The sequence below is a fragment of the Silene latifolia genome, chromosome 3 (genome assembly GCF_048544455.1).
Source record: "Silene latifolia isolate original U9 population chromosome 3, ASM4854445v1, whole genome shotgun sequence".
NCBI lineage: Eukaryota > Viridiplantae > Streptophyta > Magnoliopsida > Caryophyllales > Caryophyllaceae > Silene > Silene latifolia.
In genome coordinates, this window is record NC_133528.1 from 150032303 (window position 1) to 150104391 (window position 72089).

At 38.4% G+C, this 72089-nt stretch overlaps 4 protein-coding genes across 5 annotated transcripts; 1 reads left to right on the forward strand and 3 right to left on the reverse strand.

Moving 5' to 3' along the window:
• Nucleotides 1–29381: 29381 nt before the first annotated feature.
• Nucleotides 29382–33449, reverse strand: LOC141648458 (chromatin remodeling protein EBS-like). Its single transcript, XM_074457130.1, has 5 exons — nucleotides 33180–33449; nucleotides 32712–33054; nucleotides 31578–31646; nucleotides 30686–30830; nucleotides 29382–29772 (listed from the first exon to the last, which is right to left on the reverse strand). The coding sequence occupies exons 1-5, from the start codon at nucleotides 33253–33255 to the stop codon at nucleotides 29746–29748; spliced, it is 660 nt and encodes a 219-aa protein (XP_074313231.1). The 5' UTR covers nucleotides 33256–33449; the 3' UTR covers nucleotides 29382–29745.
• A 909-nt stretch (nucleotides 33450–34358) lies between these two features.
• Nucleotides 34359–37373, forward strand: LOC141648461 (epoxide hydrolase 1-like). The gene is made up of 4 exons (XM_074457131.1): nucleotides 34359–34758; nucleotides 35377–35556; nucleotides 36367–36608; nucleotides 36949–37373. Exons 1-4 carry the CDS (start codon nucleotides 34459–34461, stop codon nucleotides 37196–37198), a joined length of 972 nt encoding a protein of 323 aa, XP_074313232.1. The 5' UTR covers nucleotides 34359–34458; the 3' UTR covers nucleotides 37199–37373.
• A 7287-nt stretch (nucleotides 37374–44660) lies between these two features.
• Nucleotides 44661–54319, reverse strand: LOC141648462 (purple acid phosphatase 2-like). 2 transcript variants are annotated; one of them, XM_074457132.1, is made up of 14 exons: nucleotides 54176–54319; nucleotides 51756–51960; nucleotides 51484–51589; nucleotides 51268–51352; nucleotides 50834–50892; nucleotides 50339–50387; nucleotides 48548–48663; nucleotides 47678–47881; nucleotides 47090–47201; nucleotides 46744–46973; nucleotides 46310–46448; nucleotides 45567–45787; nucleotides 45178–45299; nucleotides 44661–45054 (listed from the first exon to the last, which is right to left on the reverse strand). In XM_074457132.1, the coding sequence occupies exons 3-14, from the start codon at nucleotides 51490–51492 to the stop codon at nucleotides 44856–44858; spliced, it is 1545 nt and encodes a 514-aa protein (XP_074313233.1). In that variant the 5' UTR covers nucleotides 51493–51589; nucleotides 51756–51960; nucleotides 54176–54319; the 3' UTR covers nucleotides 44661–44855. The 2 variants fall into 2 exon arrangements, with proteins under 2 accessions (XP_074313233.1, XP_074313234.1); XM_074457133.1 differs by lacking the exons at nucleotides 48548–48663; nucleotides 51484–51589; nucleotides 51756–51960; nucleotides 54176–54319 and having other exon boundaries at nucleotides 51268–51282.
• Nucleotides 54320–59060: 4741 nt separating this feature from the next.
• LOC141648463 (protein SHORT INTERNODES-like) lies at nucleotides 59061–61759 on the reverse strand. Its single transcript, XM_074457134.1, has 2 exons — nucleotides 61035–61759; nucleotides 59061–59947 (listed from the first exon to the last, which is right to left on the reverse strand). Exons 1-2 carry the CDS (start codon nucleotides 61363–61365, stop codon nucleotides 59562–59564), a joined length of 717 nt encoding a protein of 238 aa, XP_074313235.1. The 5' UTR covers nucleotides 61366–61759; the 3' UTR covers nucleotides 59061–59561.
• Between the last annotated feature and the right edge of the window lie 10330 nt (nucleotides 61760–72089).

Sequence of the window (72089 nt, forward strand, 5' to 3'; positions counted from 1 at the left end):
TCCGAGTTTCGGCGAATGCTGGTTTGTGGCACACCGGAACCCCCAAATGTCTTCCGTTGGTGCTCAAACTTTGCGTGACCGCTTTATCTGACACGAGAAACTTTCTATGTGATTTCCGGAGAATTTTGTTCCGGGACCCCGGAATCCCGAAAAACCGTGTATTATACACTTCAATTTCAGCCGTTCGGAAGGTCGTACCGGACCCTGTTTCTTTTTCTCCCTGTTTTTCAATCACGCGTCCGAGCTCTTTTCAGGAATAAACATGTTCGATTTCAGCCTCAAATAACGAGCTTTAACACATTTTTCACGATAATCCGAGTTTTGCGAAAGTCGGTTTTTCAGGCACACCAAGCACCCCAAATGTCTTCCGTTGGTGCTCAAACTTTGTGTGGCCGCTTTATCTGACCATGAGGAACTCTCTATGTGATTTCCGGAGAATTTTATTCTGGGAACCGGAATCCCGAAAAACCGTGTATTATAAACACTTCAATTTCAGCAGTTCGGAAGGTCGTACCGGAACCTGTTTCTTTTTCTCCATGTTTTTCAATCACGCGTCCGAGCTCATTTCAGGAATCAACTTGTTCGATTTCAGAAATCAACCTGTTCGATTTCACCTCAAATAACGAGCTTTAACACATTTTTCACGATAATCGAGTTTTGGCGAATCTTTGGTTTGTAGGCACACCGGAACCCCCAAATGTCTTCCGTTGGTGCTCAAACTTTGCGTGGCCGCTTTATCTGACCCGAGAAACTTTCTATGTGATTTAGGAGAATTTTGTTCCGGGACCGGAATCCCGAAAAACCGTGTATTATACACTTCAATTCAGCCGTTCGGAAGGTCGACGGACCCCGATTCTTTTTCTCCCTGTTTTTCAATCACGCGTCCGAGCTCTTTTCAGGAATAAACATGTTCGATTTCAGCCTCAAAAAACGAGCTTTAACACATTTTTCACGATAATCCGAGTTTCGGAGAATGCTGGTTTGTGGCACACCGGCACCCCCAAATGTCTTCCGTTGGTGCTCAAACTTTGTGTGGCCGCTTTATCTGACCATGAGGAACTTTCTATGTGAATTTCGGAGAATTTTATTCTGGGACCCGGAATCCCGAAAAACCGTGTATGTACACTTCAATTTCAGCCGTTCGGAAGGTCGTACCGGAACCTGTTTCTTTTTCTCCATGTTTTTCAATCACGCGTCCGAACTCATTTCAGGAATCAACGTGTTCGATTTCAGGAATCAACCTGTTCGATTTCATTCTCAAATAACGAGCTTTAACACAATTTTCACGATAATCAGAGTTTCGGCGAATGCTGGTTTGTGGCACACCGGCACCCCAAATGTATTCCGTTGGTGCTCAAACTTTGCGTGGCCGCTTTATCTGACCTGAGGAACTTTCTATGTGATTTCCGGAGAATTTTGTTCCGGTACCCTGGAATCCCGAAAATCCGTGTATTATACACTTCAATTTCAGCCGTTCGGAAGGTCGTACCGGAACCAGTTTCTTTTTCTCTTTGTTTTTCAATCACGCGTCCGAGCTCATTTCAGGAATCAACCTGTTCGATTTCAGGAATCAACCTGTTCGATTTCAGCCTCAAATAACGAGCTTTAACACATTTTTCACGATAATCCGAGTTTCGGCGAATCTTTGGTTTCAGGCACACCGGCACCCCAAATGTCTTCCGTTGGTGCTCAAAATTTGTGTGGCCGCTTTATCTGACCCGAGGAACTTTCTATGTGATTTCCGGAGAATTTTGTTCCGGGACCCCGGAATCTCGAAAATCCCTGTATTATACACTTCAATTTCAGCCGTTCGGAAGGTCGTACCGAACCAGTTTCTTTTTCTCTTTGTTTTTCAATCACGCGTCCGAGCTCATTTAAGGAATCAACCTGTTCGATTGCAGCCTCAAATAACGAGTTTTAACACATTTTTCACGATAATCCGAGTTTCGGCGAATGCTTGTTTGTGGCACACCGGCACCCTCAAATGTCTCCCGTTGGTGCTCAAAATTTGCGTGGACGCTTTATCTGACCCGAGGAACTTTCTATGTAATTTCCGGAGAATTTTGTTCCGGGACCCCGGAATCCCGAAAATCCCTGTATTATACACTTCAATTTCAGCCGTTCGAAAGGTCGTACTGGAACCAGTTTCTTTTTCTCTTTGTTTTTCAATCACGCGTCCGAGCTCATTTCAGGAATCAACCTGTTCGATTTCAGGAATCAACCTTTTTGATTTCAGCCTCAAATAACGAGCTTTAACACATTTTTCACGATAATCCAAGTTTCGGCGAATGTTGGTTTGTGGGACACCGGCACCCCCAAATGTCTTCTGTTGGTGCTCAAACTTTGCGTGGCCGCTTTATCTGACCCGAGGAACTTTCTATGTGATTTCCGGAGAATTTTATTCCGGGACCTGAATTCAAAACCGTGTATTAACACTTCAATTTCAGCCGTTCGGAAAGTCGTACCGGAACCTGTTTCTTTTTCTCCCTGTTTTTCAATCACGCGTCCGAGCTCATTTCAGGAATCAACCTGTTCGATTTCAGAAATAAACCTGTTCGATTTCAGCCTCAAATAACGAGCTTTAACACATTTTTCACGATAATCAGAGTTTCGGCGAATGCTGGTTTGTGGCACACCGGCACCCCAAATGTATTCCGTTGGAGCTCAAACTTTGCGTGGCCGCTTTATCTGACCCGAGGAACTTTCAATGTGATTTCCGGAGAATTTTATTAGGGACCGGAATCCCGAAAAACGTGTATTATACACTTCAATTTCAGCCGTTCGGAAGGTAAACGGAACCTGTTTCTTTTTCTCTTTGTTTTTCAATCACGCGTCCGAGCTCATTTCAAGAATCAACCTGTTCGATTTCAGCCTCAAATAACGAGCTTTAACACATTTTCACGATAATCCGAGTTTTTGCGAATCTTTGGTTTGTGGCACACCGGAACCCCCAAATGTCTTCCGTTGGTGCTCAAACTTTGCGTGGCCGCTTTATCTGACACGAGAAACTTTCTATGTGATTTCCGGAGAATTTTGTTCCGGGACCCCGGAATCCCGAAAAACCGTGTATTATACACTTCAATTTCAGCCGTTCGGAAGGTCGTACCGGACCTTGTTTCTTTTTCTCCCTGTTTTTCAATCACGCGTCCGAGCTCTTTTCAGGAATAAACATGTTCGATTTCAGCCTCAAATAACGAGCTTTAACACATTTTTCACGATAATCCGAGTTTCGGCGAAAGCTGGTTTGTGGCACACCGGCACCCTCAAATGTCTTCCGTTGGTGCTCAAACTTTGTGTGGCCGCTTTATCTGACCATGAGGAACTTTCTATGTGATTTCTGGAGAATTTTATTCTGGGACCCGGAATCCCGAAAAACCGTGTATTATATACACTTCAATTTCAGCCGTTCGGAAGGTCGTACCGGAACCTGTTTCTTTTTCTCCATGTTTTTCAATCACGCGTCCGAGCTCATTTCAGGAATCAACTTGTTCGATTTCAGAAATCAACCTGTTCAATTTCAGCCTCAAATAACGAGCTTTAACACATTTTTCACGATAATCAGAGTTTCGGCGAATGCTGGTTTGTGGCACACCGGCACCCCAAATGTGTTCCGTTGGTGCTCCAACTTTGCGTGGCCGCTTTATCTGACCCGAGGAACTTTCTATGTGATTTCCGGAGAATTTTATTCCGGGACCCCGGAATTCCGAAAAAACGTGTATTATACACTTCAATTTCAGCCGTTCGGAAGGTCGTCACTAGGAACTGTTTCTTTTTCTCCTGTTTTTCAATCACACGTCCGAGCTCATTTCAGGAATCAACCTGTTCGATTTCAGGAATCACTGTTCGATTTGACCTCAAATAACGAGCTTTAACACATTTTTCACGATAATCCGAAGTTCGCGAATCTTTGGTTTGTGGCACACCGGCACCCCAAATTTATTCCGTTGGTGCTCAAACTTTGCGTGGCCGCTTTATCTGACCGGATGAACTTTCTATGTGATTTCCGGAGAATTTTATTCCGAGACCCCGGAATCCCGAAAAACCGTGTATTATACACATCAATTTCAGCCGTTCGGAAGTTCGTACCGGAACCTGTTTCTTTTTCTCCCTGTTTTTCAATCACGCGTCCGAGCTCATTTCAGGAATCAACCTGTTCGATTTCAGGAATCACCCTGTTCGATTTCAGCCTCAAATAACGAGCTTTAACAAATTTTTCACGATAATCCGAGTTTCGCCGAATGCTGGTTTGTGGCACACCGGCACACCCAAATGTCTTCCGTTGGTGCTCAAACTTTGCGTGGCCGCTTTATCTGACCCGAGGAAATTTCTATGTGATTTCCGGAGAATTTTATTCCGGGACCCCGGAATCCCGAAAAACCGTGTATTATACACTTCAATTTCAGCCGTTCGGAAGGTCGTACCGGAACCTGTTTCTTTTTCTCCTTGTTTTTCAATCACGCGTCCGAGCTCATTTCAGGAATCAACTTGTTCGATTTCAGGAATCAACCTGTTCGATTTCAGCCTCAAATAACGAGTTTTAACACATTTTTCACGATAATCCGAGTTTCGGCGAATGCTGGTTTATGGCACACCGGCACCCCCAAATGTCTTCTGTTGGTGCTCAAACTTTGCGTGGCTACTTTATCTGACCCGAGTAACTTTCTATGTGATTTCCGGAGAATTTTATTCCGGGACCCCGGAATCCCGAAAAACCGTGTATTATACACTTAAATTTGAGCCGTTCGGAAGGTCGATCGGAACTGTTTCTTTTTCTCCTGTTTTTCAATCATGCGTCCGAGTTCATTTCAGGAATCAGCCTGTTCGATTTCAGGAATCAACCTGTTCGATTTCAGCCTCAAATAACGAGTTTTAACACATTTTTCACGATAATCCGAGTTTCGTCGAATGCTGGTTTGTGGCACACCGGCACCCCCAAATGTCTTCCGTTGGTGCTCAAAATTTGCGTGGCCTCTTTATCTGACCCGAGGAACTTTCTATGTGATTTCCGGAGAGTTTTATTCCGGAACCCCGGAATACCGAAAAACCGTGTATTATAAACTTCAATTTCAGCCGTTCGGAAGGTCGTACCGGAACCTGTTTCTTTTTCTCCCTATTTTTCAATCACGCGTCCGAGCTCATTTCAGGAATCAACCTGTTCGACTTCAGGAATCAACCTGTTCGATTTCAGCCTCAAATAACGAGCTTTAACACATTTTTCACGATAATCTGAGTTTCGGCGAATCTTTGGTTTTGGCACACGGCACCCCTAAATGTCTTCCGTTGGTGCTCAAACTTTGCGCGCCGCTTTATCTCGACCCGAGGAACTTTCTATGTGATTTCCGGAGAATTTTATTAGGGACCGGAATCCCGAAAAACCGTATATTATACACTTCAATTTCGGTGCCCGAAGGTCGTACTAGACCCTGTTTCTTTTTCTCCCTGTTTTTCAATCACGCGTCTGAGCTCATTTCAGGAATCAACTTGTTCGATTTCAGGAATCAACCTGTTCGATTTCAACCTCAAATAACGAGCTTTAACACATTTTTCACGATAATCCGAGTTTCGGCGAATGCTGGTTTGTGGCACACCGGCACCCCCAAATGTCTTCCGTTGGTGCTCAAACTTTGCGTGACCGCTTTATCTGACCCGAGGAACTTTCTATGTGATTTCCGGAGAATTTTGTTCGGAACCCGAGATCTCAAAAACCGTGTATTATACACTTCAATTTCCTGTTAGAAGGTCGTACTAGACCCTGTTTCTTTTTCTCCCTGTTTTTCAATCACGCGTCCGAGCTCATTTCAGGAATCAACTTGTTCGATTTAAGGAATCAACCTGTTCGATTTCAACCTCAAATAACGAGCTTTAACACATTTTTCACGATAATCCGAGTTTTGCGAATCTTTGGTTTCAGGCACACCGGCACCCCCAAATGTCTTCCGTTGGTGCTCAAACTTTGCGTGACCGCTTTATCTGACCCGAGGAACTTTCTATGTGATTTCCGGAGAATTTTGTTCCGGAACCCCGGAATCCCGAAAAACCGTGTATTATACCCTTCAATTTCAGCCGTTCGGAAGGTCGTACCGGAACCTCTTTCTTTATCTCCCTGTTTTTCAATCACGCGTCCGAGCTCATTTCAGAAATCAACCTGTTCGATTTCAACCTCAAATAACGAGATTTAACACATTTTTCACGATAATCCGAGTTTCGGCGAATCTTTGGTTTTGGCACAACCGGCATCCCCAAATGTCTTCCGTTGGTGCTCAAACATTGCGTGGCCGCTTTATCTGACCCGAGGAACTTTCTATGTGATTTCCGGAGAATTTTGTTCCGGGACCCCGGAATCCCGAAAACCGTGTATTATACACTTCAATTTCAGCCGTTCGGAAGGTCGTACCGGACCCTGTTTCTTTTTCTCCCTGTTTTTCAATCACGCGTCCGAGCTCATTTCAGGAATCAACCTGTTCGATTTCAGCCTCAAATAACGAGCTTTAACACATTTTTCACGATAATCCGAGTTTCGGCGAATGGTGGTTTGTGGCACACTGGCATCCCCAAATGTCTTCCGTTGGTGCTCAAACTTTGCGTAGCCGCTTTATCTGACCTGAGGAACTTTCTATGTGATTTCCAGAGTTTTTTTTTCCGGGACCCCGGAATCCCGAAAAACCGTGTATTATACACTTCAATTTCAGCCGTTCGGAATGTCGTACCGGACCCTGTTTCTTTTTCTCCCTGTTTTTCGGTCACGCGTCCGAGCTCATTTCAGGAATCTACTGTTCGATTTCAGGAATCAATGTGTTCGATTTCAGCCTCAAATAACGAGCTTTAACACATTTTTCACGATAATCCGAGTTTCGCGAATCTTTGGTTTGTGGCACACCGTCACCCCCAAATGTCTTCCGTTGGTGCTCAAACTTTGCGTGGCCGCTTTATCTGACCCGAGGAACTTTCTATGTGATTTCTGGAGAATTTTGTTCTGGGACCCCGAAATCCCGAAAAACCGTGTATTATACACTTCAATTTCAGCCGTTCGGAAGGTCGTACCAGAACCTGTTTCTTTTTCTCCCTGTTTTTCAATCACGCACCCGAGCTCATTTCAGGAATCAACCTGTTCGATTTCAGGAATCAACATGTTCGATTTCACCTCAAATAACGAGCTTTAACACATTTTTCACGATAATCCGAGTTTCGGCGAATGCTGGTTTGTGGCACACCGGCACCCCCAAATGTCTTCCGTTGGTGATCAAACTTTGCGTGGCCGCTTTATCTGACCCGAGGAAAATTCTATGTGATTTCCGGAGAATTTTGTTCCAGGACCCCGGAATCCCGAAAAACCGTGTATTATACACTTCAATTTCAGCCGTTCGGAAGGTCATACCGGACTCTGTTTCTTTTTCCCCCTGTTTTTTAATCACGTGTCCGAGCTCATTTCAGAATCAACTTTGTTCGATTTGACCTCAAATAACGAGCTTTAACACATTTTTCACGATAATCCGAGATTCGGCGAATGACGGTTTGTGGCACACCGGCACCCCCAAATGTCTTCTGTTGGTGCTCAAACATTGCGTGGCCGCTTTATCTGACCCGAGGAACTTTCAATGTGATTTCCGGAGAATTTTGTTCGGGACCCCGGAATCCCGAAAAACCGTGTATTATACACTTCAATTTCACCGTTCGGAAGGTCGTTAGGACGGACCGTTTCTTTTTCTCCCTGTTTTTCAATCACGCGTCCGAGCTCATTTCAGGAATCAACCTATTCGATTTCAGAAATCAGCCTGTTCGATTTCAGCCTCAAATAACGAGCTTTCACACATTTTTCACGATAATCCGAGTTTCGGCGAATGCTGGTTTGTGGCACACCGGCACCCCCAAATGTCTTCGGTTGGTTCTCAAACTTTGCGTGGCCGCTTTATCTGACCCGAGGAACTTTCTATGTGATTTTCGGAGAATTTTGTTCCGGGACCCCGCAATCCCGAAAAACCGTGTATTATACACTTCAATTTCAGCCGTTCGGAAGGTCGTACCGGACCCTGTTTGTTTTTCTCCCTGTTTTTCAATTACGCGTCCGAGCTCAATTCGAATCCACTGTTTGATTTCGGGAATCAACCTGTTCGATTTGACCTCAAATAACGAGCTTTAACACATTTTTAACGATAATCCGAGTTTCGGCGAATCTTTGGTTTGTGGCACACCGCACCCCCAAATGTCTTCCGTTGGTGCTCAAACTTTGCGTGGCCGCTTTATCCGACCCGAGGAACTTTCTATGTGATTTCCGGAGAATTTTGTTCAGGGACCCCGGAATCCCCAAAAACCGTGTATTATACCCTTCAATTTCAGCCGTTCGGAAGGTCGTACCAGAACCTGTTTCTTTATCTCCCTGTTTTTCAATCACGCGTCCGATCTCATTTCTGGAATCAACCTGTTCGATTTCAGGAATCAACCTGTTCGATTTCAGCCTCAAATAACGAGCTTTAACACATTTTTCACGATAATCCGAGTTTCAGCGAATGCTGGTTTGTGGCACACCGGCATCCCCAAATGTCTTCCGTTGGTGCTCAAACTTTGCGTAGCCGCTTTATCTAACCCGATGAACTTTCTATGTGATTTCCAGAGAATTTTTTTCCGGGACTCCGAAATCCCACTTCAATTTCAGCCGTTCGGAAGGTCGTACCGGACCCTGTTTCTTTTTCTCCCTGTTTTTCAGTCACGCGTCCGAGCTCATTTCAGGAATCTACCTGTTCGATTTCAGGAATCAACCTGTTCGATTTCAGCCTCAAATAACGAGTTTTAACACATTTTTCACGATAATCCGAGTTTCGGCGAATGCTGGTTTATGGCACACCGGCACCACCAAATGTCTTCTGTTGGTGCTCAAACTTTGCGTGGCTACTTTATCTGACCCGAGGAACTTTCTATGTGATTTCCGGAGAATTTTATTCCGGGATCCCGGAATCCCGAAAAACCGTGTATTATACACTTCAATTTCAGCCGTTCGGAAGGTCGTACCGGAACCTGTTTCTTTTTCTCCTTGTTTTTCAATCACGCGTCCGAGCTCATTTCAGGAATCAACCTGTTCGATTTCAGGAATCAACCTGTTCGATTTCAGCCTCAAATAACGAGTTTTAACACATTTTTCACGATAATCCGAGTTTCGGCGAATGCTGGTTTATGGCACACCGGCACCCCCAAATGTCTTCTGTTGGTGCTCAAACTTTGCGTGGCTACTTTATCTGACCCGAGGAACTTTCTATGTGATTTCCGGAGAATTTTATTCCGGGACCCCGGAATCCCGAAAAACCGTGTATTATACACTTAAATTTTGAGCCGTTCGGAAGGTCGTACCGGAACCTGTTTCTTTTTCTCCCTGTTTTTCAATCATGCGTCCGAGTTCATTTCAGGAATCAGCCTGTTCGATTTCAGGAATCAACCTGTTCGATTTCAGCCTCAAATAACGAGTTTTAACACATTTTTCACGATAATCCGAGTTTCGTCGAATGCTGGTTTGTGGCACACCGGCACCCCCAAATGTCTTCCGTTGGTGCTCAAAATTTGCGTGGCCTCTTTATCTGACCCGAGGAACTTTCTATTTGATTTCCGGAGAGTTTTATTCCGGAACCCCGGAATACCGAAAAACCGTGTATTATAAACTTCAATTTCAGCCGTTCGGAAGGTCGTACCGGAACCTGTTTCTTTTTCTCCCTATTTTTCAATCACGCGTCCGAGCTCATTTCAGGAATCAACCTGTTCGACTTCAGGAATCAACCTGTTCGATTTCAGCCTCAAATAACGAGCTTTAACACATTTTTCACGATAATCTGAGTTTCGGCGAATGCTGGTTTGTGGCACACCGGCACCCCTAAATGTCTTCCGTTGGTGCTCAAACTTTGCGCGGCCGCTTTATCTGACCCGAGGAACTTTCTATGTGATTTCCGGAGAATTTTATTCCGGGACCCCGGAATCCCGAAAAACCGTATATTATACACTTCAATTTCAGCCGTTCCGAAGGTCGTACTAGACCCTGTTTCTTTTTCTCCCTGTTTTTCAATCACGCGTCTGAGCTCATTTCAGGAATCAACTTGTTCGATTTCAGGAATCAACCTGTTCGATTTCAACCTCAAATAACGAGCTTTAACACATTTTTCACGATAATCCGAGTTTCGGCGAATGCTGGTTTGTGGCACACCGGCACCCCCAAATGTCTTCCGTTGGTGCTCAAACTTTGCGTGACCGCTTTATCTGACCCGAGGAACTTTCTATGTGATTTCCGGAGAATTTTGTTCCGGAACCCCGGAATCTCGAAAAACCGTGTATTATACACTTCAATTTCAGCCGTTCCGAAGGTCGTACTAGACCCTGTTTCTTTTTCTCCCTGTTTTTCAATCACGCGTCCGAGCTCATTTCAGGAATCAACTTGTTCGATTTAAGGAATCAACCTGTTCGATTTCAACCTCAAATAACGAGCTTTAACACATTTTTCACGATAATCCGAGTTTCGGCGAATGCTGGTTTGTGGCACACCGGCACCCCCAAATGTCTTCCGTTGGTGCTCAAACTTTGCGTGACCGCTTTATCCGACCCGAGGAACTTTCTATGTGATTTCCGGAGAATTTTGTTCGGAACCCTAATCCCAAAAACCGTGTATTATACCCTTCAATTTCAGCCGTTCGGAAGGTCGTACCGGAACCTCTTTCTTTATCTCCCTGTTTTTCAATCACGCGTCCGAGCTCATTTCAGAAATCAACCTGTTCGATTTCAACCTCAAATAACGAGATTTAACACATTTTTCACGATAATCCGAGTTTCGGCGAATGCTGGTTTGTGGCACACCGGCATCCCCAAATGTCTTCCGTTGGTGCTCAAACATTGCGTGGCCGCTTTATCTGACCCGAGGAACTTTCTATGTGATTTCCGGAGAATTTTGTTCCGGGACCTCGGAATCCCGAAAAACCGTGTATTATACACTTCAATTTCAGCCGTTCGGAAGGTCGTACCGGACCCTGTTTCTTTTTCTCCCTGTTTTTCAATCACGCGTCCGAGCTCATTTCAGGAATCAACCTGTTCGATTTCAGCCTCAAATAACGAGCTTTAACACATTTTTCACGATAATCCGAGTTTCGGCGAATGGTGGTTTGTGGCACACCGGCATCCCCAAATGTCTTCCGTTGGTGCTCAAACTTTGCGTGGCCGCTTTATCTGACCCGAGGAACTTTCTATGTGATTTCCAGAGTTTTTTTTTCCGGGACCCCGGAATCCCGAAAAACCGTGTATTATACACTTCAATTTCAGCCGTTCGGAATGTCGTACCGGACCCTGTTTCTTTTTCTCCCTGTTTTTCGGTCACGCGTCCGAGCTCATTTCAGGAATCTACTGTTCGATTTCAGGAATCAATGTGTTCGATTTCAGCCTCAAATAACGAGCTTTAACACATTTTTCACGATAATCCGAGTTTCGGCGAATGCTGGTTTGTGGCACACCGTCACCCCCAAATGTCTTCCGTTGGTGCTCAAACTTTGCGTGGCCGCTTTATCTGACCCGAGGAACTTTCTATGTGATTTCCGGAGAATTTTGTTCCGGGACCCCGAAATCCCGAAAAACCGTGTATATTCACTTCAATTTCAGCCGTTCGGAAGGTCGTACCAGAACCTGTTTCTTTTTCTCCCTGTTTTTCAATCACGCACCCGAGCTCATTTCAGGAATCAACCTGTTCGATTTCAGGAATCAACATGTTCGATTTCAGCCTCAAATAACGAGCTTTAACACATTTTTCACGATAATCCGAGTTTCGGCGAATGCTGGTTTGTGGCACACCGGCACCCCCAAATGTCTTCCGTTGGTGATCAAACTTTGCGTGGCCGCTTTATCTGACCCGAGGAAAATTCTATGTGATTTCCGGAGAATTTTGTTCCAGGACCCCGGAATCCCGAAAAACCGTGTATTATACACTTCAATTTCAGCCGTTCGGAAGGTCGTACCGGACTCTGTTTCTTTTTCCCCCTGTTTTTTAATCACGTGTCCGAGCTCATTTCAGGAATCAACCTGTTCGATTTCAGCCTCAAATAACGAGCTTTAACACATTTTTCACGATAATCCGAGATTCGGCGAATGACGGTTTGTGGCACACCGGCACCCCCAAATGTCTTCTGTTGGTGCTCAAACATTGCGTGGCCGCTTTATCTGACCCGAGGAACTTTCAATGTGATTTCCGGAGAATTTTGTTCCGGGACCCCGGAATCCCGAAAAACCGTGTATTATACACTTAAATTTCAGCCGTTCGGAAGGTCGTTCCGGACCCTGTTTCTTTTTCTCCCTGTTTTTCAATCACGCGTCCGAGCTCATTTCAGGAATCAACCTATTCGATTTCAGAAATCAGCCTGTTCGATTTCAGCCTCAAATAACGAGCTTTCACACATTTTTCACGATAATCCGAGTTTCGGCGAATGCTGGTTTGTGGCACACCGGCACCCCCAAATGTCTTCGGTTGGTTCTCAAACTTTGCGTGGCCGCTTTATCTGACCCGAGGAACTTTCTATGTGATTTTCGGAGAATTTTGTTCCGGGACCCCGCAATCCCGAAAAACCGTGTATTATACACTTCAATTTCAGCCGTTCGGAAGGTCGTACCGGACCCTGTTTGTTTTTCTCCCTGTTTTTCAATTACGCGTCCGAGCTCAATTCCGGAATCCACCTGTTTGATTTCAGGAATCAACCTGTTCGATTTCAGCCTCAAATAACGAGCTTTAACACATTTTTAACGATAATCCGAGTTTCGGCGAATGCTGGTTTGTGGCACACCGGCACCCCCAAATGTCTTCCGTTGGTGCTCAAACTTTGCGTGGCCGCTTTATCTGACCCGAGGAACTTTCTATGTGATTTCCGGAGAATTTTGTTCCGGGACCCCGAATCCCGAAAAACCGTGTATTATACCCTTCAATTTCACCGTTCGGAAGGTAAATCGGAACCTGTTTCTTTATCTCCTGTTTTTCAATCACGCGTCCGATCTCATTTTCGGAATCAACCTGTTCGATTTCGGGAATCAACTGTTCGATTTGACCTCAAATAACGAGCTTTAACACATTTTTCACGATAATCCGAGTTTCAGCGAATGCTGGTTTGTGGCACACCGGCATCCCCAAATGTCTTCCGTTGGTGCTCAAACTTTGCGTAGCCGCTTTATCTAACCCGATGAACTTTCTATGTGATTTCCAGAGAATTTTTTTCCGGGACCCCGAAATCCCGAAATCCCACTTCAATTTTAGCCGTTCGGAAGGTCGTACCGGACCCTGTTTCTTTTTCTCCCTGTTTTTCAGTCACGCGTCCGAGCTCATTTCAGGAATCTACCTGTTCGATTTCAGGAATCAACGTGTTCGATTTCAGCCTCAAATAACGAGCTTTAACACATTTTTCACGATAATCCGAGTTTCGGCGAATGCTGGTTTGTGGCACACCGTCACCCCCAAATGTCTTCCGTTGGTGCTCAAACTTTGCGTGACCGCTTTATCTGACCCGAGGAACTTTCTATGTGATTTCCGGAGAATTTTGTTCCGGGACCCCGAAATCCCGAAAAACCGTGTATTATTCACTTCAATTTCAGCCGTTCGAAAGGTCGTACCAGAACCTGTTTCTTTTTCTCCCTGTTTTTCAATCAAGCATACGAGCTCATTTCAGGAATCAACCTGTTCGATTTCAGGAATCAACCTGTTCGATTTCAGCCTCAAATAACGAGCTTTAACACATTTTTCACGATAATCCGAGTTTCGGCGAATGATGGTTTGTGGCACACCGGCACCCCCAAATGTCTTCCGTTGGTGATCAAACATTGCATGGCCGCTTTATCTGACCCGAGGAACTTTCAATGTGATTTCCGGAGAATTTTGTTCCGGGACCCCGGAATCCCGAAAAACCGTGTATTATAATACACTTCAATTTCAGCCGTTCGGAAGATCGTTCCGGACCCTGTTTCTTTTTCTCCCTGTTTTTCAATCACGCGTCCGAGCTCATTTCAGGAATCAACCTATTCGATTTCAGGAATCAGCCTGTTCGATTTCAGCCTCAAATAACGAGCTTTCACACATTTTTCACGATAATCCGAGTTTCGGCGAATGCTGGTTTGTGGCACACCGGCACCCCAAATGTCTTCCGTTGGTTCTCAAACTTTGCGTGGCGCTTTATCTGACCCGAGGAACTTTCTATGTGATTTCCGGAGAATTTTGTTCCGGGACCCCGCAATCCCGAAAAACCGTGTATTATACACTTCAATTTCGGCCCGTTCGGAAGGTCGTCATAGGACCTGTTTCTTTTTTCTCCTCGTTTTTCAATTACGCGTCCGAGCTCATTTCCGGAATCAACCTGTTCGATTTCAGGAATCAACTGTTCGATTTCAGCCTAAATAACGAGCTTTAACACATTTTTCACGATAATCCGAGTTTCGGCGAATCTTTGGTTTCAGGCACACCGGCACCCCCAAATGTCTTCCGTTGGTGCTCAAACTTTGCGTGGCCGCTTTATCTGACCCGAGGAACTTTCTATGTGATTTCCGGAGAATTTTGTTCCGGGACCCCGGAATCCCGAAAAACCGTGTATTACACTTCAATTTCAGCCGTTCGGAAGGTCGTACCGGACCCTGTTTCTTTTTCTCCCTGTTTTTCAATTACGCGTCCGAGCTCATTTCCGGAATCAACCTGTTCGATTTCAGGAATCAACCTGTTCGATTTCAGCCTCAAATAACGAGATTTAACACATTTTTCACGATAATCCGAGTTTCGGCGAATGCTGGTTTGTGGCACACCGGCATCCCCAAATGTCTTCCGTTGGTGCTCAAACTTTGCGTGGCCGCTTTATCTGACCCGATGAACTTTCTATGTGATTTCCAGAGAATTTTTTTCCGGGACCCCGAAATCCCGAAAAACCGTGTATTATACACTTCAATTTCAGCCGTTCGGAAGGTCGTACCGGACCCTGTTTCTTTTTCTCCCTGTTTTTCAGTCACGCGTCCGAGCTCATTTTAGGAATCTAACTATTCGATTTCAGGAATCAACGTGTTCGATTTCAGCCTCAAATAACGAGCTTTAACACATTTTCACGATAATCCGAGTTTCGGCGAATGCTGGTTTGTGGCACACCGTCACCCCCAAATGTCTTCCGTTGGTGCTCAAACTTTGCGTGGCCGCTTTATCTGACCCGAGGAACTTTCTATGTGATTTCCGGAGAATTTTGTTCCGGGACTCCGAAATCCCGAAAAACCGTGTATTGTACACTTCAATTTCAGCCGTTCGGAATGTCGTACCAGACCCTGTTTCTTTTTCTCCCTGTTTTTCAATTACGCGTCCGAGCTCATTTCACGAATCAACCTGTTCGATTTCAGGAATCAACCTGTTCGATTTCAGCCTGAAATAACGAGATTTAACACATTTTTCACGATAATCCGAGTTTCGGCGAATGCTGGTTTGTGGCACACCGGCATCCCCAAATGTCTTCCGTTGGTGCTCAAACTTTGCGTGGCCGCTTTATCTGACCCGATGAAATTTCTATGTGATTTCCAGAGAATTTTGTTCCAGGACCTCGGAATCCCGAAAAACCGTGTATTATACACTTCAATTTCAGCCGTTCGGAAGGTCGTACCGGACTCTGTTTTTTTTCTCCCTGTTTTTTAATCACGCGTCCGAGCTCATTTCAGGAATCAACCTGTTCGATTTCAGCCTCAAATAACGAGCTTTAACACATTTTTCACGATAATCCGAGTTTCGGCGAATGATGGTTTATGGCACACCGGCACCCCAAATGTCTTCCGTTGGTGCTCAAACATTGCGTGGCCGCTTTATCTGACCCGAGGAACTTTCAGTGTGATTTCCGGAGAATTTTGTTCCGGGGCCCCGTAATCCCGAAAAACCGTTTATTATACACTTCAATTTCAGCCGTTCGGAAAGTCGTTCCGGACCCTGTTTCTTTTTCTCCCTGGTTTTTAATCACGCGTCCGAGCTCATTTCAGGAATCAACCTATTCGATTTCAGGAATCAACCTGTTCGATTTCAGCCTCAAATAACGAGCTTTCACACATTTTTCACGATAATCCGAGTTTCGGCGAATGCTGGTTTGTGGCACACCGGCACCCCCAAATGTCTTCCGCTGGTCCTCAAACTTTGCGTGGCCGCTTTATCTGACCCGAGGAACTTTCTATGTGATTTAGGAGAATTTTGTTCGGGACCTAATCCCGAAAAACCGTGTATTATACACTTCAATTTCAGCCGTTCGGAAAGTCGTACCGGACCCTGTTTGTTTTTCTCCCTGTTTTTCAATTACGCGTCCGAGCGCATTTCCGGAATCAACCTGTTCGATTTCAGCCTCAAATAACGAGTTTTAACACATTTTTCACGATAATCTGAGTTTCGGTGAATGCTGGTTTGTGGCACACCGGCACTCCCAAATGTCTTCCGTTGGTGCTCAAACTTTGCGTGGCCGCTTTATCTGACCCGAGGAACTTTCTATGTGATTTCCGGAGAATTTTGTTCCGGAATCCCGAAAAACCGTGTATTACACTTCAATTTCAAACTGTTCGGAAGGTCGATCTGGGACCCTGTTTCTTTTTCTCCCTGTTTTTCAATTACGCGTCCAAGCTCATTTCCGGAATCAACCTGTTCGATTTCAGGAATCAACATGTTCGATTTCAGCCTCAAATAACGAGTTTTAACACATTTTTCACGATAATTCGAGTTTCGGCGAATGCTGGTTTGTGGCACACCGGCACCCCCAAATGTCTTCCGTTGGTGCTCAAACTTTGCGTGGCCGCTTTATCTGACCCGAGGAACTTTCTATGTGATTTCCGGAGAATTTTGTTCCGGGACCCCGGAATCCCGAAAAACCGTGTATTACACTTCAATTTCAGCCGTTCGGAAGGTCGTACCGGACCCTGTTTCTTTTTCGCCCTGTTTTTGAATCACGCGTCCAAGCTCATTTCAGGAATCAACCTGTTCGATTTCAGGAATCAATCTGTTCGATTTCAGCCTCAAATAACGAGCTTTAACACATTTTTCACGATAATCCGAGTTTCGGCGAATGATGGTTTGTGGCACACCGGTACCTCCAAATGTCTTCCGTTGGTGCTCAAACTTTGCGTGGCCGCTTTATCTGACCCGAGGAACTTTTTATGTGATTTCTAGAGAATTTTTTTCCGGGACCCCGGAATCCCTAAAAACCGTGTATTATACACTTTAATTTCAGCCGTTCGGAATGTCGTACCGGACCCTGTTTCTTTTTCTCCCTATTTTTCAATCACGCGTCCAAACTCATTTCAGGAATCAACCTGTTCGATTTCAGGAATCAACCTGTTCGATTTCAGCCTCAAATAACGAGCTTTAACACATTTTTCACGATAATCCGAGTTTCAGCGAACCGGCACCCCCAAATGTCTTCCGTTGGTGCTCAAACTTTGCGTGGCCGCTTTATCTGACCCGAGGAACTTTCTATATGATTTCCGGAGAATTTTGTTCTGGGACCCCGGAATATCGAAAAACCGTGTATTATATACACTTCAATTTCAGCCGTTCGGAAGTTCGTACCGGACCCTGTTTCTTTTTCTCCCTGTTTTTCAATCACGCGTCCGAGCTCATTTTAGGAATCAACCTGTTTGATTTCAGGAATCAACCTGTTCGATTTCAGCCTTAAATAACGAGCTTTAACATATTTTTCACGATAATCCGAGTTTCGGCGAATGTTGGTTTTCAGGCACACCGGGCACCCCCAAATGTCTTCCGTTGGTGCTCAAACTTTGCGTGGCCGATTTATCCGACCCGAGGAACTTTCTATGTGATTTCCGGAGAATTTTGTTCGGGACCCCGGAATCCCGAAAAACCGTGTATTATACACTTCAATTTCAGCCGTTCGGAAGGTCGTACCGGACCCTGTTTCTTTTTCTCCCTGTTTTTCAATCACGCGTCCGAGCTCATTTCCGGAATCAACCTGTTCGATTTTAGGAATCAACCTGTTCGATTTCAGCCTCAAATAACGAGCTTTCACACATTTTTCACGATAATCCGAGTTTCGGGGAATGCTGGTTTGTGGCACACCGGCACCCCCAAATGTCTTCCGTTGGTTCTCAAACTTTTCGTGGCCGCTTTATCTGACCCGAGGAACTTTCTATGTGATTTCCGGAGAATTTTGTTCCGGGACCACGCAATCCCGAAAAACCGTGTATTATACACTTCAATTTCACCGTTCGGAAGGTCGCACGGCCCTGTTTCTTTTTCTCCTGTTTTTCGAGTCACGCGTCCGAGCTCATTTCAGAATCTACCTGTTCGATTTCGGGAATCAACCTGTTCGATTTCAGCCTCAAATAACGAGCTTTAACACATTTTGCACGATAATCCGAGTTTCGGTGAATGCTGGTTTGTGGCACACCGGCACCCCCAAATTTCTTCCGTTGGTTCTCAAACTTTGCGTGGCCGCTTTATCTGACCCGAGGAACTTTCTATGTGATTTCCGGAAAAAATTTTTCCGGGACCCCAGAATCCCGAAAAACCGTGTATTACACTTCAATTTCAGCCGTTCAGAAGGTCGTACCGGACCCTGTTTCTTTTTCTCCCTGTTTTTCAGTCACGCGTCCGAGCTTATTTCAGGAATCTACCTGTTCGATTTCAGGAATCAACCTGTTAGGTAGAAAGAGGAAGGAGATGAATTATTACTTGGTATTACTGCGTGAAAAGGGGGAAGGAGGGATGGAAGTAAGTAGAAAATTACGGAAATGTACGATAGCCTCATTAGAGGGCGTGAGTTAATGGTTATATAGGAGTACAGGACGACGTGTTAGCCGTGAGTTTCGAGGTATTAAGGGAATAAGAAGCTTGTAGAGTGTTTGCACGATCTGAGATTTTGGTGGAAAGTTAGGTGACGATACGATAAAGGATAGAATTGGGAATAATGTTGAGGAACATTTTGTTGATGGATATGATGCTCGTTATGTGGGATGACAACCAAAAGAGGAAATAAACTGTTGTGTAAAGAAGTGATAGTGAGAGAGCGGTCACATGAAAGGGTGTTGGTGTTGTATTGTTGTCACTAGAAAGTTAGTTGTCCTAATGGGGTTGATTTGGTGGAGACTGATCAGTATGTATGGTTGTGAGGGAGTATAAGAGGTGGATATGTGAGGTGTTCGCTAGAAGTTGGGTACTGATGATTTGGCTACGTCCGCCGGGTGGTGATAATTGTGTGTATGAGAGGATATGTTAGGAAGGGCATCTGAGTTAAGTTCGGATGAGAGATATTCATCATCAAGTTGTAACTTACGTGATCAGGATTGGCTAGTTAGATTCAATTATGGGTCCATGAGGTGTGTAAAATTTAGTGTGAGGTCCTGGCCTCACGAGTAATGGTGTGGCGTGATAGATACGAGTCGTTATATGTGTGTTCCGCGTCATATGTTATACTTATATGTGTATGTATGATATCTGTAAGTAATGGTGTGAGGTTCCGGCCTCAAGAGTCATGGTATGGATAATATTCATAAGGTTGGTATTTGTGATCTCGTCTAATATGCTGCGTCGTGATCTGGTAGAGCAGTTTTAAGAAAGTCTTGTGGTCAAGGAAGTTGTGCTCAGTCAGTGTTATGCGATTGTAAAAGTTGTGATGGCTATCGATGTGGTGTTATGCACTGGGCACGGTAATTCGTGTTGTGATATGAGTATTTTCATGTTGTCACGATTGTTGTTTGTTTCTTCGTTGCTTGCTTCTTTGTTAGTGTCGGTGTTGGCATATCGAGTGTTGTTTTGTGTGTTAATGTTTCTTATCAGTTTCGGCTTCGGATTGAGGGTAGAGTGGGATATGGAAGAAAGCTGAGTATGTTTCCGTTGTGGTCATGGTTTAATGGCATTCTGTCAATGGGACACAGTTGTGAGAGGTTGTTAGAGTACTTTTGATCTTGTTTTAGATGAGGCATCGGTGGACATAGTTGTGGCAAAAAAAAAATGTGGAGCATGCGTGGCATTGAACTAGAACTACATGTGGTTTAGCACCTTTTCTTGGGACAGTGAGTATGGAGTTTTGGGACTTAGTATCATGTCAAGTCAAGGGTGAGTTTTGTGGTAATAAAAGAGATGAACCTAAGAAGCTAATGTGAGTATGTGTAATATTTTGTGGATTGTGGGCTAAGATCGTGGAGAAGAGTGTATAATTATATAGAAGTATGTCGTTTTGCGGTAATGGGGAAGAGATGGAGTATGGTGATACTGAGGATTTTTATGATATATGTTATGTGAGTACAGAATAATTGGAGACACGAGAACTGTTAGGGAAAGAGAGTCCTGGATATAGGAATGGTTGCAGGTCTTAAGGTTATAGTGGGTTATCGTTGACATATGGTGGTAATGAGGTTTATGGGAGGTATAGTAAAGGACCTAGTATTAGTGAGTTACGAGGACGTAACATTTATCTTAAGTGGAGTAGAAAGAGAAAAGAGAGTTTGATGGTTGTACATGTTATAGTACATTTGGAGGTTTGAGTGTTGGTGTAGAGGAAAGGATAGATTCGTGTTGTGGTTGATTTTATTACAGGTAATGGCAGTGCTCGTAGTAGTAGTGATGTTTAGTTGTGGGAGTAAACTTCGAGGACGAAGTTCGTTTTAAGGGTGGTAGAATGTAACATTTCGTTTTGATGGTTGATCTTGTTTGGTAGATTGTCTTGGTATTGATGTGCTAGTGAGCGTTATAGTAGTGAGACAGAGTTAACAACACTTATGTTATGGTTATTCGATAGTATTATGGAGTTAGTGTCGAGAGGCTGTGTTGTAGTTGAGACGATATCGTAAGTCGTGTTGTGGAAGTAAGCTTGGTTGGTGAAGTTAGTGTTAGGTATCCATGTTTTATAGGTTGGGTTGGAACTTCGGGGACGAAGTTCTTTTTAAGGGGGAAAGACTGTAATACTACGGATTTCTTAGGCTAAGTACTCGACCGAGTAGAGCCTACTCGGCCGAGTAGTGTAGATGTGTAGTCTGTTTGGCTACTGCCGAGGAATACTCGGCCGAGTATGATGAATACTCGACCGAGTAGAGGATACTCGGCCGAGTATACTCTATACTCGACCGAGTATCCGGTCTGGCGAGTAATATTTCAGCGGTTTGATGCGGGAGTGTTTAGGGATTATTTATTCGATAAAGCAGTTTCTAAACATCATTTTACAAAACCTAATCATACGTACGACATCCTAATCACTCCCAAATCTCTCCTCTGTGTGTGTGGTCATCGTAGCTTTTGCATTCAATCTTTCATTCTTCCGTCGGTAAGTCCTTATCCCTATGTCATTGATGATTAATTCTAGGGTTTGCTTTATTTATGAATTTGGGGGAAATGGGATTGTGCAATGTGTAATTGTGTTATGTGATTATTGTTTAGGCGAGGACTTCGTAGAGGAGCCGTTCTAGTGATTGTCTCCATCGTTGCTTATTGTTGCTAAGGTAGGGTTTCCCTACTCAGTTACTGTTAATTGATTTAAGATTGTGTTTGTTTTGTAATTGTTGTTATTTGCTGATCATCGGAGTATGGGTGTTGTGGTGACGGTGGTGATGTGGTTGTGTTGTGACGGTTGTGGTGTTGTGACAGCTGTGATGCTGTGGTGTGTGTGATTGTGGTGGAGTCACTTGCGGGAGTGGCTTCACACCCTAGTTCGCCCTCCGTGGAACCCGTCACGGGAGGGGATGTGCACATTAAGGGACAGAGATTGATAGTCGCTCGTTGATGAGCTGGACTTGGTGGGGATGGGCTGCGGTCCCCCACCGGCGGAGTGGATTACCTGTTGCGATGGGTAATCCGGCAGGGCTACACACTTCGGTGTGTAGTCAGTTACTGTGGAGGATGATCAGCCGGTTACATTACTTGTTTGTCTTATCTTGATTGAACGGTACTGACCCCGTCGTTGTTGTTTTATAAACCTGCGGTGATCCATTCGGGGATGGTGAGCAGATTGCGACAAGTAATGCAGATGTTTAGCTATAAGACAGTCATGGGGAGTCATCACTCGAATCTAGCTTCCGCCGTCAAGAGACTTAGCTTGCATTCGTTGTAGTTGTTAGACCTTTCACAGTTATACTTTGGTTTGGTGTTGGAAACATGTAATCACTAACTCTTTATACTTTAATAAAGGTTGTTTGGAATTGGTAACTTTGATATACTAACCTCGGGAAACCGAGATGGTAACAACCTTTCATGCTAGGGTAGTCCTTGGTAAGGTACCTTGGTATGAGGGGGTGTTACAATACCTCCGTTGTAAATTATTCGTATTTATCACGGTTGTAAACAAGAAGTTGTGTTTTTGTAAAATACAATATACATACATACAATTACACCATATGGTGCCCCCCTCCCTCTAAATCCGCATTGCCAAAATTCTCGTTAATAAATGAATATACGTACCAATTACTCCCCCAGTCCCAGTTATTTGTTGTCCTTTTTTATTTTGGAATGTCCCAGTCAATTATTGTCCTTTCTATTTTAAGAATGAACTTGATGAACAATTTGATTATTCACACTCAATTTATTCCACTTGTCATTTAGTCATTGACTCACTCCTCTTTCTTTGGTCTTTGTGCTAAAACCAAAGAACAACAGTTCACCGAGACGAAGTGAGTAAATCTATTAAACTAACATCCACGAAATCTGTTAAAAATCTCCCGACAGCAAGCACAAGATTATATATAACACAATTAACCAGTCAACTCATTAAAAAAATTAAAGAACGTTTAATCAAATAATACATACATACATACAATTACACCTGGAAGATCAGATATCCGGGCATAGACTGTGTGCGCGGATGGCACGACTAATAGTGTCGAGGACGGCACGTATGCACGATCATCACCAGCAATTCCACCTTCCTTAGACATGCATATGCATATACATGTACATTATTATTCACTATAAATAACTAGTCTAGTTATCCTAAACGTTAAATTAAACCATAAACCATCCAAGTATTATTCCCGATTCATTGTAAATTCAATGGCTAGTGTATTTTACCTAGTCATCTTCATGTTATACACTATAATGGTGTCCAACAACAACCTACATTATTATTGTGAAGCTGCCACTTCTTTAGATAGCAATTGCATTACCACGCTATTTAATCTCGAAGCTGCGGTCATGAATAGATTCAGTAAACCAACCAATTTTGTCGAAGGTCCAAGCCAGGAGTCCCGTATGCGAGAGCGTTGCCTCTTTGTTCCGAATGCGACGCTTTCGGGGACTGATTTGGTTTTATGTAAATGTAAGGCTCAAGATTTGTTCGGCCGAAGTAAAGCTGGTGGTAATCCCCTCCTAAAGATTTTAAATGCGTTAGATGGTGATAAAGAACTTGCAAAATCATGCGGTTTTGACCAAAATTGCGACACTGCTTTTCTATCAGTAAGTTGTTTTATCATTTCATATATCGCAAATTCTCATTTCCGACAAAAAAACCATCAGTTTATTGTTAGAAAGTGACAATTTTTTTGGGTAATGCTAAATACAACCCAGTGGGTTGTATTTAAGCATTAAATACCTTCTAATTTGGGTATTAATTTAGGAATTAAGAACTAAATCCCCTATATACTAAAAGATTAACACATTTCTAAATTTTCCCGCTTACATTTTCCGCCCAAGTGAATTATTCTAGATAATATTTATTTCCTATTTAATTTGTATTCACTATCTATATTTACTAATAAAATCTCCTTTATTTACTACTAAGAGAATAATATTTCTCTTATTTCCCTCCAAATGCATCTATCTAATTCAAGAAACAAGTAAAATATTCCTTCTTTAAACTATTATCTTTTTTATTAAACTATTTAGTATAGATTAAAATTATAAACTATCTTTTTTATTAAATTATTAACTTTACTAATTGTTATAATTTTTTCATCAAAATAAATTAAATTTGATGTTAAACTATAAACTGCAAGTTGTAAATTCTTCATTAAATGTTATAATTTTAATTTTAGAGAATAATTCGACACATACCTACCATTAACTTTGTGATAATAGAAAATTCCATAAAACAGTTGGAACATTACCTAAATAAAGAAATCATTAATTTCATGGTAAAAAAAAATATATTTATTTCATAAAAATACACATTTCATAACGTTACTTGATTCTCTTTAATTAGTTTTTCATTATAAATAACACCCTTAAAAAAATAAATACTCTATATATACCGCGCATAGCGCGGGATCTATGCTAGTTACACATTAATCAATACAATTAATGCATATATTAAGAATTTATTTCCTCTTTTGGTTTCTTAAATACAACCCATTGGGTTGTATTTATCATAACCCTTTTTTATTTTGTCGTTAAATGATGAGCTCTTTATTATATTGGTTTTTCTATAATAACCTTAAAATGATAAGATTGACAACATAGATATTCAAGTATAAACTCATTGTTACCATAATTAGTGAGAATATATTGTTAATCTTACCATATTAAGGTTATTAACATGTACCCTTAGAATACATTTTAGAAAAACCCTTTATTATAAAATGATACGTAAAATTTTTCTCATTTAAATTGATTCTGTTATATGTTTTTAAATAAAAATTGAGATAATAACTATCGTCATTTTTCGTTTTCCTTCATTAATATTCTTACATTATTTATACTAATTTTTTGTTTTCGTTAATTAATACTAGTTTAGATCCCGCGCAAATGCGCGGTAAATATAAGCCTTTTAATTTTTAGTGTATTAGTTATAGATTTTAGATTTATATCTCGTGAATTTTTATAAAAAATAACTATAAAATCAATCAAAAGAATTGAATAATTCCATGAATTGTGTTTTTTATGAAAATATTTTAACTACATCAAATTTTTTAATAAAATCTTTTTTCGTCACGAAGTTAGTAATAGGAGATACAATTTTTATGTATAGATTATTTTAAATGGAAAATTAGTTTAATAAATGAAAATCTAATTTGTTCTCATATATAAGTTTGAGCACTCTGGAGGGAAAACTTTAGAGAAATTGTATTCTCTTAGTATATAATAGGAGGATTTATACTTTTAAAATTTGCATCTCATTAATATTTATCAGTTCACTCCATTGTATTTTGATATGAAACAAAAAAATTAAAATGGAAAACTAACTAATAAAAAAATTTATTTAAGTTTTGAATTTTTTTTAGTGAATGTTTTTTTGTCACGAAGCTAATAGTAAGCATGTGTCAAATTATTCTCTACAGTAATAATTATTACATTACTGAAAAATTTAGCAACTTATACTTTATAATTTAATATCGATTTTATTTTATTTTAATGAAAAAATCATAATTATGAATTTATTTAAAAAATTATAGTTTATTTATAAGAATATATTCATTGAAAAGATAATAATGTAATGAAAGAAAATTTTATTTATTAACTTATTTAACTAGATGCTTTTTGCGGGAAAACTAAGAGAATTTTTATTCTCTTAGTAGTAGAGGATTCTTACATTATCTTAAGGAAGATACATGTACTAATTTAAATAATGTATGTAGAGTCGCATTATTTATATAATTATACTCCGTATGACGTGATTTAAATAATGTGATAAATACATACTCATTACTCAGGTACAAAGCCCATGCGAGAAGTCGGTACAAGATGTAATGAAGACATGCGCACCAATGGTAAAGGCAGCGGCCGAAAACGACCTTGGGAGTCGAGGTAGACGAAATTGCTGTTCTATACTAAAGACGAGGTACCCGTTTTGTAACTACTGCAGCAGTTACACGGATAACAAAGACCCGAATGCCAGTGATATAACAAGTCTAAACAACTTCCTCCACTTTGTGAACGACACGTTGCGTGACGAGTGTCGCTTGTCCGCTAAGTTATATAATGGTCCCGTCTGTGATCTGTCTCGAAAAAAAGGCCCGAAAATTGAAGATCTGTGTTTTAGTCATGATTCCGTTGACATAAAAACTTGCGGCTCGATCATGCAAAAGCCTCGGACGCAAGTAAGTGATTTGGTGTTGCCTTTGGTAGACTCTTTCACGGGTTGCTGCTTGGAAGGTGAGCCGTGCAAATGCGACCCGAGAGCCGAAAGTTGTTGCCAGAAGTTGGGGGAGTTATCTAAGAAGGGACATAAGAGTTGTATGTGTGAGCTACTTAATTCAAGCACAACCCTCGACTCGACTCTCGACTTTCTTAATTTCGTTAGAAGCAATTATAATCAGATTCAGAGTTGCCAACATATTTCACCGGTGTTTACTGATACCTGCAATGCTAATGACTACATAGTTGAGAAAGACTTGAAAAAACCTAAAATTCTCCGCGACGGTTTCAGGACTTCCTCCAATCCCAATCCTTGATGTATAATGTTGTTGTTTTGTCGGCTATTCTTGCTTGTGACGTAAAGTATATTGTGACATTTCATAATTACTTTCCCTTTTTTAACATTATTTTAACCAGTTTTATAACAAGCTTATAATAATGCACCACAAATGAGAATTTGTAGTTGTATTATTGCTTGTATTTTATTTCACTTTTCATAAGCGCAAATTACTATTAATAACCTCGGTTATGATTCATGAAATGATAATGGAGATTTGATGAATTTTTAGTCAGACTCGCATACTATTTGGTGGGTTAATAGGTAATTTGGCGAATTAATAAATAAATGATGATCATGAGTAGGTTATCGAGTAATTGGAATAGTAAATAAACGATTTAATAGATCAATTAAGAAACCAACATATCAAAGACAATAAATAAGGTTATGATATAGACTAATGTATAGAGTTCAGGAGTACACTATAGAATTTCAAAAATGTAGGGGTATAAGTATATAACATAGAAAACCGAAAAATTCGAGCATACACCTAAGAATATCCCAAAAAAAAAAAAAAAACTCTAGATGAAACCTAGGCCCTGATTACGAAGTTAAAATAGTTTGGAAGGAAAATGTGATATTTTTGTATTACTATGAGCTTGTAATTACACACAAATATTATTATACAACTAGTTGTAAAAGAGCATTGTACAATCGTAACCAATTTAACTGAGCATTGTACAACCATAACCAAGTTAAACTTGTACAATGGTTTAGCAGTTAGCTTTGTTTATACTAGCTTGATTAAACCCAACTAATTTCTTATTGGTTGTTTTTTTAGTGGGACCACTTAAGCCTATTAAATTTAATGGTTAAAGTTCTTTCAACCTAAGCAATCTTACTTGGCTATCTCCAATGATTTAGCCACCAGCTTGCAATTTTAAGAAATTGCAAGCAAGTCCCTTAGCTAAACCACTGTACTTGCTCTAAAGAGCAAGTCCAATGGTTTAGCATAAGGATTTGCTTGCAATTTTATAAAATTGCAAGCTAGTGAGTAAACCATTGGAGATAGCCATGTTGAGTGGCTTGATTTAAGCAACTAGCCTCATGAAGCTAGTAGCTTAAAGTGGCCCACAACTTAAAATCAACCAATAAGAAAATTAGTTACATATTTTAATTAATTAAATAAAATTTATGAAAGCTAGCTAAACCATTGGAGTAATATGGTAGCTTAAAGTTGTTATGGCTTAAAATGTGATGTGGATTTATCAAGCTAGTATCAAATAGCCTACCATTGGACTTGCTCTAATAATGCACCACAAATGAGAATTTGTAGTTGTATTATTGCTTGTATTTTATTTCACTTTTCATAAGCGCAAATTACTATTGATAACCTCGGTTATGATTCATGAAATGATAACAGAGATTTGATGAATTTTTAGTTAGACTCGCATATATACTATTTGGTGGGTTAATAGGTAATTTGGCGAATTAATAAGTCAGTTAATGTATTATACAACTGGTTGTATATACAACTTATTCAATATTGTTGAGCTTTGTTACAAAGTTCTTGAGCTCTATTAACAAAATTATCGAGTTATGGTACAAAGTTGTTGAGTTTAACAGAATAATTATTGAGTTCAATAACTTCGTAAAATAGCTCAATAACTTGTAAAATAACTCAACAACTTTGTGTGAGAACTCGATAACTTTGATGCAGTTGTATAATGCTATTATACAACTGGTTGTAGGATAGTATTTGTGTTGTTTACATCAAGTCTTTGGTTTAAGACTTCCGTTATTAGTTTTTCCAAATTCATACATATGGTTAGGGACTTAGGATAGTTTAATATATAAACACGCACTTATAATCACTAATTCTCCCGATAGTGTCCGAGGTAAATCTTCTGCCTCACCAGAGCTAAATTAATTTTCCAAACCATCTTACCTAATATTTCAATGAAATTACCAAACCCATTAACAATTAAACAATGCGGTTTCAACCATTTGCTTAAACTTAAACACAGGATTCGTAAATCCAAACCCAAACCCGAGCCTATATGTCTAGACTTACCAGATGATGTTATTGTGACAATTTTAAGTAAAGTTGATATTGTCACGCTTCGTAGGTGTACCCTGGCACTGTCACAGGATGCTATTCTTCCTCAAATTGTCTCGTTTTCGACACCGTTAGAGGCCACATTGTTTAACCCGGATAAGTCAGGGTGTTGGTATGGTAGGCTGGTTAATAAAGTTTTGTCGAAATCTATACCCCTACTGTTAAATATTCTCCAACGTTGTAAATCTATGACAGTAATCGTACTAACACTAACTTTACTCGTCTTCGTCTGCTGGTGGGTAAACACGCCTAAGTTAAACCGGCAAGCAGTTAGTTTTTTCAAAAAGCTTAGCGGGTTGAAGTCGTTGGAAGTTGAACTACCTACAATGCCTTGCTACGACTGTCGTGTGTCTCCTCATTTGTGGTTCAGGTGGGATGCCAAGTTTGGAGTTTCCGATACTGTGGCCGACTATGTTCTGTATGTCTTTGCTGATAAGGTGAATGATAGCAACACTGATGTAAGGAGAAAGAATCAGGGGTTGAGGGCATTGAAGACGGTCGTGTATCATACTATTTTTCATGGTTCGATTATAGCGTTGGGGTACCAAGGGGATGATTGGAAGACGGGTATGAGCTTCACGACCAAAGATGCCGATAGGAATGGGGGTATGGTGATTGGTCCTCAATCAATAAGGGATAATGGTAAATTCCGACTTAAGATTCTCCATTTGCCTTCGACTTTGAAGTTCAATCGCTACATAAATGATGAAGAGGATCCGCTTCAAGCCCAAGATGTCTTGCTTCTGTTCTTGGCTCATGTGGATGGAAGTGTCGATCGAGATGATAATGATGTTATAATGGCTTGCCTTGATGATATAGACGACGAGGAAGGAGAAGCAGATCAAAAGACGGAGCTTAGACAAATTGTCGCACAAATCCTAGCTGATGAAAATTGTATGGAATATTAGCCAATTGAATTGGTGCTAGACTGCTAGTTCTTCATGCTCTCTTCTTGATGGACTCGGATTCGCAACCCTATCCGATCCACCAAGTCAAAACACGAATTGCTTCTAATATGTTTCGATATTTGATATATCAACTTCACCTTACATTAAATGCTCTCACTTAAAATCAAGTACATAAATAACAAAGCAACCTATTACAGGACTTCTGGTGCGAGAACGACTTTAAAATTACAGATCATTAATTTACAGAAACGTGGCAACATCCTCGAATGCAAGCTTAAGACAACCGTTAGACTGAGAAAAGCGAACGTCTACCAAATCCACGATAAGAAGGCGGCCATTGTCGACTTTGTAAAAAGATGAAACTTCAGTCTCTTTATTACTTGAGGCTCTGTCAAAAGTCAGCGATACACTACACCTAACCAGTGTTACTACTACTGTACAATGTACATCACATTCTGCGGCGCTTGTTGTCCACCTGAATACCAACCATTATATAAATATACAAGAAGAGCAAACATATTCTTATACAGATACTTATTAGCATATTGCACAGCCCTATCGTGGTTTACAAATATTTAGTGCAACGAATTTTTGGCGTAGCAGAAGAGCAGAAAAGAAAAAAGTGGGACACTATCCGCGTTTACAGTAGCAAGGGAGCTGTTTTTCTGGTGCTCAGTCACAATTCAATGCATTTACCAAGATGCAAGACAGAGAATGGTATCTTAAGCTTTGTAAATTCACTGGATGCAGTATTCCAACTAATAAACAGAATTTTGTCAGTTCTCACGGACTACGGAAGGCAACGCTAAAAACTCTTCAGACCCATTTGGTTAACAATTAGTCTCACTTTAGACGGATATATCAGTCTAAAGTGTAGACGGGTCAAATATGTCACCATTTACATAATAAGACAAAGTGGTGACATCCCACTTGTTGTTTGTCTTATTATAAAAGTGGTGTGATATTTGATCCGTCTACAACTTTAGACGGATAGTGTCCGACTAAAGTGAGAATTTATGTTTGGTTAAATGACTGAATAATTGGAGGACCTGAGAAGGTATTGGACTGTAACCACAAATTACATGTTTAATTTGGTCAGATGCAAATTTAACCCAAGATGTCTCAAAGGAACCGAATTAACTAGAATCTACTAATCCATGGCTAATAGGCCGTCCATGAAAGTATGAAACCATGGCGGTAGTCGACCAGGCAGCAGTGAAGCTGGAGAGACAGGAGACGGAAGGGGATGGGAGAAAAGTGGAACGGAGAAAACACTGGCAAATGGTAGGGAGTGTATTTGTCAACTTATTTTAGGCATGGGCAAGCGTATTCCATAAATGCTAAGGAAATCGATTAATAGTACATAATTCCATGAGTAAGTGGTATACCTTTGCATCAGAATGCCTAGAAGCAGCATGTGAATGTTGCAAGTCATGTAACGTCTTGGAATCATCATCAGAACAGCTTTGACAGAAGAAGTGGTCGAGCCTTTTGGCTTCTTCTGCAGTCATTTCTATACACGTTGGATGGAACCTGAATAACAAAGCGCATTCCAAAGTTACAATTCATAAACAACTACTTTGTAGAAAGTACAGTCCTCATGAACAAAATCGACATGAGTGATTGCAGCAGATAAAGACTCCAAATTCATAGCTTGAACTGTGAAGTACAACCTTATATAAAACATAAGGTTCTTTTCAACCTCTTCCGGTTGATACAGAACTCCCATTATCAAAAACCATCAGGCAGCCTAAGATCACGTAAATTTAGAGCAACTACTTTATTAGCTACCATGACTCACGATAAACCCAAGTCTCCTGTTGGAACTTGGAATTACCGAAGAGAAAACTGTTGAGCCTTACAATTAGTCAGCGAAACTGTTAGAAGCATCGACATAAAACAAGGTTGCGACACCAAGCCATGATTCCATGGCCAACTTTTGAGACAGTATCAGCCATATTTATGATGCAAGGACTGAGATCATGTCACAACAAGCAATACCGACATAAGTCAGAAATTAATGTTTAATATCACGACTGGAATTATCGGCATCTTGCTTATGGAACAAACGGTAAAGATATAATGCTACATTCCAAGTGCACCTCGTCCCATGTTACCTTTATCACATTTCAGAGAAACCATGTTAACAAATTACTAGTTTGATCCTTCTTGTATGTTTCTAACCTCTCTAACAACAAATAAGTGAAAATCTTAACCACCGATCAAAAATAACGGAGAACAATCAAAAGCAAGGAGGTACATAGTGGCATATTTACTCACCAGTCACTGCATCCCTCGCATTGAACCATCAAATCATCCGGATTATATGGCATCTCACACTTGCAATATCTGCAAAACCAATGAAGTGAAAGCCAATCCCTTACTCCATACATCTCCAACATTCACAATTCAACATCAAAACTCCCCAATCAATTTATTTCTTCATTTATCAAGCTGACAGAACTAGCATGGGAAGGGAGATACAATGAAGACAACAACTAGCACTTATAAATTCCTGCTACACACAGCATTGTATTTCCAAGTGTAAGCAAAATTATCCTAGTTCCTTAAAGGTTCTACATAGAGCGAGTTAAGGATTAATGGTCAGATGAACATAACTTTCCCGTTAAACTAGAAAATGAGCTCCAACCAGTAGAGGGGCTAGCTGTTGCCACGCCCTTCCAAAGCAATTAAAAACATGAATATAGCTAAAATTTTCGACTTTCTTCACAACTTCACAGTGACTACGTCTCACCGGTAACTCGAACCTAAATTGTTCCATGTTTTAACTTCTCATCCAACATAAACACTGCCACAATAATAACACTCCATTTAGCTGAACAAAGCATGTATCAACTGATGAATTAACAAAAATTTCACCAAAATTTAGGTTTCATCTACTCAACCAACAACTTCAATCATATAAAATTACGAAATCGCTCCTAAAACTTAAAACAAGAAGTGTCAACCTCTCAACTTTAAATCATATCTCCGTCACAATAATAAAAGTCTATTTAACTAGCCAAAGCAAGCGAAAGATTCACCAAAATTTACACCTCATCCACTCCAACAACTTCAATCCTAATTTCACTAATTCTCACTAATATCAAACTCGTCTAATCAAGCAACAAAAATACTTAAGCGTCAAGCTAATTCGCTACATTCAACTAAATTTACGCTTCATCTACACAATCAACAACTTCAATCCTAATTTTGCTAATATAAAGCTCGTCTAGCCAAGCAAAAAAGTCAGTATCAAGCTAATTTCTCTAATGAATTCACTAAAACGAATCATTCGCCTAAATTTACGCTTCATCTGCACAATCAAATTTTGCTAACATAACATTATCTAATCAAGCAACAAAAATTAAAGATTTTGAGAAAGTTCTAGAAAGAGACGGAGAGAGTACAGACACGGCAACGCGATCAGGTGTGAAAGCTCCAGTCGCAGAATTATACTCAAAACGACAGAAGAAATCGTCGTTTCCAATAGAATCAAGCTTAGTATAACTCTTGAAACTATGAACCGTACACTTAGCTTCAATAGAATCAGCACTTTGCACATCATAATGATCAGAGAGAAACACTTCATTCGCGCCATGGAATTGCCGCCGACCTCCGATCGACTCCTCTGGCCGATAATACCATCGCACGTACACCTTCGCGCCGCCGCGCACGGCGCTTTCAATTTTCTCCAACCGCGCTATGTACGGCGGCGTTCTCGGCTCCGGCGGCCGCATCAACACGCAATCGCCGGCTAATTAAAGCAAGTAAGTACGTAAATGAGTGAAGTTGCTGAAAATATTAAGTATTTCGGCGATTTTGAAAAAAACGTAAACAATTAATTAAATGAAACGGAAGTAGGAGAACTGAGAGACTTACGTTTGACGGTTTTGCTGGAGGATTTGATGGTGTAGGAGTCGATAGGGCGTATGGAAACGTGTCGAGTTTTCGCCATGGATGGAAGATGAAGAGAGTTGTGGTGTTCGTGTGTTCAGGTGGAGTCAAGGTACCGTGTTGTGTCAGGGCATTTGTTGTTGTTTCACGGGTCAACGTGGCGGGTAGAGAAAGTGGATATTATGGAGCGAGACGTTTGGTTGGCACACGGGTGACGGACTGACGGGTATGTGAGGAATCACATAGGGATGTCACGGGGACGAGGCAGAATTAAGTGGGAAATTATAAGGTATTTGTCTTGTTGATCGAAATTGATCACTTGTTTACAAAAATGTATATAAAATAAAATGATTAAGGAAGAAATTGCGCTCCTTTTTGATATAACTAAGATTTTCTATTGTCTAGAGCAGTTTATCACTGTGCTTTCTAAATTTGTCTTCAGATAAAATGGGGTTCGGAAGGTATTGAATAATCGGGACAAGTTTTTTCTTAATTCAAACGTATTTTGCAATTGTCACATGAGTCAATAGTCATGACAGGAGTCCATGACTATATGAACACGACAATACTATCCATTTTTTTATGTCTTGTAAACTTCGAGTCTGTCATTCTCGGGTGACTTAAATATATTTACCTTGGATTGCACGAAAAATAACGGTTGCGGTGTCCCGTCACCAACCAAAAAAAAAAAACAATACCATCTTATTTAATTTGGTCAATTCTTCACCAATAAAGTATTTTATCTTTGTTCCACCTTCCACTTTATACAACTTAGCAAACTCATACTTGTCCAAGTTCCAAACTTGCAAACAAAAAAGTCACACACACCACAAATACCAAAACCATGAGTAGTGATGATCAAGTAATTACACATAAAAAGTCTATACCAAAATTTGATAATTTTAACCCTTGAAAAGAAAACGAGAATTAAATAGGAAAACAAATAAAGGGAATTGACAGTAGTCATAGTACAGAGTACCGTGTTATTATGTTTAATTTTCATAATTTACATCATATTTTATCATTTGCCTTGTTTCCAAATATTTCATGTTTATACAGGTAGTATTAACCAAAAGAAGACCCGTAATTTTTCCACAGGTTTCAAAACTAAGTCTTTATTTAACTTGGTCAATTCTTCACCAATAAAGTATTTTATCTTGTTCCACCTTCCACCTATATACACACACAACTACACAAGTCACACAACTAGCAAACTCATACTTGTCCAAGTTCCAAACTTGCAAACAAAAAAGTCAAACACACCATGAGTAGTGATGATCAAGTAATTACACATAAAAGAGTGTGTACCAATGGAATATATCTCCATGTAGCTGAAAAAGGTCATGGCCATGGCCCACCCGTTCTTCTTATCCACGGGTTTCCTGAAACTTGGCTTTCATGGAGCAACCAGATTCATCACTTGGCCCAACATGGGTACCGGGTTATCGTGCCCGATTTGAGGGGTTATGGTGATTCCGATTCGCCTTCGGATCCTGCCTCTTATACCGTGCTTCATATTGTTGGGGACTTGATTGGCCTCCTCGACGAACTTGGAGTTGACAAGGTAATTAGTAATTACCTCCTCGTTCATGTCCTGTTCATGTTGTCATTTATTTGACTAATAAAAGAACCGTCTCATATTGAAAACGATCTTTTACTGTAACGATCCTTGTAACCAATAAAAAGACATTCATACTTAGGCCATGTTCTTTTGGACTGAAATTGTCTGAATTGAGCTTAACTAACTTAACTTTACTTTAGTCCAAAAGAACAAGGCTTTATTCTATATTATGAGCCGGTCTTATATTGTAAATTGATGTTTTCTATAATGATCCTTCTATTAGATACTTACTCCCTCCATTCAACTCCACTTTACATGTTTGCTTTATCACGTTTGCCAACGCGACTTTTACGCGGTAAATATGTTTAGCTACATATTTACAAAAATTATAAAAGTTAGATATTTTTAATGTATTTTTAAAGACGTATCAAATAAGATCCCACATGAATATATTTTAACTTATGTATCGAGAGAAAATTAAAGTTAAATGTCCACTTGTGAATAGTGTGCAAAAGAGAAATATGCAAAGTGGAGTTGAATGGAGGGAGTATAAACGAGTGTTTAACCAATGAAAGAACCGTCTCATATTGTAAAACGGTCACATATTTGTCCCTTGATTAGGCTTATGTAGTGGGCCATGATTGGGGAGCAATACTAGCTTGGATGCTCTGCCTATTTAGGCCGGATAGAGTAAAAGGGCTTGTTAACTTGGGTATCCCTTACCGTCCACAATCTCAAGACCGCCCATCAGATCTTCTCAACAAAGCGTTCGGAGATGGCCTATATATAACCCAATTTCAAGTATGTCTCTCTAGCTTCTCCTTTTTCTCCTTGTCGGTTTTTCCGTCTTGAGCGTAATATTTATGATCGGGTTATATTGAATTTAGTGCCGGAGTAAAAAGTTATGGTCAGACCAGGTGATGGACTTTAGTTTTGTGGGGAGGGGCCTGTCTCCCCTTGTCTCGGAAAGGGCCCCCGACCCACTTATAATTTATTTCAGGATTCACCATTGACTAGTCAAACCATGTTAATTTTAGTGGCGGAGTCAAAAAGTTATGGTCGGAGGTGGAGTCAAAAGGTTAAGATTGAGGTGAAAATTGTAAAATACTCCCTCCTATTCATTTTAACTCTCCAATTTCAAAAGGGCACGCAAATTAAGGAGATGATTATTTTATTGTAAAGTATTGTGGTGATGTAAGGTAATTGGAGAAAGGGAATGTATTATTGTGGGGTAAGATGATTAAAATAAGTATTGTTGTGGGTTAAGATAATTAAAATAAGATAAAGTATGAGTATTATGGGGTATTGTTGTGGGGTAAGGTGATTAAAATAAGATAAAATATGAGTATTATGGGGTATTGTTATGGGGTAAGGTGATTAAAATAAGTATAAAACTTTACTAAATAAGGAAATAGGGAGAGTTATATGAATAGATAAAAAAGGAAAGAGGGAGAGTTAAAATGAATAGGTGGGAGTATAAGTTTTTGAAAAATAAGAACGAGCATTAGAAAATTTTAAAAGATAATTCACCGTAATGTGGCTAATCCCTTAATCCGCCACTGGTTGGTTTGAATACTTTTACTTAAGCTTGACGATGTTTTGACATCTTAGGAACCAGGAAGAGCAGAGAAGTCTTTCTCGCAGTACGATTGCTTGACTGTATTGAAGAAACTATTGTTGATCAATGCTCCTGACCTTCTCATTGCTCCTCCGGGAGTCGAGATTATTGATTTCTTAGAGACTCCAACTTCACTACCCTCATGGGTTCCTGAAGAAGAGCTTGGAATAATTGCAAGTACATTTGAAAAAAATGGATTCACCGCGCCTTTGAACTATTATCGCGCTATGGACAAGTAAGTTTCTAACTTATTCTTATTAAGTTATTATCTAAATGGATCATGAAGTTATGATAGTTCATAATATTAGGATATTGATCGGATTTCAACCATCAGCTTAAACTTATTACTCTTATTACCCTGAGACGCCAAGTTGAAATCCTAGAACACCAAAATCTCATACGTGGAATTTAAGCCCAAGGTTTGGGAATTCCGACCTCCATATATTATGTCAAAATTTGGTATCGACTACTTTTAGTCCGACTAATTTTTTTTGTCGAGATCGGTCACTATTGTTGCCGTGTATTTAAAAAGTCGACTTGGGCATTGATATTATGGCCTATGGGTATATATGTAGGAATTGGGAGCTACTTGGACCATGGCAAGGAGCTAAAATAGATGTGCCAACAAAATTGATTATCGGCGACAAAGATATGGGGGTTCAATCCTTAGGCACTCTAGATTATGTCAAAGGGGAAGAATTTAGGAGCATAGTACCAAACCTTGATGTGGTTATCATTGATGGACACCACTATATTCAGCTCGAAAATGCTCAACTCGTCAACGATGAAATTGTATCGTTTCTCCGAAATCAAGCGTCAGTTTAATCATATTTTCGTATTTTATGCATACTTTTGAGCAATTTTATAGATGAAATAAATGTCCTAGCAGATTTTCATTATGTGTACTGCGGATATAAATCGTGATTTTTGTGTTCCATGTCGAAGTATTATACAATTATTGAATTACAAGGGAATAAGAACTCTTTAAAATTTCCCGCCTAAATGAATTTGCCTGTAATTGGGCTTTCATTATATCTGTTCCGGGTGTAACTCCAGAGCAAGTATCGTTACCACCCGTGGCTTGTAGAATAATGTCTTTGGTTGAACCCTTCTCGCTCCTATCGCCTCTCTCGGCCTTTCCTGCAACAATGAACGAACTGAGGGCTTGGCTTTGTGCCAAGCGTACCCACTCCGACGCCCAAGTCAGTGAACTTAGAGGTATAAGTTGTATACTAATTGGCTAGGAACGTATTGTAGAGAGATAAGGGAGATATTACCAGATGAATAGTGTATTTTAGGTTAAGTTGTGGGATCCTTTCCTCAATGAAGGTTGAGGAGTATTTATAGGCTTTCACCTTTTGTCACGTAGTGGCCAAGTGGCCAAGTGGCTTATCAGGTGGAAAGACCGTTCTACCCTCGGCCGATAGACCTACGGCAGGCCGGCCGAGGGTCTTGGATGTGAGTACGCGGATATGTGCCCGGTGACGGGTTGCCATGCCGAGACTGGCTAGCGGGCCGATGGGTCGATCGGCTAAGCGATCTAAGTCGTTGACTTCTTTGTGGATATCTTTGACCTTGCTCGGTGTGTTGACTTGGTCGGTGGTGCGAATATGCCCCATCAATTTGCCCCCAGCGTAGTCTATGCCGTGGTATGGGCTCCGATGTATGCTGAGCGTATATTCTGCAGTAAATTTCGAAAATCTTTCTGTATCGGTGTCTCCTTGTGCATCGGCGTGACTTTTGTTAGGCCGCACCATATACCATATCCCCCCTCCACATGGATGCGTAAAGGGCATCCGATGTGGAAAAAAAAGAACATTTGGCGGGACAGGGTGAGAGTCCGGTTGATTTTGATTGCCCCATACCGGTACTCCATGGCTTGGTTGATCGGTAGCCGGCGGATACTGGATACCTAGGAATTTGTTCGAGGGAGATGAACAGTCGAAGAGATGTGAATAGGCGTGTTGAAGACGTTTGGTCACTGTTGCATTGATTGACATTCAACTGTTGCGACGATTGACATCCCGCGGTTGCATGCTTGACACGTGTGTGTTTTTGATTGGTTGACGCTTCTTCATGGGTTGTGCCCTGATTGGTCCTTCTTCATGGGCTTTTCTCTATAAATAGGGTAGTTATTCCGTGATTTTGGCCTCCATTTTATTTTCGAAAATTTTTCTCTAAAATCTTCATCTCTCCAAACTTTCAAGGGTTTTCTTCTTCTTAATCTTCGGAGGATTTGATCCGGCGAGTGTTTTTCTTTAAGGTAAACAAGCAAACCTTTATTTTTTCTTGCTAGTAATCTTTGTGAATCATGTCTTCTGCTGATGCTGGGCCTAGTAAACCTGCGTCGGAGGGCCCTAGGTCTCCTTCTCCTGAAGTTGACCCTCAAATTCTGGAGGAATGGGAGGATTCTGACTCTTTTGGTGATCTTGGTGATGATTTTGGTGATGATGCGGAAAGGTCTCGTCCTAGTGAGGGGAGACAAGACGTCATGGATCACGGCTATGTCCGTAAGATCCACCTTGATCGTGCTTGGTCCCGTAATAAGCTTGCCCGTTGTTCCGGCGGGAAACTTCTCGAGGATCATTTTTTCTTTGGTAGGGGGTACGAAATTGTTATCCCCGAGGAGGGTCGGGCCGTATCGCCCTCCGTCGGGTCAGTATCTTGGCGTTTACCTGCGGCACTTGGAGTACGGGCTCCGGTTTCCGCCTGAATGGGTACGTTGTGGCCATAATTAGAGCCATGAACGTTCTTGTTGCCCAACCGCACCCGCCGCCATGAGGACCATAGTTGGTTTTGTCGGCTTTGTCTTTTTAAGGGAGAGGCTCCGACGGTGGATTTATTCCGCCGACTTCATCATCTCAAACCGTCACTTTCTGGCCGTGTTGGATGGTACAGTATACAAACGGAGCAGGGTTATGTTTCTGCTGACAAACCCTCTTCTTGCAAGGACTGGCAAGGTCGGTGGGTGTATGTTAAAGTCTTGGGAGGACTATCCATTGCCCGCTCCTTTCAAAGATCGGTTAATTTGCGGTGTGAGACTAGGGCGGAGCATGACAGATGGGTCACTCGGAGGCATCTTAAAATGGATGCTAGCAGGGTCCTTCTTAAGGAGGATGAGAGGCTGGCAATGAGGCTCTTTGAGGTGGACAAGAGTGGGACGCCGAAAAGATGGATTCCCCCGACGCAGATCATTCTTCAGGATGAGCCGCTTTGCTATGTCGGCCTCATACCGGCCCTAGCACGGGGTGAGTGGGGTCGGTGTGAGGCCCACCGCCGCTCTCAATGTTTCTTCATCTTCGGACTTTGATTCACTTCTTCTACCTGACTCTTGCTTTGTTTCTTTTGCAGACCACTTTGGACCGGACCTATCTGAGGATCTTCTTCGGAGAATGGGGCTGCACAAGGATAAAACCGTTGCTGACTTGCATCCCAAGGCTCTAGCCCATGACCGCAGGATGTCGCCGAACGATCTCATGGGCAATGGGTGAAGGTCTTGAGCAAAGAGGAGGCGCAGGCGAGGGTTGTGAGCGGCGTGGTGCGTCGGACGCGGAAAACAAGGCCCTTGGTGGCAACGGCGTCGACACCGGTTTCAACTCCCATCCCCTCCCTTAAGAAGATGGAGATTGTTGAGATTCCCGATGAGGGGGATTCTGACGCAGAGGGATCTCCCCTTATCCGCAAGAGGAAAGGGACAACTTCTACCGCTGGCAAGGAAGTGCCTTCTCCGGTCAAGAAGGCCAAACATGGTACCTATCTAGCTCGTGGCTTAAATTCAGCCGTGCCACTAGGTATTTCTGATAGGTCGATGCTGATACTGATGTTTTAACTGAATTTCTGCAGATCAGCTGCAGTCGGCTATTACTCACGTTGGGCAGCAGGCCGTCGGGTCCTCTGCACAGGTTGGTGATCAAGGCACCACCGTCAACCCTTCATCCCAGAAGGCTTTTGTCTCCCAGCCTCGGGCTAGTGGTCAAATTGTCGCCACCGTCCCTTCATCCCAGAAGGCTTCCGTCTCCGAGCTTATAGAGGAGGGCACGAAGCTAATTAGGGAGCTGGCGAGGTGGAATGTGGTTACCGGTGCTCGTCTCATGGAGCAAGAGAAGGCCGTGGCTCGGGCTAGTGGTCATCTGTAATTGAGCTTTTATCATATCATATCTGTAATTGGGCTTTCATTATATTATTATATCTACAACTGGATTATACTGAACTTTCCCTTTTCCACTGATTAATACAAAACAAATTTTACAATTAAATTTCAAAATGAGTTAAAAACCAGTTGTATAATTGTTATTTTCTTTAATATTCCTATCTAAAAAACCGCGCACTCGCGCGGGATCTATACTAGTATACATAATAAAGGCTTAAATTCTAGTAGTAGCCCTCAGATAAGCAAGTGAGATTATTCGTCTGAAGTTAACTAAGGTTTCATCATAAAACTAATCGCTACTAGGCTAAACAATTCACTCGGGAAATCGTCTACAATCACAATTTAGCCTAGCTAGCCATTTGCTCTCACCATCATGTCGTATTGTCGATCAGACATTGACAACAAAATCGCCATTATTAACTACTTTAATCTTTGTTTGAACCCTTACACCTCCTACCGTCTGAGTACCCGATCCATTAGTATTATTACCGGAAGTATAAGTAGAAATTCCCGTTCCCTCGTGATAGTGAATAATAACCTGCTGCCCAATATGTGTTATAGTACTTGTAGTTCCCCTGCTCACTTTATCATGATCGGAATTACTCAACGCTCTGTACCCAACAATCTCGATGACCCAAGGAATGATTTTTCTCATGAGCCAACGATGATGCTCGCCTGCACAAAGACCGCCTACCTTGTCATCTTGACGAGGTAGGAGTAAGTGCCCTGAATCATCCATGTAAGCTCTGATAATAACATGAGGAAATCCTTTGCTTGAATTTTCAACCTTCCACCATGTGTAAGACGAGCTGCTTTCTTCTTTGGTTTGGATTACGACATCTGAGTTGTGTACTGCGGCTAGATACTTGTTGTACACGCTCACAAAACGGACTGCTTTTGCCGGGTTTTCTCCTTCAAGTGTCCATATAGTAGATTTCTCATTTCCTGCCAAAGGAACCTGATTCACCGAGGTTTTGTCTTCGCATGCTGCGAGGTAATTATTGTAGCGACTCCTTAGCCTTATTATGACCGCCTTGCCATTCACTTTCAGCAATTCCATACCCTGTACTCTACACAGGGAAAATATGGGAATCTAGAGACGGGTAGGGAAAATCGTCTTCGTGTCGTTTTATGTTTCGATTGCTTGATGGATAGCTTAACTCATTTCAGAAGCTGCATTTATATTGCTTTTAATTTTGCTCCACAGAACATAGTATAGGTATTCTGTGATAAGGAGGACATGATGCATATATTCTATTTTGACATAAAGACTCTGTGTACCTTTGTGGGGTGGGCCTAATCATCTTGGAATACTTTGACAATACACAAAATCTCATTGAAGACGGCATGTATCCGTCACTTTGGAGTGACGGATACCATTTCCTCTCACAAATGACCCAAATAGAGGAGAGAGGGAAGTACATGGGGGTGTCCCCACCTTGTCCCCCTATCCGTTTTGTGAGTGGCATTACCCGTCACTTGCTTCGACCCGTCTTCAGCAAGACTAACTGTTGACAATATGATATGCAAACTCAATCTATTTGTTCTCGGGGCAATGCGGTCGATCTTCTCTTTTACGCATTGCCTTTCTGTTCCATAGAACTATAAAATAATATTTGTTATCGGGGGATGCTGTCGACCTTCTCCTTCACACATAGCCTTTCTATTACATAGAACTATAAGATAATGTGTATTTTGTCTTTTTTTATTGGATTATAGGCAAAAAAAAAATTATTGGATTATAGGCAAAAAAAATTTATTGGTTTATAGGCAAATTTTTTTTATTGGATTATAGGTAAAGATGAGAAATTCGGTAGTAAGGCTCGTATCATAGTTGGCATTCGTTGACATTTGGTGACGACTTTAAAAAATTAATCAAATGTTTTATGAAACTTTTATATTTCCCCTGCTTTTCTTGTGATGTTTCTTTTAAGTGATGAATATGCAAAGATATTGAATAATGATTTATGGACATTTTTTTCCGGCATCCTAAAAAACCGAAAATCGTGTATTATACGCTTCATTTTGAGCCTTTTGGGAGTTCGTACCGCGTCATATTTCTTTTTCTCCAGGTTTTTCTACCACGTATCAGTGGTCGCATAAGAAGATACCTTATTCGATTTCAACCCACATGAACAACTCAAATTTAAGCGTATAATACACAGTTTTAGAGATTTCAAGGTCCCGGAACAAAACTCTCCGTAAATCACACCGACTGTTATTCGGGTTAGATAAAGCGTGTACACAACATTTGAGTAGCAACAGAGGTCATTTGTGGTTGCCGGTATGCGATAAATCAGTGTGGGTTTAAAATCGAATAATCCTTAAAAATGATTAAGATTTGTTATTTGGGGGCTGGAATCGAACTAGGTGACTTATTATGCGATCCTGGACATGTGGTAGAAAAACCATGAGAACAAGAAACATAACCTAGTACAACCTTCTAAACGGCTAAAATTGAAGTGATACACGGTTTTCGGGTTTTCAAGATTCCGGAACAAAAATGTCCATAAATCACACGAACGGTTCCGCGGGTTAGATAAAGCAGCCACAAATTTTTTAAGAAACAACAGAGGACATTTGAGGGTGCCGGTATTTAATAAATCACTCTCGGGGAAAATCGGATGCTCGTTAAAATTGGATTAAGACTTGTTTTTTGAGGCGTAAATCGAATAGAGTGAGTTATGAAGCAACTCCGGACAAGTTGGTAGAAAAGCTGGGAGAAAAACAAGCATGACTCGGTACAACCTTCAAAACGGCTGAAATTGAAGCTTATAGTATACGTTTTTCGGGATTTCAGGGGCCGGAACAAAAATGTTCGTAAATTACACGGACGGTACCTCGGGTCAGATGGAGCGGCCACACATGTTTTGTGAAGCAACATAGGTCATTTGTGGTTGCCGGTATGCGATAAATCGATCTTGGTTGGAAATTCGATACTAGTGAAAAATGAATTAAAACTTGTTAGGTTAACTCCTTCTACGATCCCGGATACATGGTAAAAAAAGCTGGAAAGAAAAGAAATATGAACCGGTACGAACACTCGAACTGCTGAAATTGGAGCGTATAATACACGGTTTCCGGGATTTCAGGGTACTGGAACAAAAATGTCCGGATATCATACGGTCAATTCCTCGGGTCTAATAAAGCGGGCACACAAAGTTTGAGAAGTAACGGAGATCATTTGAGGGTGTCAGTATGCGATAATTAATTATTGGGTGAAAATTGCATACTCATAAAATCGAATTACGACTTGTTATTTGAGACTGAAATCGAATAGGGTAACTCATTAAGCGATCTCGGACACGTGGTATAAAACACCGGGTGAAAAAGAAACATGACCCGATATGACCTCCGTAACGGCTCAAATTGAAACGTATAATACACGTTTTTCCAGACGCTAGAGTCCCGGAACCAAAATTTCCGTAAATCACACGGACGGTTACTCGTGTCAGATAAAGCATGTACACAAAATTTGAGTAGGAACATAGGTCATTTGAGGGTGTCGTTATGCGATAAATCAGTCTTAGGTTAAAATCGGATGATCCTTTAAAATGGATTGAGATTTGTTACTGGGGCTGAAATCGAATCTGGTAACTCCTTATACGACCCCGAACATGTGGTAGAAAAACTTTGAGAAAACGTGACCTAGTTCAACATCCAGAACGACTCAAATTGTATCGTATAATACACGGTTTTCAGAATTTCAGATTCCTTGAAAAAAGTTTCCGTAAATCACACGGTTGGTTGCTGAGGTTAGGTTAAGCGGCTACACAAATTTTGAGAAGCTATGGAGGTCATAGTTGTCCATATGCGATTATGCAATCTCAGGTGAAAATCAGATATTCGTTAAAGAGGGATTAAGGCTTATTATTTGAGGTTGAAATCGAATAAGGTAAAGCAAACACGGATACGTGTTAGAAAAACCTGCCAGGAAAGAAACGTAACCCTGTACGACCTCCATAACGATTTAAATTGAAGCGTATAATACACGATTTTCGAGATTTGTGGGTACTGGAACAAAAATTGTATGTAAACTACACGGTCGGTTCCTCGTATTAGATAAAGTGTCACACAAATTTTGAGAAGCAACAGAAGTCATTTGAGGGTGACAGTATGCGATAAATCAGTCTCGTGTGAAAGTCGAAAGCAAATTTACATTTGTGTACTAAAAACGGAGGGCTTTGTAATTGTATGTGTTCTGTTGCTACTCCACCAAACTGTACAACTAAATAGTTTTCTATGACTGAAAAAGAAAGAAAGAGGGCAGAATTGATGGCCAAAAGGAAGATGATGAAGTTCAGCATGCATAAGTCGGTACAAGAAGGAAGTTTAAGCTATAAACATAGCTCGTTCATCTAGCGGATGCCAAAACCTATTGAAAAACCATGTAGAATCTGCTTTAACAGCGAACCCATCTTGGTTACGATGCCAGCTATAATAAGCATGTGTATGATTTTTGATGTCTAAGATGGCATGTCCGTAGCTTGCTTCTCGAAAAGCTGAGTAATCTGGTTGTGGTTGAGTCATGCTGCATATGAACATCGTCACTTTGTTAGTGTTCGAAGAAAATGAATGGGTCCACTGGTTAGGACCGTCTTTTAGAGTTGCAAGAGTACTTTCTTTCATGGTTAAACAGGTATGGAGTTCTTACTTGGTTGCTAAACCTTCTAGATTTCCTCCATCTCCGATTATAATGTAGACGGGTGCAGACTGGTCTACAACGGGTTTGCATTGTCCATTGATGATGTTGTACGCTATATTTGATACTCGTTTCTGATGAATACCACAGTCAGATATATAAATAAATTAAAACTCTTTCATTGTAGATTTGTAGAATTGTAGGCAGTGGTGGAGGGGGGGGGGGGGGCTAGCAGGGGTGGTCGCCCCCGCTGAAGTATGAAAATTTCAAAAAATTTAGTTAAAATTTTCGAATTTTTTCAAGCCCCTTTATAATATTACCCTTTCGCCCCCACTGACTTAAAATCCTGGCTCCGCCACTGATTGTAGGTGAATAAGGGATGATTAAACTTAGTAACTTACAGATCTTTCATAGGCATGAACATGACCGGAAAAGACGATGTCAACTTTGTACTGAACAAACCAAGGCTCAAACATCACCCTCATTGTCTCTCCCTCCATATAATGGTAATTGTAGCTGTTGTACCATGGGGAATGCACTAGAACAATTAGCCATGGTGTTTCGCTCCTGTTTACCTTCGGAAGCTCCCCCTCGAGCCAGTTGTACTGTGGAGTGTACTTACCTGAAAGTAGCAGTTCAAGGAAACCAACTAAGGAACTACTTTCCCAACAGTGACCTGAACGGAACTATAGCATAGATGAACTGAAATTAACAATAAGGTTCTCAAGTAGTCAAGTAGACCCGACAAACATGTCATTTTTAGGTCGGGAATTGATCGGGTTATTTCATGTATGGCTTAGGTAGGATTAGGGTTCGGCTCTTGTGATACGGATATTTTGGGTTCATTTTAGTCTCTTCATTTTATATCGTGTCTCTTCAGGTTTTTGTTATTTATTGCTCTGTATAAGGATAAACTCATAAATCTATGTACTTTAAATGTGCCATTTCGGGTTGGATCATTCTCAGCTCGAGTGGTTTCAGAAATTTCTCAAAGTCGGGCCAAGGAGATAAGTGTGCGCCTTGCGATTATAAACAAGGAAATTGTTTCAATGAAATTATCTACAGAATCGCATAACCGCATGGGAAATGATGATACCAAAGGGAATTGAACCCCACATCTAAATTGACAAGAGAATGGATTTACCATATGCGGAGTATGAAGATAAGACGATTATGTGAGCAGGGCCTCTCTTGATTGAGTACCAAAATGGAGCTGTGCTGCCTGATGATTTATAAGGTGTATGATACCGATTCTTAAATGGCTTGAAAGGTTCTGTTTCACCCTGCAACAGCATCAGGGATGATCAGTGACTTGGTAGAAATCATAAAATGTTGCAAAAACAAGAGATGACAACAGGAGAATTCAAACTAATAAAGGCGGAGAATTTCACGTAAACTTTCAGGAAAAATACAAATTCAGACTATCAAAGACTCTCGTCTATGGCATGGTAACCTACAAACCTTACCTCTCTGTCGAAATATAGGAGATTATTCCCGAATGACCCATAAACTAGGAAGGAGAGATTTTCGCCTAAGAGTTGAGAGTTAGCAGAAGTTAAACTCGGTTAGAAGTCTCACAATTTCTGGGGCAAAATCAATCTCATGGTTTCCAGTAGTCCAAATCCAAGGTTGGTATGCAGTACTTCTCTCGACGAACCTTCCCCATGAATCCCATCTCGTGTTATCGTGATTAGGGTAATTGTCCGCATACGAAAGATCACCCACAAACAATACAGTTTGGCCTTTGATAGGATTTTGTTCATAATGCGTCAGTGTCGCGTTTGAATCAAAACTCTGTCCTAAATCCCCTGTAGAAAAGGCTCAATCCTGTTAGACTACTGAAACAGATATAAGCATGAAAGTTGGTCCTTCCTGAGAAGTTTTTAAGTAAAAGTAGTGATATTTAGAAAGTATGGAGAGGTACCTATGAGACCGAAAGTGTAAGGAACATTAAGGCCTGGTTTCGGAGGAGTCTTAAACCAGAATGTCCTTGGACTTTGTCCAATCCCAACTTCATAGTAATATTTGGTATCAAACTGTTGAACATAGCAAAAAATCAAAACATTACCATACTCTGACCTTAGTGCCTTTAATGTGAATATCAGCTGGTCTACATGAAAGGGCTCGTATCACTGGCGCAGGGAAAGGGAGGCAAGAACGAGATTTGGATGGTGAACAAACTGTGCTAACTTTCATCAAAGTTGAACCGTCCTAGAATAATACGACGTATAAATTTATACCTTGGCTAGACCCAATCTTTGAGTTACTGAACAAATCGGATTATTCTCGGGAAATATCATCTTACAGAAGCCTAACTACAGTGTCTACAGTCAGTACACTAGTTCATCACTGAAATAGTTAATGGCATAGATACAAAAACTTATATGAGACCGTTGCATGCATACAACGTTCCCATTCTATGTTACATTCCTCATTTCATAACAGGATTCACGGTTTAATTATATGAATATAACGGTCTCAAAAGACTATAAGTAAGACACAGAAATCTGACCTCCAAATGGTCGATGGTACAGTGATGAATGAAGCCAGAAGTGTAATTATAATACATGTACTTTGACATTTTGCCTTGAGCAGATTTCTTATTATCTTTGTGGTTCTCTTTCCAATACATCACCTTATCTGAACCAGGCTCCTCCATTGTGACCCATGACACAATTATTGCTCTTCCTTCAGAATCTCCTTGTGTTATGTGAACCTTAACACACACGAGCGCGCGCACACACACACACACCACAATCAGAAATTACATCTCTCAGAAAATTAGCTCAAAACATGGCAATTAAAAATCATTTTTGCAAAACATGAGTGTTTATTTGTCACTACCGCTCCCTTTACACCCAAAGAAAAAGTATTTTTTGATCATGATTCGTCTCAAAAATCTTACAAAAACACTTATAAAGACACTTCAATAGGGTTTTCAAATAATCATACTGTAACTGTTTTCATTCCCTTAAATAATGAAGGCATAACAAGAACTTCATGAATACAAATATGCTATCATTAGCTTGTGTATCAGAAATACCAACAAAAAGACTCAAGGGAAAAAATAAAAATTATACCCAAGATTTTAAATTAATAAATGCATGTGGTTGAACTTGGTATTTTACATAAACATATTGTTTTTTTATACAAATCAATAATCAAGGCATACACAATGTTTATACCCTTCATCATCTAAGTCATTTGTTTACCTTTTAAAACAAATGAATGAGACGGAGGAAATACGCGAATTTAAAACTGCAAATATTAGCTAATGTTGTATCAAATTTCATCAACAAAAACATTAAAAGGGCAGTAATAAAAATCATTAAAAAAGCAAAATAAGTTGAAATTTTAATTAAATTTAAGGATGAGAAAAAACCTGCTGAGGTGCATTGTATCCAGAAGGAACTGAAAATACATCACTATCAAGAGGCATATCAATGGTTTTCTCAACTTTTCTGATAAAATTGCTTGTTTTTCCTCCATGACAAATTACTGTTTGATTCAAAACAAAACCCAGAAAAACATATACTATAAAATTATCAAAAATTGATTGTTTATGTGAAGTTACAAACCTAGCCATTGTTGAAACAGCCAAAATTAGAAAAAATGGAAAAAAATGACGTTTTATTTTATGTTTGTAAGAGAGTTGTGTATTTATAGAATATCTACACCATAAGTATCGGAGAATAGTCCCAAGCAGAAAAGAAGAGTTACAACCGCATGTGAACAAAATTTGGCAGAAAATCTTGAAAATTTAGTGTCTAAATTTGCCTGGTCTCTCTGATGATGACTGATAGCTGAACTAGGGAGTGTATGTGTAATTAAAAGTGGCAGGACTACTCTGGTGTAGAATTTTTAGTCGTACTCGTATAGAAGTATCCGACACAAGTGAAAGTTTCAAGTGTCGGATTCGACTACTTTTATAAAAAATACACACATTTTGGCTTAAAATGAGGAGTCCAAGTATATAAGTAGGGAGTGTATTTTGTTCACATGCGAGTGTGACTAGGCCCACTGATACGGGAAAAAATATGAAGAGTTCGAGTAACAGACTCTCATTACACTTTGTGTATTCCAATATGCATTACCTCGGACGTAAAATTTTATTTCTAGGAAAACCGAAAACCGAAAACCGCTGCAATATAAGCTTATTCTTTATTTTTTTTAGAAAACAATGCACATTGTCGATACAAGTATATAAGTAGGAAAATTCAAATATGTGACTTGTTGTCCGTAAAATCTTTATCATAACACGTTATGAGTTTATGACCACTTTAATAATACTCGTATATTATTTTAATCTTGAGATGGGGTGTAATTGTGTAAATAGTAAGTAAATGACACCGAATAAAATCAGGGAATTTCGAATATGATTTAGGGGGTCACAGTCTCGATGTCTAGTCTTGTAGTGACATGCATGTTAGCAAGAATGGGCTGAAGAAGATAATTGGGAGTCTAGAGTTGACTTAAAAGTCGGCAGAAATGCAGAATCATTGGATCATTTAGGAAAGATGAGAGGATTTGGGCGAATCATTGGCTTTTACGTTGCTTTTCTTTTGGTCCTCAAAGCTTTTTCTAAAAAGGTCATACTTCCACAGTTCCACCAATAAATGAGAGTTTTATACTATGCAAACTACACGACGTAAACTTGTGTACAGTGTGTTACATAGTGTGGCTTGATTCTAGTCACAAGAGGTCCCGTCAAATGAATTTACTGGGAGTTTGATTTATAGGTTTCTACCTTATAAACTTGGAGAGATTTTTGGGTTTTTCGGGAGGACCGTACATCTTCACCCAAATTGAGTCTACTAAATGGAATATTATAAAGGGAATAGGAGAAGAAATACGGTTCTCCCGGATGACCCAAGAATTTTTCATAAACTTGTGTCTAAAGGGTGGTCGTAATTACTTGATTGTTTCTCAATGGAGATTGCTCCTACTCTCTTCGTCTTAATCATTTATTTACCTTTAATTAAATACTCCCCATAAATAACAAAAAAAAAAGTAAACAAATGAATGAGACAGTGGAAGTATATATTATCACTGTGAGTGAGTTAAAATGGGTTGGAGTAGTTGAGTAGTCTATTTAAACAAAGGGAATGATGGGTAAGACGACATGACTATGAAAACTTGAGAAAATAACATAAGCAAGAGATGTCGGATTCACCCGTGAAGGTTGGGTTCCTTGTGCTTCGTTTTCGTCGGTAAGAAAATAACTGCAAAGAGATAAATAAAGACATCTCTATTATTCATATTCATATATATCTAAATAAAGACACCTCAGGTCCAACAATCTCAATTCATATATGACTTCCTAGAATTCCACTGCAAATTAAACTTGCATGGGAATTTGAATTAAATTAATCTCTGAATGGCCTTATCTTTGATGTTTCTTCCAGTTTTGATTTTATTTCCTTTTCTCATGTTAAGCGAGTTGGTAACATGGCTGCTCTTGCTCATTGAGTAGGTAGATTGCCTCTCACCGGCGGGGAAGAGTGCATTTGCACTGATAACTTCCCGCAAAGTATCCTTAATTAAGCAAGTCTTGATTTTCCATTATGAATAAAATTTCCCCCTTTTTATTTCTAAAAACTTGCACGGGAATTTATATAAACCAAAGCAAGATCGCACACAGAGTGGAGATAGAAGTGCTTCTACGTACCCCATGCAGGAAGCAAAACCATTTCGGCAAATACATTAGACGACTCCGAGTGGACCAAGCTGCAATACAAAAAGCCAGGAATGTCCTTAGTCTTTCATTAGAAAAAAAAAAAAAATATGTATACCAGTCAAAAAATTCAGTAATAGTGAAGGTCTTTTGCCTTTTGTTAATATATGTACCCCCTTCCTTCAAATACAAATGCCCCATAATTTAAAAATGCCTTTTACAAAAACAGTGGGAGCAGAGCATTTGGAGTTGAAGAGATGGAGCACAACTTTACCCATGGACTTATTCTCGAGCATGAGTTATTCGATTATTCGACAGGAATAGTGGCTACTGGATTTTCCGATGCAGTGCAAATTTAAATAATAGCTAAGAAATGCTAAGATTCTTCAAAATTATTAGATTGAGGGACAAATGCCTCATAAACTTACTCCCTAGTGCTGGTATTGTAGAATAAAGCGGTTTGGGAGCAGCATCCAAGGGCACAGACACAAGTGCAAGTAACAACAGTACCATCTGTCACACACGAAGAACCAAGACGCGGTCAAAGCATGTACACTTAAGTGGTAGGTACCGTAAGTCCGTAAATATATTTCTCAGATATCAATTTAAGAACAAGGAGGAGGAAAATGGGAAAATGGAAAGACCTGGACCATCTTCTGACCGCGGAAAAGCCGGTTTTCAGCAGTTCATCAGTAGGGATCAACATGTAGGTCACAATTATAATTGCGGAATAGGTTGGAAGTTTGGAACCTGTAGCAAATAAAAACAATCAGCAAATAATTAGAGAACAGTAACCAAAAACTGAGTAAAAATATATAAAAAAATTTAGATCATCCAACAACAGCAACTAGCAGTTTTACATTTGAAATATCCTAGTCAGAAATTTGAAAGAAGATGGCAACAATCTCATACATACCATCAATCTACACAACTTCCGAAGAACTTGGCATCAAAAATCCCATGATGACCCCAAAGTTAATTTGAGCAACTGGAGAAGGATTGACATTTTCATCTTTACAGAGTTAAGAAAAGGCAATTCACTTCGAGAACCATGCGATACTGAAACTACACCAAAAGGGTATGCATCCCTTACTTCAATCAAGCAGTCGGTTGTTGCGTCCCTGCAAAGAGTTAAACTGGTCAATGCAACATGATAAGAACACAAAGCTAAAGAACCATTGTGTTCAAAAGTCTTTTACATACTTGCAGGAAAGATCACAACATTCATATACTAACTGACCAACAACGGAAAAGGGACTGAGAAAAACTCATTATAGATTCAGCCAGTGTAAATTGAAAAAATTGCCATCATCAAAATGACATCGACCAACAAACATCATATGCATGATATCTCCCTGTTTCAGTAACAAAAAACCATGAAAATTTGAGTCAGGCTTTTAACAAGGGTAACCAAATCACCTTAGCAAATGGACCTCCAAAAATGACATAAAATTCAGCAAAGCATGCCACTTTTTAAGACTCCAGTAGAAGGAGATATTTGGGTCCATATAACATGTTACAGGTGAAGAAGGGTCTCAACCCAGGGCTATTACAGTCCTAAGATGCCTATGTTGTGTTATAAACCTCAGTTCAAAATGATAGTCACATAGCCTCATAGGGTGGTTCTGAAAGGCTAACAGGGAAGACTATAATACACGCTTGGGATGCATAATGGGCCACGCCGCTGTACAAAACATCGTTAGCAACCATCTTTGAGTTCACCTTCGCTGTAGAGGTGACAATTTATGCATAATCAAACAATAAAGTGGTATATGAAGCCATCTTCGACTCCTCTAAAGGTATGGCAGATTAGCAGGAGGGTGCCTAGACACCACTACTCGGCTAGATTGGACACTCATATACCATAAAAGTCCTCCTAAGGTTACTATGAAATGGTCAACTCAATATAACACAGTTGACTGATACTGAGGGACACATAATTATATTCACTCCAGAAACGGCTTTAAAGGTCACTGTGGCAGAATAGATTGAAAATTGTCGTAGAGGATCCTAAGAGCATGTGATGAAGTTATAGACCCATTTGAATTCATATGATGTGACACTTATGCCAAAATATGTGCACTAAAGCATCTAATTGAATGTGTCCCGATTGAGCAGTTAAAGGAGATCATAAATGTTTTACAATACAAAACACTGGTCTATGATTTGCAGACCAACGAAAAACTTCAGTTAATTCACGAAATCACGAGTAATGGACAGCTTCACAGTTTCAGGCATGAAGTTCAGCGCCAAAACCGGACCATTCCCAAGTCTTTGTCAGACTCAATTCTCAAATAACGGAATCCAAGTTAGATATCCACACATGTCACACCCATTTTGGACTGTGTTAAGACTGCTTTCATGTTATAAGGTCCACTTAGATAGAGTATAGGTTGAATCCCCAAACAAATATATGTCGAAATTTTGGGGCTATTACAGTCCTAAGATGTCGATATGTAAATGACCCAACTCAAAAGTGACACTCCCACTTTAGCTTGGCTTACACTTTGCTGATATAAAAAAACCTCCAATATTCTCCATAGAAATCAAAAAAAGAGACACGACTCTCCAATTTACATTTGGAAAAATAGCTATTTGAACTATGAAGCACTACGCAAGCAAGCTCGGACATGAAATCCTAAGCTAAACTCTAACACCATAACAAACTACCTCGCCACCAAACTGGGCCAGCAATAGCACCAAAACTAACACATTCCTCTTTCTCATCTAACAAACTACCTCGCTACCAAACTGAACTACGAAAACTAGCTACTAGCAAAGACACAATGTGAGCAAAATCATTGCTATGTAACGCTTTAACTCAACTCCGATAAATTCAGTATCATTTAACGATCATTACACTAGTATTCATAAGACGCAGTCGATTACTGTACCAAAACAATAATCTAACTCAGCAAATCTTACATAAAACCTAAACTAATCAATTTTATCACACAATCTACTGTCAAATCATCAACTCAGGCAAACACACTTTAAAATTCTTGTATCATTTTGCGATTATCCACGCATACATTCATAGTATACAGTTGATTACTTCACTAAAACAACTAAACAACAATTTAACTCAACGAAAAACGTCAATTATCATAAAATCATGCATTATCAAATCAAATCAGTAAAACGAAAAACAAAAATCTCGAACAAATTAATTACGAAATTTAATCAATGCTGAGCAATCAATAACGAAAATTCGCTTGCAAAACAATTCACAATCAAATATAAGAACAAAAAAACACTCGAATTATCAAAGAAAATCAACAAATTTGAAGATTGAAGGATTTAGAAAGAAATGGAGAAGAAAAGAGAAGTACATACATCGTTGAATTGAATTACGAGACGGAGAGACGAGAAGATTCGAGAGAGATGATGAATTGGAAGTTTGGAAGTAAGCACATTGTTGCCGCCATTATTGGTGTTTGAGCACCTCGAAGACACTTCACACTTGGGTCAGTTGGGCCGCTCCGCTCGGTCATTTCGAGTAAGGTCACTTTTGAGTTGGGTCATTTTATTTTGGGTTAGCTACGATCATTTCAGTCTATCGGGTAACTTCGAGTTAGTTATTCAGGTCGGGTCATTTTTGAGCTGGATTAGATCGAGTGTAGTAGGTGAAGTGGTCATTTTAGAGTCTCAAGTCAGATTTATCGGATCAGATCAGGTTATGGGGTGTTTGGTAAACAGTAGATTGGTGAATTTTCAGCATATTCAAGTCTTTTAGCATGTTTGACTCAACAATCTGCTAATCTACGTGTTTGGTAGATGGCATATTGAAACAGTATATTGAGCTTTAATCTACTATTTTCCAGTATGCTGCTCCACTCAGCATATTCACATTAATAGATTTGGAAAATTGAATCTGTCAATCATTTAGATATAGATACAAGTAGTAGAGGTGGCAAACGGGTCAATCAGTTCAGTTTCGGTTCGGGTTCTTTCGGATCGGGTTATTTCGGTTTATCTTTTTTTTCGATTTCAGTTCGGTTCAACTCAGGTTGGATTCAGTTTTCACTTTTAATCGGTTGTAGATATTTCGGATCGGTTCAGGTTCGAGTTGGGTCAATATCGGTGCAAATAAAGTTCGACTCGGGTTAGTATCAGAGCAGATGAGATTCGAGTCAGGTCATAATCGGATTGGATGTCAAGGGATTAGGTCTTTATTCAAAACATTGGATATAATACGAATAATTTTTTTTTTTAAAAAAGTAATAAATAATGTTTTTATGTATAACTACGATATAATATTAATTCATTGACGTCAAATGGGTGACACTCATGTACAAAAAGACACCCTAGATGTAACGCCTAGGTACATTCGAGTCATTTCGGGTTTCAATGTTGGGTTTTTGTCATCAATGTAAAGGATGAAATCGGTTTCGGTATATATCGGTTCGGATTAAAACAATTCAGGTTGAAACAGTTCAGGTTCATTCGATTTTGGGTCTATTTCGGATATTACAAATTCGGTTCGATTTCGAATCAATTCAGGTCGATTCAGGTTTCGGGGTGAAGTTCAGTTATACCTTTCGGGTGTACGGTCAGGTGTCAATTCAGGTATTTTCGATCGATTTTTCGGGTTCGGTATACTTTTGCTAGGTCTAGATACAACAGCCTATTAACCTAAATCCGCTAATTACCACACTATTATTAAATCTGCTAATTGAAACATACTAATCAAACCTGTCAATCCAATCTGTCATTTATAATATGTTTGACCAATCTGCTTCTGCTATTATTAATCTACTGAGTACCAAACAGGGGTATCAGATCACTTTTGCTAGCTCCATAGTTAAGAATATCATTTTTTATTTTACCCAGTTGATGTGTATAAATTAATAAAAAAAATATATAAAACAATGTATTAATACTCTAATATGTTTATGTAGTTTCCGTATAAAAGCCTTAGGGGGTTATTGGTAAATTACATATTGACCGATTTTTAGCATATTCAAGGCTGTCTGACCATTTAATATGCTAAATATTAAGGATAATAAGTTGCTAGCATATTTTAAGTTAGGAAATTTTATTCTATTTTACAAAGAAACTAACAATCTATTAATCTTAATTTGTTAATTACCAAACACTTAAATTAATTTTGCTAATTATAATATGTTGATCAAACCTTCCAATAAAATCCGTAATTCATAATCTGTTTTTACAATCTGCTTATGATGAAATTAATCATCTGATTAGCAAACAGAGCCTTGAGCTAGAGTGCCTTAAGAATGGCTTTTCGATCTTCTATACAGTAATTAATAATTACTCTCTCCGTCCCAGTCAATAATTTACAATTGTTTTATACACGATTATTAATGTAAAGAGAGATGAATGAGTTTATAATTATTAAGAAAATTGAAAACAAATTGAAATAAAGAGGACATCTGATGCCGGATGGCCCTTACCCGCTTAGGTTAGTTAGTTTATTTACTAGAAAAGAAAAGTGGAAACTATTGACTGATATACGCCATACACCTTAAATAGGAAAATGTAAACTATTGAACGGGATCGACCGTGTATTATGTTAGTTATATTACAGTTACTTACTACTTATCATTTGCTTATAGTTGTTGACCCTTCTATTTATAGTTATTATATTCATTCTCGGAGTACGTCTTTACTCATTACAGTACGTTTTTAACCATTTTACTCTTCTCATTTGTATCAGTCCTTGTAAAGCATTGCAGAAAAGGAGGAAAAAGCCCTAAGTGGGGGAGTAATATCATTCCTAGCAGTTAGATGTCATGAGTTCTAATGAGCTGTTCAACCAAGTGCTTCATTTATTTTGTTTTCAACCAATCCTCCGTTAATTTCAACAAGTGCAAAATCTTGAATAGTGAATACTGTAGAATAGTTGAACGAATAGTTTCATGCTATTTTCTGTTTATTCATCAGCTTTTTTGTATATGTGTTGAGTTGTGAATCGGCCAATTCATGTAAGAAACACAGAAACTAGGACCATGTTTTATGCCACTTTGTTGTTTTAAAGTTAGCGGCTCTATATGTCTACCAACATGTTGCAAAATAGTGGAAATAAAGACATGATACATTATCTTATAAAAAAGTATTATTACAATAAATAACATTGCTTAAACTCGCTAATTAAACGTTGACGGTTATATGAATTATTTCGGCTTATCAATGCACCTAAAGAAAAAGGGTTGAGTCTTGGGTGGAGACCGGTAGGCGGTAGCTCATCCCTTCTTAAGAAAGGTCGTATGAATTTCGTAGAGGCTAACTGAATTTCGGATAAAAGAAATAATATACGATCTAGACTAAGGATCGAGTTGGAGCAAGTTGACGATCATTGAAAGATTTGACCTTTTTAGTGAAGGTGGAAAAATAATTATTAGAATATACACCGAGAAAATTACAGTAAAAGTAACGTCTTGAAGACTATGAAAAGTCTAGAGAAGATTATTTTGGAACGAAAAGTTTAATTAATTTAGGCTAGGGCTTTACTGACTAAGGCGGAGGGAGTATGAAGTATTCTTCTCATGCGATTTTGCATAGTTTTGTTGGCTATTACAATTAACTAAATACTTTCGGAAATAAAGCAAAGGTAAATTATTAACTGGGACGGATCAGAAGGTAAACAAGATTCTTTTATATGTCTATAAAGCCTTTGTACAATTGTTCTGCCCAACAAAACCATAAGATGCCATTAACATAATTTCAACATAGACCTAAAAAGTGAAGTAAAAATACTTTCGGCACTTAGGAAATGGAATGTGCCTAACATGAAGGAATAGATAATAGACAGACAGAAAGCAAAGCTCATGATCAGCTGATGCCTAATGTTTGATTTTTCACAAATTTCAAACTATGCTATATAGTAGTATATACAAGTATACAACTAAAAAATGTAAGACATTATGATTAGTTAATTTCAGGCCTTTCATTCATCATCATTAAATTCATTTCATGAGAAAACGAATTTGAACATTTAGATCAACTGATATGACGATCAATGTTGTCAGGATCGGGATTCTACTTTGGATCGATGGGGAGGGTAGGATCGAATCGGTAGAATCGGATCGTAGGATCGCTAGATTCTACAAACTCGCTAAATATAATTTTTTATATAGTAAAAATACATAATTGAAAATCAAAACACTTATTTATTAATATTTATTCATAAAATATTGGTAATTAATGATTTTAGTATCATTGTATGAACAACTTACACGAAATTTGGGTTTTATGGTGTCATTATATAAAAATATATATTAATTCTACTATGGAATCGGATCGTAGGATCGTAAAACCGTAGGATCGTGTTATGATCCCATCTCTAGAAAATTTCAAATTAATAGGATCGTAAGATTCTACAACTATGATAGAATCGTAGGATCCAGATCGGTCAAGCATTTTTGGATCGTAAAATCGTAGAATCGTTGGATCGAATCGCGATTCTGACAACAATGATGACGATCAGTTTTACATAAATTAATTGAAAGTATCGGTCAAATTTGCAAACTTAAACATTTATTAGATCAATTGATAAGACCAATTTTACATAAATTAAGTAGAAATATTGATCAAGTTTGTTAGTTATGAATATAACATTGTTTAAAACTCGGAAGATAGAGGTTTATTGTCGTTCTTTCTTAACAAAAGTTATTTAGCGAATACAATTCAGTTTAAAAATGTTAACAAGAGAAGACAAGGCCTAGTTTTCCAATACAGCCTTATTTGTTTACCATTGATTAAAATTTAAAATATTTGTTATAAAGAATAAGAAAAAAAAGTAAATAGGTAATTGAGGCGGAGATAGTTTTTAATAACAAGGTTCTTAATTATGCACCTTCATGAATCATCATGCGTGCATTCATGCATAAAAAAAAAAACAAGAATCTTAATATTTTGCTATACACTAATGTTTGGTGCATCATTTTGTGTTGAAAAATCAAGTGATGCTCATACATTATTTATTAATGAAGCCGAACAAAAGCTGACTCATTCCATAATATGATTATATATACTATGTAGTTTAGCAAAAGATCAACAATAATTAATTAAGCTCATCATATAAGACAAAATGTCATATACGGAGTATTTATTTATGCAACTTACCTAATAAGGATGAGTAGATGACAAAACACAATGCAAAATCTATCGACAAACCTACCAAGATCTCTCATAATTTAAAATCTTGAAACGAATTCCAACAAAAATATCATTGTTTTATGGTACAAACAAATAAAATGTCCAACAAATTAGTCAAATTAAGCATAATTAAAAATCAAGGAGAAAAGACTTATATAAGAGAGATTACATCATTAACAAATTGGATAAATGTCTCTATTATGTTCTTAAATCTTAGCTCATTGTGTTATATGCTCCCCTAGAGCCTATAAACAAACAATGAAAAATAGTATTGTATATATCAGGCAGTTCTCGACACAATTTTCATCTTGGGTAATTCGAAAACAGTTACTTTATGTTACTAATACAAGGGGAAGTAAGGCTGTGTACATTTGACTTCCGCGTACCTCGCACTTTACTGAAGACATTGTGACCCTGGGGTAATGTTGTTGTATATTATGGCAGTTGCACATTGAGAAATACTGAAAATGACGTCTTAGCCTAATAGTTGAAACTGAAGAACCGTGGATAATAGGTCGCAGGTTCAAACTCTTTTGTGATGACAATTTTGTACCTCCTCTTACACCAAAAATGTTAAGCATTTTCCTTAACATTAAACACATTAAGATCTTGTATGCTGGAAAAATTGCATACCAGGCAAAGCATTGTAAGGAACTGAATAATTAAGAGAATGAGGAGGGTAAAATAGTAAATTTGCACCACCTCCACCTCCACTTTGGGCAGTCGACGTAGTGGCGGCTGCCATATTAAAATGGTGGAGGCGGTGAGGGTGATCACTAGTTCCGGCTGACGAGCTTTGATCACCACCGTCGTCACCGCCTGTGGTGGGGCCCTGATCATAGAGAATTCCCTTAAAAACATGGCCTCCTACGTTAATTGAGGTTTGATATGCATATTGTTCCACCATATTATCCTTGGAAGTCACCCTAATACACCGAAAATTTGCCAAGGAATTTATTTCTGCTGGATAATTGGAATCTTCTGGCCCTAATAATGTCATAAAAACAAAATGAAATTCAGTTAAAGAGCTAAATAAATATTTTCCGTCTCATTCGTTTATTTACATTTAATTTATATTAAAATAACACTTATTGTTTTGGTGTAGACCATCCTATTTAGTCTGGATTTAAGCTAGGTATGGCCACTAGGACGGTAAAGTTCTCCCTCATGAATTTTAACATTGTTGCATTCTCATAACTCGAACACGAGACCTATGGTTAAGCTAAGATAACTCCTTACCAGCTGCTGTAATAACACTTATTATAAAGAATAAAAGATACACAAATGATTGGAATAGAAAGATTAGTTAATTACAAATATTTTAAAAAAAAATATATTAAGTGTTAAGGCAAAAAAAAAAAAAATGCATTTTAGAATAGAAAGTTATAGCTTAATTGCAATTAAAAAATGGACATAATCCAACTAAGTTTACCTTCAAGGATTTTATGATAATTTGTTGCTAGGGTTTTGAGGAACTAGTGAATGAATAGTAACAAGAAATTAATTGGGAATTTATTAACCACAAATATATAGTCATTTCTACTTTTTTACAAGCAATAAGATGGAAATTAACTTAGAGATTTATACATAAAATAAAACACTTGATGTTACAATACATGCATTATAACAAATTATAGATCCTTCAATGTCTTTATCATTTTAATTATTTATCAAAAGAAAATCCCAAAAAAAAAATTAACAAAAAAAAAACAAAGAAGCTGGAAAGCTACTGAAAGAAGTACAATTATTAGGGTTTACTCAGGAATAGTACAAAGAAATCTTACCATCATCATACCAAAAATACCCTTAATTATATTCCAAATCAAACATCATCATCTCATCATACCAATATCATACCCACCCCAAAAAAAAATCATTTTTCCACATAAATCACTTATACATGATAAATATAGTGAAATATAAATAAAAATGAAAATTTAGTCAGCGTCATCAGATGATACCAAGTTTCCTAAACACGAGTAATAATTTGAATACACATAATGACATAAAAAAACTGTAACAAAACTCAGTATCACCAGATGAATACGCTATATTATGGTAGAAAAATTCATACCTAAGGGAGAGTCGCCGTGGCGAAAACAAGTAGATCTAGAGAGGGAAAGAGGGAGATCCAAGTGTTGGTAATCCATTGTATTATTAGAAGATGGTAATAATTCAAAATGTTGATATTGATATTGTTGTTGTTGTGATCTTAGACGCCTCTTCGCAACCGGAACCCAAGTGCTTTTGACATGGGTATGACACTTGAACCCTCGACTTTTACAACAACTTCTACATCTTACATGTTCACAATCTCTCTTTGCTTTGTTTCCACAATCTTGACAACTTATTGTACTACTACTATCACTACTATTATTATTATTATCTCTTGATGAGGATCTCATTACATAAATAATATAATTTCACTTATACTAAACAAAATATAATATATATATATTGAGTATTATATGAGTATATATATATATACACTATTTTTGGTGTTGACCAGGAGTATCCCTACCGACAGCTAGGGCAATCTCTTTCGAGGTACGCCTTACCGTCTGATAATAGTAGTCGGTAGACTTAAAAATGGATATTTATGGTAGAGTAGTGCTAGTATATATTAGTAGGGGACATGATAATTTTGGATATTTAGGGTTATCATTTGGTTGGTTGAATTTTGGGGAGATGATGGATAATATGGAAGATCTGAAATGTGTGAATACAGTTTCATTTTTAGACTGTTTGAGGTATAAGAAATATGGAAGCCATGTCTTCTATAGAAGAAAAGTGATAATGATAATCATATTTGATAAAGTACTTTAGATCTATTTAAGAAGTGTGTCACAGTTAATACTCACTCCGTCACGGTTAATTGGTGTCATTTGATTTTGACATAAAGACTAAGCAAGGAAAGAGGATGAAGCTTATTATTAGATGATAAGTGGACCAAATTGAGTATGAATTATCAAATTGTTCACCAAATATATTCCTAAAATAGAAAGGACGACAATTAACTGAAACACTTCAAACTAGAATAGGACAACAGATTACCGGGACGAAGAGAGTATTATTTTACATATTTTGTATTTTGATACGTTTAATTTCGTCAAAAAAAGAATACGGTATTCTTTTAGCCTTGTATTAAGTGGCCATGATAAAAGAACATGTCTGTAATTTAGTTGTCTATACGTATATCAGTATATAGATAAGGCGTCATTGAGTGGTACCAATTAAGTCTCGTACGTATGATATGTAGTTTTCATTAAAATGGCGAACCATACATTAGGTTATATAGTGATGTCAATATACAGTACCATCTGCAGATTACGTCATCTCATTTTCTTAAAATTAATTTAGAAGTAAACGTAAATTATTAGTAAAAATTATCTATAAGTTGTCACAGTAAATCTCTAGTAGGATGACACATACATTTTAAAATGAAAACGAGCTAAATATGCTCCCATTTATGTATGTCGAATAAATTTTTTTTAATTCCTAAGACTCTAAGTATTCTCATTTTATCTCACGTTTTAGTTAAATTTAAAACGAATATTACCGTTTAAACAGAAGTATATGACTCAAAATCTAAATAATGTACCCCTAGAGTATTACTACTAGTTAGGATTATTACTGTTATTATTGATGATCATCATGATGATTTACTATAGTAAAACCTAGTTACAGTCTCCAAGAAGAGAAGGAAGCAGAATAGAAATAGTGTCCCTATATGTCAAACTGTTTGCATAAATCCAGCTACATAACTTTTGGGATTTTGCGCACTCTCTCACTCTCTAATTATAAACAAGTTGTTGTTTTGCTTGTTTTGTCCTTATTTTTTTCAGGATAAAGTTTTGGTGGATTCTCCACTTTTTTGACCTTAGGTAAACCGAGGGGGTGTCTCAATCTATGTATCATGTACGGAGTATGTATAGAACCCTAAATTTTGTAGGCTCTTCTCATCATTAAGCTTTATTGTAAACCCATATTGATTTTTTCGTTTGAAGTTTCAAACAGGTATATGTGATCATTTTATAATTAAAAGTAACTATAATGATATAGTGAGCTTGTGTTATAGCCTATGCTCACATTTGACTGTAAAATGGTTATAAAATCTCGTCTTATTACTTCAGACCAAAATGGCTGGTCTAAAACAAGACCAACTGTATCACAAATTCTTAGTTAAAACTTAAGACGACGACTCTTGTACCGATTAAAATAGATGTGTATGTAAAGAAACAAAATGTTATGAGAAATCTTAAGTTAAGATGGTCTTAAGTAAGACCAACTGAAACTTTATTTCCTATGTCTTGATTGTCTGGCTTTGTTTGGTATAACTAACTGAAATAAGGTAGCTGGAAACTGAAAAGTTAACTGAGATCGAAAAAGGTAACTGATAAGATAGCTGGAAATCAGGAGCAATGTAACTAACTATATAAAAAAAATGTGGCAAACTAACTAGCTGAAAAGATAGTCAATTTTTGGTAAGATGACATAAAATGACATGATAATAATTTGATATTATAGATTGAAGGAGTAAAACCGAAAAATCAAATCAGTTTCACCTACCTGAAATCTCAAATGTTACCCTTGGTAGCATTTTATTTCAGGTAGCTTATTTGTTTACGTAATTAAGCAACTTTTCAAACACTTGTAGAAAATAAGGTAACTGAAATTTTGGTTAAAGAAGCTACTTTGGTAAATTAAGCAGCTACCTGAAATGAATGGTCAAACAAAGTCTTTATCTATCTTATTTTGGTGGTGTTTGACCTAGTTTTAAAAGTGTTTTTGCAATTGAAAAGGTAGAAATTAGGTCAAACGCTATAAATTAGGAAGGATTAAAAGTGTTTTTAAAAAGCCAAAAGTTGATAATTAACCCCTAAAATTAGAAGTAGAAAATTGTTACTTTTACTTTTACTTTTCACTTTAGTGCCTAAAAAACTCAAAAAAGTAGTTAGGCTAAACATAAATATTTATTAAGAAAATGTTTTTACAAAAGTTTGGCCAAAGAAAGGAAATTTTTCCGAAAAGTAACTTGTAAATAAACTCATTTAAAAAAAAAACTATTTTACATAATCAAGGTCAAACAACACCTTTATTTGGGGAGTATCTAAATAAAAGTAAACAGAAAACTGGAGCGGTATTTAAAATAAATAAGTGTTGTATAAATCATCTCATTAACTATGAAGTAATACTTTAACTAATACTTGTTTAATAATAAATTAATTTTCTTTTTTTCTTGTGGTGGTTGAATATTATATAGAAATAAGATTGTTTAATTAAGAAAATTTTATCTTTCAATAATACCTAGATTCAAGATGTTGACAGAAATTTCAAATAAAAAGTTAAATGAGCTCGTAAATAAATGTCAAAAATCAATCAACTTAGACTTTGTTTGATAAAATTAACTGAAAAACTTTTTAAAAACATAAAAACTGAAAAGGTAACTAAAGTCTGAAAATGTAGTTGAAAATTTAGCGGGAAATTAGGTGTTAATAAAGTAGCTATTTATATAAAATAGTTGTGGCAAACTAGCTATTTTTTGTAAATTTGACATAAATAAAGAACATAATAGGTACTCCTTATGTCTCAATGAAATCTTTAGGTACACTTTATATACAAAGATCAAAGTACACAGAGAGATATTGATTTTAATATTATTAAAAGATAAATTAGAGAGCCAACATATCCAAAACAGAAACGTAATAAACTATTGACTAAAACATCTCAAAAAAAGTAAAGTGTAAATTATTAACCGAGACGGATGGAATATTTATATTATAAATTGAAGGGTTAAAATAGGGAAATAAAATAAAAACTGGTGGGTTATTTCTCACATGCTACGACTTTAATTGTAAGTTTAATATGTGAAGATTATACCGAAAGAAAGAAGTTTTATATATGAGATCGTTTATAAATTAATGATATAAATAACCAGTTAATGTCATTTGTAACAACAACTCTCCTATATAACCGTCATATAGCATAAAACTGGTTCAAAAGAAGTGAAGCACAATGATAACATTTAATTTAATTTATATTTTAATTTTAGTTTAACAACACTACATTTTATGATAAATATTAACATATTTAAATATAAAAAATATTAATGTAAAATTTTAGGTTATCAAAATAAAATATTTTTTTACAAGTCTATTAACTACTTCGTAAATTTTTGGGCTTTTGGTTATTTGATTAAAAAAAGGGAGTTATAAGTTAATTGTTTGAGTTTTTGGGTTATGAAATGGTCTTATGTTATAAGACAGTTTTATAGAACAATTTGTGCATTTGTAATGTTCCAAACTTCCAAAAATATATAACAAAAAAAATAGAAATATACTCCCTCCGATCCAGATAAATGTAAACATAAACAAAAAGTGGTTATTTAAGAAAATGTGGAAATGTGAGGGGGTAAAGTAGGAAATATTGATTGGGGCTACATAAGTTTAGGTGGATTAAATAAGTAGTTGGTGAGTGAGTGAGTAGATAGTAAAGTTGTAAATAGATAGTGGATGTAAGGGTAAGTTTTTTCCATGCTAAATATGATATATTTACATTGGTCTGATTCGTCTATTTTAAGGAAGTGTTTACATTTGTCTGGATCGGAGGGAGTAGCAATCAACGTTTTATGCTTCTTAACTTTTATTGTGAAAATGAAAGGCAATACGCCAATACATATCACCTATTTCGGCTATTTGGATAGCGAAACATCGAGGACGAACGATTATTGATGATGATGGTTAACCACTAAATGGGCTGATTGCGTGACAAAAAGAAAGATATGGATGCAGGTCAATAATATGGGTGGCCCATGGTCCACATGGGCTAAAAAAGATGCTAAAATTGCTAGCCTTCTTGCTCAGTAGTGGCCATAGCCCAAATAATTTTTGTAATAATCTTAGCCCTAGTCCCTATCTGCCATGTCCAAAACCTACCATCATTTTCACAAAACTTTTTTATCATAATAATTTGTCGGAGTGCGATGCTGGAGCGTCTAAAAATAAATGAAGTTACTGCAAAAAAAAAAAAAATAAGGACCTAAATATGCATGCATAAGTGTACAATGCTTTGAGGATTGGATTGAACTCCTTTAATAAAACTTGTAAATTTGATCATCAAAATTGGAGGCTCAATTTCCGCGTTCGGGATTGAACAAGGCCTTAGACACCCCTGTTGCGACGCTGACGCCATTGTTGGTTGTTGGGATGTTTGGTGTTTCTCGGTGTATATATATGGAGGCAGACAAGAGGAAAATAATTTTTTTAGGTAAAACGAGATTCAAACATAGGTAATAAAAATGTTATTGAATGACTTTACTAATTATGGTGGCTGATAAGCCTGATATGTAGTGATGTATTGAAAATGTCGGCCAGACAGGGTCGGGTCACACACATTGCATGAAAAGTAAGAATTTCCCAAGTTTTTAGGAGGGCGATATTGTATACTTGTTTCTAATTTTTCCCTCGTTCATTGAATGACCTACGAGGGACAATGACTACCGCTGCAGTGATGGTGGAAGAGAGGACGACAAAGGCCCGTCTGAGTATATCTTTACGACATAATTCTTATTCTACATATTATTTCGTCAATAGATAAGAAAACCGTACCGATTCTGAGATCAAATCTCAAACCGATATTAATATTAATATCTTCCCCTCACATGTAGGAAAAATTGACAACCCATCAAAATAAAGATAACAAATCCTCACAAGGTGACAAACTAACAACAACCACAATATACAAAACCTATGTGTGTTCCATGTTGCACCGACGAGATAACAACGACGACCAGGACAACCACAATAATACACCTCACAAATCATAACCCGGAGGAAATATAAAAGACAAAATTGAGGTCCTACTTTTGTAAGGCTGATAGTCTTTATTCTCAACCACCATTTTTTGCAACACAAAATTGGACTTGATGGTAACATCAAAGTAGACCCAGGCCAGGAAAATTGACCCGACCCTACACTCGGACTCAAAATCCGAACTTGACCCGAATCACAATTGACCCAAACTTGAATAATCCGACCTGAATGTTTATTGTTGCAAGCTTATTATTATTATCCGCAAGTAACTTGATACTAATTGACCCGAAAATAACCCGAATCCGAAATGGCCCAACCTGATCCGATCCCGAACTAAAGTCAGCATACCCAAAATTGACCTAACTCGTTTGACCCATTTGCTAGGTCTACACCAAAATGATCAACATCATACAAATAACACCTATTCTTATTTAAAATTGTCTTAACATAAATATAAATAAAAGTTAGTTATAAAAAAATTGTCTTCAAGCAAAACCAACCGTAGAAATAAAATATAAAATAATTTAAGACGTCCTTCTCACACCAGAGTATGAATCTATTCCGTTCTTCTTCTCTTCATTATTCTCCATTCACTTTAATAGAACGATATTAAATCATAATTTATCCTCCATTTTAGATCGTTCGAAATCTGAACCATTTTAGAAGCCCCTCTCATGTCTCAACTACCAGTAGTTCACTACCATTTCCATTTGCAACTTAAAATGCAAAGGGGGATTGAGATCTACATACTTTCGAAGTTTCGATTCAACTCCTTTCTCTATTACTCGCGTATTTATAAAGGATTACGAGTTCTCACTACCTCCGATGGAACGAGCTCCACTGCCTCCGATGGTCAACCCAATCACACCATTGAAAGTATATTACATGGGGTCCACTATCACTCACAACCAAAAACACAAACCGGTATACAAAATTCAACAATAGAGAGGTTTGGCAACAAACCTCTAAAAAGTACACAAACCTTTGTTGACAAACTTTCATTATTGATGCCCTTAGAAGTATCCGTTCACTTAATTCCGGTGTCACGTACTCACGTGTCAGACATTTGAAGTATCCGACACGACACCACATTCGACAATAGGAGTTCTCATTTCACACCATTGAAAGGATTACGAGTTCTCATTTCACAACATTTTCTCAGGCAAATACAGGGCCGCAAATACACACACATGGCAAATTGAAAAGAACCAGAAGGCGTATCGAAGGGTATTAAATCGAATGGAGCTCGAATCGAGATTTGGAATATCTGTTTACTTGTGCAATGTGTATCACAAATTAGAAGTATCCGTTCACTTAAATCCGGTGTCACGTACTAACGTGTCAGACATTTGAAGTATCCGACACAACACCACATTCGACACTTCAAATATCCAACACCACACGACATTTCAACACTTCGTTTTAGAGAATTTTTTTTGATTACTTTACGGAATAATCGACTCCAAAACGTGTCCAGCCGGAGAAACACAACTTTAGTAAACCACAAAATGATCAAATCATTCATAAACAACACAAATCAATCAAAACCACACCAAAAGAGACATAATCCATCAATAAATATAACCACAAATCCATGATCTTTATTTACATAATCATAAATCATAATAACATAACCATCATAATCCTTCACATCCAACCTAAATAAATCCCAAATTTACATTTTTTTTTTTTCGTTTCGAGTCACCTTAATAATAATCCTACTAATCAACAAAGAAAACCAAATAACATGATTAACCATAAACCTAAAGATAGACAATAATAATTTCCTTAAACCTAAAATTAGAGTAATAACATGATAAGCTCGAGTTGAGTCGAGTCGAGTCAAGTCTTCTGAGAAACCGTCTCACAAATTAGATCTGATCTGATCTAAACTAATACGCTTTGACAGCATGATACTGTCCAAACCTACCACGAACACTTCTAATAAGAGGTTTCTTAGACTTAATCATCTTTGTTAATGATTTCTTCTCCGATTTCTTAATCCTTTCTTTCATATACAATCCTTTCACCTCCCATGGCACTAAATCATCATCCATATCATCACCATCATCATCAACATCTTCATCATCATCATCGTGATGGTCAACATCATAATTACGATAATTAGCTGCAGAATTAGTCAAATTCACATTAAAATCATCAAATTTAGTGAAATTAACCGCAATTTTCTCCAAATCTTCGATGATCGGCGACTCTTTCTTCTCTTCTACTTCATATTTAGGATAAATACCTGTCAAAAGGTTCAAATCCCAATTCAAATTATCAAATACTGTGAAATCAAAACCAGTTTTCTCCAAATTTTCATAAAACGACGAATCTTTCTTCTCTTCTACTTGTTCAACATCATCAACAACATCATCGACAACATCGTCGACAACATCATCGACGACATCATCGACGACATCATCATCATGATCGGATGAAGAATCATCGGAGAGAGAATGAATAGATTCATCAAGATCGAAGCTTTGAACATCGAAAACGGCGTCGTCGTCGCTAATTACATCGTAATTGCAATCGGATTGATTGACGAACTCCCAATTAGATAAATCATCATTAGGAATTGGAGAAATTGAAGACATTGAAATAAACATTTTTTGTGATTTCGCCATTGGAGGTGAATTTTTTGAGTGAATTGAGTAAATTAGGGTTTGAGGAGTTGGTTTAAATTGGGGATTTTTTAAGGGTTTGTTTGATGAAGAAGAGTTTGTTGCGAAATGAAAGACTGATATAAAGTGATAAATTTAGAGAATATTTTTAAAATAATAAAATAATTACACGGTGGCATTTTTACGTGTTCGGGTGAATTTCATTGGTCAATGACTTTGGTGATAGTTGGCACTTCCTTTTTTTAAAAGAAAAAAATATTACAAAATTATATTCTTCATTTATTTTGTACCATGTCCTTACTTGGTTGTGATGTTGGCCGTTGGCGTGTGTGACAAGAGATGGAGCAAATGGGGATTTGGGTCGAATATGGATTAGTAGGAAGACGAGTTTGGGTCGAATTAAAATTTAGGTCTTGGAGTTTTATAAAGTTTCAAAAAATGTTTTGTCTATGTTCTTTATCTGAGTCCATTTTTGAAATAATGGTCAAAAATAAAATATTTGTCGTTTTGGGTCGGTTTTGAAAATATTTGTCAAAATGGTGTCCACGTAGGCTCGGGATTTCTAGACCTAAAACACGCCACTACTAATGGCGTGTTTTGTGAAGGAAACACGCCATTAGTAGTGACGTGTCTTTACAGCAATTTTTTCCCCAACTGACTGAACTTTAACAAAAAAAAAAAAAAAAAAAAAAAAAAAATTACAGAAGACACGCCATTAGGGGTGGCGTGTTTCCCTTCCGAAACCCGCCATTCCCAATGGCGTGTTTGTTTTAGTTCATTTTTTAATGAAGTTTCTTTCCGTACTCATTATAAACACGCCATTGGTAGTGGCGTGTTTTAAGTCCAGAAATCCCGAGCCTACGTGGACACCATTTTGACAAATATTTTCAAAACCGACCCAAAACGACAAATATTTTATTTTTGACCATTATTTCAAAAATGGATTCTGTTTATCTTCAAGTCGTGAATGAGTCCATTTGTGACACAAATGTTTTATGTCAGAGGTTTATGTGAACCGTTGAGCCGAATAAATTAAGAGAGATTTATAATAAGGTTAAGAAAATTTACCTTTTATAAGGGAGTTTTTTTCCAAAATGGGGCGAAAACACAAAGTATTTAACGAAATAGGTTGAGTTTGAAAGTATTTACCCAAAATGGGTCCACGTCATCACCGGAAAGTTTAGGTTCGGTTTCAAGTCGCTCTCCGCTCGGCGACTATAGCCAAGGTGACGATTCGGAAGATCACAAACCTCCTTTGTCATAGGCGAAGGCAAGTCGCTTACCCGGACAGCGGTTTCAGCTAAAGACGCCTTCCCCCTGAGCGACTTGCGCCTGCTTATAAATTCCAGAATTTGCAACATATACAAAAACCTACACACGATCATCCTCCATAATCTACAATGCATTCTTGATTCTTCTTATTTCCCTCCATTTGCCAAGTAAAAAACATCATCAATGGAGAATGAACAAGAAACTAATAATACCTTGGATTTCAATGGAGATTGAGCAAAAAAAGACCCAAATAGTTGTTTGATATTGCCTAGAGACTAATAATTTGTGTTTTAATTGAAATAATTGATTGATTTGAGGGTTTTTTTAGGAAAAATCGAGTGATTGTGATAGGGTTTTCAATTGGGATTTTCTGTGTTTAATTGGGGATGAACGAAATGAGGGAGAAAAGTATGTTTTTGTTTTGATTAGAGCAGCCAAGTAAGTCGCTGTCCGGCAAAGCGACTTGGCTTCTTCCCACAGCTTCCCACATCCGATCCTACGTGGACCCATTTTCGGCAAATACTTTCAAAGTCGACCTATTTTGCTAATTAGTTTGTTAAAAAAACCCAATTTGGAAAAAAATTCTTTATAAGGACATAGTAAACCAACCATTCAATGACATTAATTTGTTTACATATGACTATATAAGTATATAATTACATTTAAGAATTGGTAGGGGCGTTTTAAAATTATTAAGAACTCCTACAAAGCACAACTTGAAAACAAAGATCTAAAATAAGGAATGAGTTGAAAGTACTCTTTGCATTTTAGTAAACGGTTTGCATTTACTTATTTAGTAAACTTGAAAACAAAGATCTAACAAACATATTACCTCTAAAAAAAAATCTAACAAACATATTACCTCTTTAACTCTTATGGGGTACAACTTAAACAAAGATCTAAAATAAGGAATGAGTTGAAAGTACTCTTTGCATTTTTTAGTAAAGTGTTTGCATTTACTTATTTATTTATTTAGTAAACTTGAAAACAAAGATCTAACAAACATATTACCTCTTTAACTCTCCTTAACTTTTCAATAATAACTCATAAGTATATATGCTGTTACAAGATAAAAACCAATACTACAACATCACGAGAGCCTTAATCTCAGAAAATGATTTAGAGTCGACTGACAGTATAATCCTTTATAATCTTTACTGATCGTACACCTTAAAATACAAAGAGATAGAAAGATGTAATCCGGAAACAAGAAAAGAAATTTGCAAAGCATAAACTGAGATACGACGTAGTATCCGCAAATGCTATAGAATTCCATGAAGAAAATGCAGCACCAAAAAAAATTCGATGACGCCATTTATTCACGAAAAGGTCATTTATTCGTCTTTTCAAGCACGACGTTCAAATCAATACTCATGTGACCCAACTAACTTGGATGTCCACAAACGTAAACAGGTT

Bases quoted from the DNA above. Each gene is read 5' to 3' on its own strand.
- LOC141648458 (XM_074457130.1), bottom strand. From the start codon at position 33,255: ATGGCGAAAACTCGACACGTTTCCATACGCCCTATCGACTCCTACACC. The intron at 31,647-32,711 runs GTCTGTACTCTC...TTGGTTTTGCAG, and splicing joins ACACCTGATCGCGTTGCCGT to ATATTGCAAGTGTGAGATGC. The intron at 30,831-31,577 runs GTGAGTAAATAT...TTTGTTATTCAG, and splicing joins TGCGAGGGATGCAGTGACTG to GTTCCATCCAACGTGTATAG.
- LOC141648461 (XM_074457131.1), top strand. From the start codon at position 34,459: ATGAGTAGTGATGATCAAGTAATTACACATAAAAGAGTGTGTACCAAT. The intron at 34,759-35,376 runs GTAATTAGTAAT...TCCCTTGATTAG, and splicing joins ACGAACTTGGAGTTGACAAG to GCTTATGTAGTGGGCCATGA. The intron at 36,609-36,948 runs GTAAGTTTCTAA...GTATATATGTAG, and splicing joins TATTATCGCGCTATGGACAA to GAATTGGGAGCTACTTGGAC.
- LOC141648462 (XM_074457132.1), bottom strand. The intron at 50,388-50,833 runs GTACGTAGAAGC...ATCTCTTTGCAG, and splicing joins GGTTTTGCTTCCTGCATGGG to TTATTTTCTTACCGACGAAA. The intron at 46,449-46,743 runs GTGAGACTTCTA...ATGCTGTTGCAG, and splicing joins TTGATTTTGCCCCAGAAATT to GGTGAAACAGAACCTTTCAA.
- LOC141648463 (XM_074457134.1), bottom strand. From the start codon at position 61,365: ATGAGATCCTCATCAAGAGATAATAATAATAATAGTAGTGATAGTAGT. The intron at 59,948-61,034 runs GTATGAATTTTT...TGACATTATTAG, and splicing joins CCACGGCGACTCTCCCTTAG to GGCCAGAAGATTCCAATTAT.